Source organism: Plectropomus leopardus, chromosome 11 (assembly GCF_008729295.1).
Source record: "Plectropomus leopardus isolate mb chromosome 11, YSFRI_Pleo_2.0, whole genome shotgun sequence".
Taxonomy (NCBI): Eukaryota; Metazoa; Chordata; class Actinopteri; order Perciformes; family Serranidae; genus Plectropomus; species Plectropomus leopardus.
The window spans coordinates 6,729,991-6,793,571 of NC_056473.1; the positions used below are offsets into that span (position 1 = coordinate 6,729,991).

General features: G+C 39.2%; 1 protein-coding gene across 3 annotated transcripts; it reads left to right on the forward strand.

Annotated features, from left to right (window-relative positions):
* The first annotated feature begins 6,925 nt into the window (after positions 1-6,925).
* Positions 6,926-60,335, forward strand: ano3 (anoctamin 3). 3 transcript variants are annotated; one of them, XM_042495387.1, is made up of 25 exons: positions 6,926-7,097; positions 28,919-29,125; positions 33,739-33,869; positions 34,021-34,176; positions 34,264-34,364; positions 35,948-35,992; positions 40,478-40,612; positions 41,158-41,264; positions 43,394-43,449; positions 43,537-43,658; positions 46,478-46,612; positions 46,727-46,823; positions 48,480-48,540; positions 51,933-52,015; positions 52,154-52,294; positions 52,630-52,794; positions 53,001-53,037; positions 53,143-53,254; positions 53,562-53,619; positions 53,890-53,987; positions 54,269-54,423; positions 54,559-54,711; positions 56,297-56,447; positions 56,531-56,711; positions 57,234-60,335. In XM_042495387.1, the coding sequence occupies exons 1-25, from the start codon at positions 6,938-6,940 to the stop codon at positions 57,414-57,416; spliced, it is 3,030 nt and encodes a 1,009-aa protein (XP_042351321.1). In that variant the 5' UTR covers positions 6,926-6,937; the 3' UTR covers positions 57,417-60,335. The 3 variants fall into 3 exon arrangements, with proteins under 3 accessions (XP_042351321.1, XP_042351322.1, XP_042351324.1); XM_042495388.1 differs by having other exon boundaries at positions 33,742-33,869; XM_042495390.1 differs by lacking the exon at positions 6,926-7,097 and adding an exon at positions 11,930-12,114.
* The last annotated feature ends 3,246 nt before the right edge of the window (positions 60,336-63,581 follow it).

The following is a 63,581-nucleotide window of genomic DNA, read 5'->3' on the forward strand; positions in this document are numbered from 1 at the left end:
TATTGTGATAGATTAAAGGTAAGTGGGACATAACAAGAAAAGTCAATGTGGGACTTTGGTCCCATAACAGTACAACTCAAAATAACCTTAACCCTATAAAATAACCTTTTCTAAATGTCACTATTGGAATCACATGGTAGCAGATTTTGATGACATCAGTGTTTTATGCATGGATTTTTATTTTTATTTTTCTGACATAAGCATTCAACCCACATAATGTGTTCAAGGACTGGTGGAAATTTGAAAATCCAATGATCATTTCTGTTTTTACAGTTTCTGGCTATGATGAATGGTGTGATTTTGGCTATTTTTAAAGAAAACATGTGGGAAGGTATGTTTTATTTAAAAATCGGCATTTAAGTAAATACAAAATTCAGCTTTTCAAAGTTGTGTGCCCTTCCTCTAAGCCAAAATAAAAAGCACAAGTCCCCTTCAATCCTTAAAAATAATATTTGACATGCCTCCCCCTTTTTCCACCACATCCTCTCATAAATAACAAACAGTCCCTTATGCTTTGAATTATGCCCATCAGGAGATCAGCTCTCCTCTCTGGATATAATTTGTTGTCGGTCACGTACTTTAGGCTAATGACAGAGCGCCATGTGAAGTGAGTGATTCTCCACACAGCATTTTCGTCCAATCAATACTCTACAATCAATAGACCTGAGAGTTTTAATGTTGTACCCCCCGCTTCAGCCCGACAACACTTTAAACTCCACCCATCCATCTTCGCTGCACTGCCCAGGCTACTTCACAGCTCAATGTGCTGCACAGTGAGAATGGCAGGATCATGAGATTACACAGCTTCTTGTAGATGTAGTAGTTGTCACCCAACAACATATTGATGGGGGATTTGTACTGAGGGTGCAAGTACATACAATGGAAGTAAAGGTGTCACAGGTCCTTGGCAGCTCCTCAGGTAGGTTTAACTCAATTCTGAAGGAGGCACACTGAGTTAAGGCATGACAGTAAAATTGCAGCAAGCTAAATTTAAACAATTAGTCACTGAATGTTGAATTTGATCTGATATCTGGGTATAAAATACTATGTCATTTACCCTCCTAGGTTTGTTTAAGTGTTTCTTATTAAGAAACACTTTTTGTCAGTTGTCTATTATAATCCTTTATTATACTTTTGCTGCTACATGTGTAAGTGACGAGAGCAGAAGAGTTGAGTATACAGTATGATAATCTACTTGATGACAACTGATCCTTTAGGATTGATTAATTCATGAGGTGTCACATGGGTGCCTCCTTCATGTCATTTTCCATGAATGAGAAATAGATTAATTGAAGTATAAATTACACACGGCGCTTCATGTTTGTTTTTGGTGTGTGGCGTTCATTTTGTCACTAAAATGTCAGGAAAGCAAATCTTGTGCTGAAACATGTGCAGTCAGTCACAGACTAAGGAAACGAGAGCGTGACTGTTTTCTAGGGAAATCCAGCAAACATGTCCGGCGTCTTTCAGTTTAATGAGCTATCTAATGCATGAATGCTGTTGCTTTTATTAGCTGTTCTAAATCATCACTGCCTCGGGTCAAGATGAAAATGCAACAAAAAAAATGTGGTTAATGCCCTGTTAGCTAATAGGACAATGTTTTCATCTGTGTTGTGCCATGTGGATAATGTTCAGTGGTGTGCAGAGACTTTGAGAGGGGCAAATTGTGACGTGGCGGCCCTGCTGGAAGCTGGGTCAAGTGTTGTTAACCACAGAATAAATCATCAAGCGTTTGAAACTGGTTTAGATCCTTCTCTTTGTGCCCCCTCGCCCCATGTTTTTGGGTCACTCCTCACTAATGACCAGTGTCTAAAGCAGAGATGTCACTTAGACACTAAATTGTAGAGAGCTTTTTTATTTTATTTTATTCTATTTTTTGCGCCCTTGATACAATTGCGCGCCCCCTCACTAGCCCTCCCTGGCTAAAATAATTAGTGGCCAGCATTACTGTCTCTAAGAGACTTTAGCATGTCTGTTTTTAAAATGACACAAAGTTAGTGGTAAATCTAGTAATCCCAAGGCATCTATTGGTACCAACCATGCGTGGCTTGTCAGAAAGGAGACTAAAAATGCTCCAGATTTCGGCTTTATCTTGGTGAAGGAACAACTTAAAAGCCCATTTTCGAAGGGGTCCCTCGAGCTCTTACTTTAAGATATCTAAAAGAAAATAGCTTGTATGGACACCCACAAATCTCTCCTGAACTTGAAGGCATTTTACCAGTAATTGTTTTGCTTTTTTCAATCAATATACTCCTTCAAGTTACAGGTATATATTTGTGTTTTTAAGAAAAAAGGCAGCCTATTTGAAGAGCAATTAAACCCCAAACACATTTGTATATACAGGTACATAACACATTGAAACAGGACTGTTGTGGAACTCAAAATGTCAACTCCACTGGGTATTAGTCTATTCTTATCAGATAATTAGCAACATTAACTGTAAAAAAAAAAAAAAAAAAAAAAAAAAAAAAAAAAGAGTATATCAGTATGTGATTACATTAAAGCCCAAGTGATATATCGGTCAGCCAATATTATCGGATGATATCAGCCCATTACAGATATATTGGTATCAGCTTATATGTTGTCTAATATACATGACATGTAAAGTTTATTTTTAATAAATTAAGTTTATTTTTTTGCCTTCATTATGATATCTTTGTCACTAGTAGTTGATAACCATATCTGATGGATAATTGCATTGCATAATTGCACATAGCATCAGTTGATACATGAACATCGGCATTTTTTTACTCCTCAATATAGGCGTCGGCCCCAAAATAATCTAGTATCGGTCGGGCTCTAATCAACATTCCTAAAATTCAGTTACTGCTTTTGGTTTTGCTTTGCCACCCCAAGATTTTCAGTAGCCACCCCTATGAAAAAAATTTGGGGGCACCACTGATTTTTCTGCTTTCTCGTTATTTATTGATCTAATGGAGGGGAAATGGCAACATAAGAGGTTGTGTATTACTTCTTTAGGAAACAATATTTACTTCATTTTCTAGCTGCAGAAGATACACTCTTACAGCTTTAATAAGTCACTACAAGCTTCACTTTTCTGTAAGTGACAATAATTGTCTCTGTTGGCGTTTGGGTACTTGACAGGGTCAGAACAATAGTGTTGTAAAAAATGTCAATTTATTGGTACATATCAACTAAATGTTTGAATTGTGTCATATATACTATATACCACATTGTACAGTTAAAGAAATATTCTTAGTTGCTCTGCTGTTCTCTGCAAGAAAATAAAAGTGGTCAATTTCATGGACTACAGATGAAAATTAGCCAGATTTTACATTTATAGAAATATTGATTAATGTGTGTTGTCCTTATAAAAAAATAAATTAAATGTTATAATCTTGTTGTATTTATCTTCTCATAAAAATTTTAAATTATGCCCCCAATGCCAATTTTTCCCTGTGGTATGAAACATGAAATCAATTATTGATATTTTTCAAGCTTTTGTATTGAACACTATGGTAGTATCTGCTGAAGGTCATGAGCCTGTTTTTGGATCATAATTTCTTGCGTGCTGTTTTACAATGATAGTCAGTGTTTAACATTCTGTCTGAAGGCTGTAATGTTTGCTTCTTAATGCAGTTTGGCATATCTCAACTTTTTTTTTCCACCTGGACATTTTGACCATAACATTTTGTCTGCACATGTTGGACTAAAGGAGACAGGAGTGTTATGATTTCACTGAGACATTTATGTGGCTTTAAGTGATCACTGCTGACTAATGTAAGCTGTTTAAGTAATGTAGGACACACACAGCAGGTTGGAGTAGCCATCATGTAATGGAAATACTGCAGTATAAATGCCCTCCAGACTGCACATACACCCTCTTTAGCCTTATATGTATTAAGAAGATAAACACTGAAGCCCCTTTTATTCAATTAACAAGTTGCTGCAGAAGACGTCCACCTGACTGCACTCAAGCTAAATACATTTTCTCTTTCAGCTGTCGACATTAACATATTGTAAAGTGTTTATGCACATACATTGATTTTATTATTTGGTCTCCTATCAGAGGCCCAATATGTGTTTGTGGCACTTTTTGCAAAATAGCAGTTTAGTCATGGTAATAGTCTTTGCCAGACAGTCTGGCTGTGGTGCTCATCGTTGGATAGATCATACCTGCATGGTTAATGGATGGAGTCACACTTTCCTCAGAATCTCATCATACATTCACAATTACTTGAGAGAGGAAATAAGTGACCCAGGGCTCTGAAATGTATTTGTTTAAATAAATAATCAATGTGCCAGGAAGCAGGAAGTACCTGCTCATCAATCGATCTACCTAGTGTCTCCATAATTTTGAAATCCTCAGGACAGTGTATTACTGCACTTAGACTACACAGCTGTAATGGACAAAGCACTTTTCAAGGAAAGTCCTTTTTTTTTCTGACCGCCATCGAGAGCTCTAGTAACCCAGACGCAAAAGTTTCGAGGTCAGTGTTATTTATTTGACACTGATGTGCAGTAATCACTTAAAACAATACTTCACTCATAAAATGACCATTTGTTTATTGGTTAGTCACGCTGTGTTATCTTGAGTTTGTGCTTCTATGGGAAACGGCAAACATATTTATCGATTGCTTGGGGACAATGTAAAACAGCAAAACCATATATTAAAACATCTGTTGACAAACTCTCACACATGCAGTATAATTTATGCCCTTATTTATCTAGTCATATATCAGTACTTCCCAAACACATGTATTTTTGCAAAAAAAAAAACCCAAAACCTTTGTATTGGACTCTGGCTTTGGAGATTCAAGTTACTTTTATTCATATTGAAAAAAAAAAACAAATCACAGGAGTTGAACCAAAGGGCTCTCCTGTCGAGGCAGATGGATTAAGGTCTGACTCAACACAGGTTTACATAATTAAAGAAGTAAACTGTTGCAGAAAGGGCAGTGGTACATAATGTAATACAATAATACAATAAAACAATAATAAAGAGAGAGAAAGCAGGGTTCAAATTAAAAAAAGCTAATATAACTGGCAAGATAAAAACAAGAGCAAAGCGAGGAAAAAAAAGAGGACATTAAAAAGTAAGCCTAAGGCTGAACTGAAAGCAAGTGAAAGATGTGCTTCTTAATTAATGTAAAATTGTCAGAAGTGGAACAGAGAGCAGAGAAGTTTCACTTTCAGTTCAGTTTTAAGAAGTAAGGTATAAGGGACAATGCATGTGTCTGGAAAGTACTGGATGAATGATACTTTTATTATGCTACACGATTTGTGTAAAATTTTGTGATTTTGGATGTGCGTCTTCTGCTGTTAATCCTGTTCTCCCAATCAATCAATAAATCAATATGTTGTTGCGGGCAGGTATGCATATAGAGATACTGTACAGTACATGTATTTATATGTGTGAGTGTATGTATATGTGTGTGTGTGTGTGTGTGTGTGTGTGTATATTTTACATGTAAATATTTTCCTTCTGCCTACACTTCTAGGCGAGTGCCCTCCATGCTCTAACTGGGTGTGTTGTTGGTTAAGCTGTATATATATAATCAATATGTTTACCATTTTCTGTGGAGGCGTGCAAGAAAAGATTTCTTCACGAATTCAAGTTCACACAGCATGACTAGCTGATGCACAAATGGTCATTTGGTGGGTAAAGTATTCCTTTAATAGTGAAGTAAAGCTCCACAGGGTTGCTGAGAAACTGCACATATTCAGTGAACATGCACTGAACTGGTTAAACTCTTCTCTGCAGTCACTCAAACATATTGCTGTATTTTCAGCTTTATTACAACACCCTCCATTCTTGCAGGATCGCATTACACAGCCCTCTGGTAACAAGAGCTGTTGTCACAAACTCCTGCATTCAAAATTCAGCATTTCAATAATATACAGTCTGGCAGCCATGTGTTGTATTGTTGTGGATTCCTTTGAGAAGAAATGCTGAGGGGGGATGTTGCTGTTGAACCTGTGGAGAATCATTTCTGAGATGTAAAGTACCTCTGACTGTTGGTGAGTCATGCTGTTTGGACTGAGTGCCGCCCCGCGGCCCTTCCTGTTGGTCTTAATGAAGCTGAATGCACACATGAGGGAGGGAGCACACATCAGTACACACTGGATGAAAACCTCAGACTGTCGATGTTATTTTTCAATTGTAAACAAATTAAAATGCATTATTGTATGCTAACGCGGTTAACCAAGGCAGTGACCTGTTTAGGATCCAGAATGGTAGCCTCGTCATTATGTAATAAAGCAATTACTGCAACGTAATGGCTGAGTGGATATATGCAAAAACAGCAAATATTCATTTATAACATGCATCAAGCCATTTTTCTTCTCATCATGTGGACATTCCCCTTCTAAACATCTACACTGATAGAGAAGCATTTAGCATATAATAATGTGTTGGTTGACTGTTTGCTGTTTATGAAGATGAGCAGAAAAAAAATAATGACTATGCCAATTTTCATCATTTAACTTGTAGCAGTTTAATTTAGTATTGTGTATCTGAATAATCGGAACTTGTTATTTACCTACACATTTCTGTCACTTTAACTGGTTGTAATAAAAAAAAAAATCTAACTTAATCATATGAGCTACAGTTGCTTTTAGAAAGCCAGAGGTCTTATTGTTCCCCATTAGTATCAGGTATCAGAGGGTTAAAAATGTATGAGTGCAGTAACACAAGCAGTTGGGAGCTGAAGCACTGTGATCACCTGCAAATTACTGCTCTAAACATACAAGCTATCACGCTTTTCCTCTGATAATAACTAAAGAAACCTGTATCATGGTTTGAGTATGTGACAGGATGCCCTTCAAGATAAAAGCACCAATAAATATACTTTCATAACATGATGTCAGTGTAGTGTAGAATCACACCTTGATCACACACTGTGCGTGTGTGCGTGTGTGTGTGTGTGTGTGTGCGTGTGTGTGTTTTGCAGGATCATGTCTTCAGGACAACTGTATGCTCCTGCCCCTGCTGGAGAGTCAGGCTTCCAGCTCCTCAGGGGCCTACAGGCATGCTCCTATCAATCCCGCCGTCAGCCACTCAGCGTCCTGGAGCTCCTCGCTGGCCAACAGTTTCCTCTCTGGGGACACAGAGACGGACAGCGACCAGCTCTCCGGTGAGTTTGCCAGTGGCACTTGTGAAAAGAGCTTTTTAAATACATTACATCCATCTGAGATCCGCCCCTACTTGTTTGGCATATTGCTGGACATCTAATATGTGCATAAAGTATGAGGCTGATACTGAGAATTTAAACGAATTCCTTAATGAATATGGACCATGCTGACTCTGCCATTAATCCATTAGTCAATTAGTTTAATTAAATTGGCAAAGGGTTTGACCATTGATTTATCATGAAAGTTCTCTATCAAGCAAAAACACCAAATATTCTGCCAATCCAGCTTCTCAGATGTGAGGATCTACTGCTTTTCTCTCTTCTGTTCCACTGTAAAATAAAGTGATACTTTACTGTTAAATCAAAAGTATATACCTCTCCTTTTGCAGAAAATAGTTAAAACATGGCCATGTATAAGCCTCAAGATGCTTGTTTTGTCTGACAAAATGTATAAAATCCAAAGATATTTAAAGGGAAAGTTTGCCCCCAAATGAATAATACATATTTTCCTCAGACCTATAAATTTTTTTGGCATGAGTTGCCAGTGTTGAAGAACCTTCTTTCAAATATTTCAGATATTTCCATACATTTGAAAAACTCAACAGCAATGTCCCTTTCCAGATCATGACCCGGTTACTCAAGATAATTCACATTTTGTTGTGAGCAGTTTCATGTAGGAACTATTTTCTTTCACTACAGAACTACACCCACCAACCTTCTCATGAATGAGAGAGTTGTGCTGTTGACACTGTGAGATATAAACAATAATGATGTCCTCCTCACCAGAGCTGTAACATCAGCTATCTCAGTGGTGCTAAGTGAGCTAGCACTAGATGCATACAAGAGAAAACAGACATCTCTATGGTTGATTTCTCATCAACTCACACCAAAACAATCTAGATTGATAAATTGCACTACAGATAAGAGGAAAAAAATCAGTATTTTTGATTTGGGGGGTGAACTGTCCCTTTAAATATCGTTTGGGTTTTAGACATCTTGTCAGACAAAACAAGACATTTAAAGACTTAAATGTGGACTGTGGGAAGATGTGATGGTCATTATTGAACTATTTTCTGTAGTTCTATGGACTAATTGATTAATCAATTAATTAAAAACATAATTAACATAATGATTAAAAATGGCAATATTACATTGCAGATGAGAGCCTCAGTTAAACTGTGTGCTCTCAACTCGTAGATCAACTTCATCAGCAGATCTGCGAGGCCTCAGAGCAAAACATCAGCAGTGATTTAGTTGAGTGTGTTTTCATAAGAGGTCTTTGTCATTGAGGAGCCTCTTGAGCAAGTGGAGACATCTTTGCTTCTTTGAGCTGTGCGCAAACACAGAGCATTTTAATGCAATAAGAAATGTTTAGAATAGGTAAGACACAGCTTTGAATGTGATTAAATATTTCTCTTTTCTTTGACTAGAATATTTGATTGCTAATTTCTTTTGTTATTTTAAAGTAGCCTATAACCATTTTGAACAAACAGCAGTTTCTTATTCATTGTTGAATAGTTTAATTTAAAAAAAAAAAAAAAAAAAAAAGGTTTGCTTCTTAAAATGGAATGCATCTTGCAGCACTGATTTGGGGGATTTTATATGTTTTAACTAAAATAATTGTTTGGCTTTTGATGCAAAGAAGATGCAAAAGCAAAACATTTTGTTGTGAGTCTGCAGGGCCTGAATTTTGTCAAAAGTTGTTCATGGCTGCATATTTCCGCGCATAAGCTGAATATTCAATGATGTTTTGAGTTGTACTGACGGCTCAGTCAGTCACCTTTTTAGCCACAAGGTGGCAGTGTTTTATTTATGCAAAAACCTTGTCTCCTCTGCAGCGCTATCATCTGACCTACATCTCTGAACTAACAGGCAGGAATGAGAGAGAGAAAATTTTAAATGGGACTGGCCTTATAAGAGCTGGTTACTTATTTATTCATCAGCACAATGCAAGAAATGCATTTGCAACCCAACTCAATGACATGTTATAGGGGTTGGCGCTCACAGCTTTGCCATCAGTCCTCAATAAACCCCAGAACAGTGGGAGAAGGAGAGGCGTGCTGAGCCGCAAGAAAGCAGATGGTATTTGCATCTATGACAGATGCCAGACTACTCCCCAGAATACCAGTACAGACAGACATTGACAAACAAAATTAGAGACGCAGACTGAACTGCAACCTGTGTTATTGTGACACTGTGAAGACCGACCAGATCACAGCCTCTCCAGTGTCTGCTCAAATAGCAACAACATGAACAACATAGGACGTAACTCTCAGGAGATCCTGATTGGAGGTTCTGCTGTTCATTCTCTGTGTGGTTGGCATTGAGATCAGTGCCGTGACCTTGGAGATTAACCACGATTAGATCTCTGTTTGGTCAGAATATTGTGCAATTGACAACCTAAGGCGAAGTGATAAGGAGGCAGTATTGTATCTTTTGATTGCTTATTCTCACCACTATGTAAATGCCACATAATTTGACTGTATGGTTAATAATGAAATGCTTCCTATTCTGTTTTTCCATGGCACATATAAATGTTAAATTCCACCAAAATCATCAGTCAGGTGATAAGAGGGGCACATCAGAGCATTAAAGTTAACATCAATAAAATAAATAAACCATGAATTCAATTAGACAAATAAAAACAAGGTGATGAGAGAGAAAGGTGGTAGGTATATGAGTGCTATGCTGGGAAATATCTTATTTTGTAGTATAATAATCATATAATAAACATTATTTATATAGCACTTTTATTGACAAGGTTACAAAGTGTTTTTTTTAGAAAGGCACAGCAGTTGAAAACCAAAACAACAAAAAAATAAAATACAGAGTGATCGTAAAAACATAAAAACACTGGTGGATAGTATATTTTTTTTAAAAAGTAGAATAAAATGGCCAAGGAGGGATGATAAATCCAAGCAATATTTTTTGTATTCATAAATGCTTTTCTATAAAAGCAAGCTTTTAAAAAAGGCATATAAAAATACTAATTATGTCGCTTGTCTGATCTTTAATAGGCGACCGTTTTAGTTAGGGGGCTCTAACAGCAATGGCACAGTAACCAAGATTCAAAGATTAACAAAACTTTAATGTCCCTCAGAGGGGCATTTGCTCTACAGACAGTATTCCCACACAAGTACAAACATTGCAATATATACTACGCAGCATATGATCGATATCTCCTCCACTGACACTGTGAATAATGGAGAAAGGAGACACAATGACATGACATCTGGGGTTATATTTTATTTTAAAAAACCAATAGCAGATGGAACAAATGACAATCTATGTCTATTAATGCTACCTTTGAAGAGACTAAACCTCCTCACTGATGGAGGCATCTGGAACTCAGCATGTAAAGGATGTTGAGACTCACTTCATAGAGGAGTTGAAGGTCTTTAAGGGTAGCCCTGTGATCTTACAGCATAGCTTGACAAGTTTTGACTACTTTGCCGGTCGCTATTTGTGCAACTGCATTCAGAGGAACAACCAGCAGAGCTGCATCCACTAATCTAAGAGAACACCCAGGCATGCATTGGGTCAATAAATCCTTGATTTAATCTGAAGCAAAAGGAGCAAAAAGTATGTTTTTAATTATACTAAATACACTGTATTCTGTATATTGTGTACATTCCATTATTCCAAACCTATAACCAAATACATTTTTTCATTATTTTAGCCATTTGTGCAATAAAGCCAGCATAACAAAGTTACCAGTTTTAACATCATGGTGTCAAACTATACTGCAGCCATTTGTAACACATAGTGGTTGTTGTCTGAGAGGGATCCCCCCCACCACCACAGCAGCAGCAGTGTGTCAGCACAGCTCAGCTGTAGTAGTAAGCTAAAGTATTGATCGTTTAGAGTTTTTCTCATAGCCTCACAGTCTTTAATGCGTGCCAAAGCAAATGGTTCAGCCATGAAAAAGTCAAATGGTCCATATCAGCTTTATTGATGTTTTGGTCTATTTTATTTGCTTAAAGTTAACAACCCTAGATATGGTATTTGTGTTTTATATTGAGGTTTACATGATGTCCAGCGAGTTTAGACAAGCTAATGGCTTTTGTGAAGCCCTTTGATTATTTTATTTATTTTTCTCTCTCTTTTTTGGCAGTAATGCACATCAAAAAATGTTTGAAATTATTTCTTTTAACAGCAATGCATATCTAAAAAGGTAATTTTTAGAATGAAAATTTTATTTATTTATTTTACAATGTTGTATATCTAAAATGCATTTATTTTGAATTAAAATTAATTAATTTACAGAAATTAATATCTAAAAAAAGGCTACTTTGCTACTTTTGGCATTGCTTTTGTTTGTTTGTTTGGTTTTGTTTTGTTTTTTTTTAACAATAATGCTTATCTAAAAATGCCTTTTTTTCTGTAAGAATGGCTCACCAAATGATGAAGTTCAAGGCACAAATCTAAAATCCAAAGGGGCTTGCAGTGGCTGAAACGTAAAAGTATTTCATACACTTCTTTTTTTTCTGACTGCGTTATATTTTAGTTAACACTATAGTCTAACTGTATTTCCCGCTACCTGAGAGTTATGTGCTGGTATAGGTTACAAGCTTTCAGCACGAGGTAAAAAAGGATGACTGATGACCGAATCAATACATGTCCTTGTCGGTCCATTTGAGATGTGCTGCCCCTAGTAATTTCCCGCAGCTTATTTGGAGTCAGTAAATCAGGACGGAGGGGGGACGTGTCCATCTCAGGACCTCCCCTACTGCCCGTCACCATGACAACAGCCGTGGATGGTGGTAGGGGAGTGGAGGGGAGAAGGGTGGGGGGAGCATGCGGAGCTTAGACAGGTGTTGCTGGGGTTTGCGCATCGGCCGTGAGATGGTTTGGCAGGATGGGAGCTGCGAGGAGAACACCTACGCTACCCTGCCATAGTTTCCCATGTTTTCTGCAAATTTGTTTCTCGTAATACGGAATTCAATTAACGCTGGAAACCAACTGATCGTCGCAATGGTGCACCACTCGGGCTCCATCCAGTCCTTCAAGCAGCAGAAAGGTTGGTCGCTAATGTGATCGTTTCGCGTCCGCCGGTGGTTAATGTCTGAGCTGAGTGTGATGTATGGTGACTTTTCTTCGCTAGTTAAATAGTTTGTGGTGTTAAATGGCACTCGGAGGTGACGGGCTCTGTACTTGGTGTAAGTGTGACGCAGAGTTGGAGGTCTTGCAGCCTCCTCCTCCTGGGATGAAGCCTGTTTATGAACCTGTGCGCTCTTTTATTTTATCCACTAGTTTATGACTCTATTACCCAAGTCATTACTTCTTTAGGCACAGATCCAATTAAAGCAAACATTAATAAGTAGCACCATAAACATGACAACATTCATCAGAAATTGCTTTTATTATTTAATTGATGTTTGTTAGAAACAGTGGATGGTTGCAGTTAATGCTGCATTCAGAGAAGACATGACCTTTCTTAACAAACAATGCACATCCTGATAAGGCGTTTTTAGTGTGAACTTGCAGCGACTTGAGCTGCACTCACAGTATTGTCCATATGCATCAGCTGTCAGGAATCTGCTTAAACATTAACAGCAGTGGAAGTAGGCTGGTATAAGCAGTGTAGCAGGGATGTAATGCCTCGAAAATTTCTCGGTTTGGTTCTTTTCTATACAGCAAAAAAAATGATTACATTGAAAATGAATGTACATTCAAAATTTCCTTGATTTTTAACATTTTTAACTTATGAAAAAATGGCATCATAGAGTATGAGCATTTTGACTTTGAACAAAGATGGAGCTTATTCCTGAGTCGACCGATCTTCTGAGGTGTCCTCTTAGCAGCATGAAAAACAAAAATAGCTCAATGTAATTTTTGTTTTTTAGAATCAATTCTGTTTCTGAAATGCCAGAGAAATTTCCTTCATTTCCAAATTTTAAATGTTAAACATCATTATTTGGGCTTTTTTAGAAAACATTTTTTTTTGACAAAGTGGGAATTATGTTCTGGCTGAAACTGGCTCCTGACAGAAAAGTACAATAGGGCTCAAATACATCATTAAGCCTGCAGTACAGAATAGGGTGTAACCCAGCTGGTAGCTGATGTTAGTATGACATCATCATGGCGCCGACAGATGTTTGACTCTTACATTTGACAGACATTAAGTTTTGGTTGAAGTGAAAATTGGGTTGAGAGTATTTTAAATGTCTAATGATGTTTGTATTTCACATTGTCAGGACTTCAACATTATGACCTTTCGCTGACATTGTGTTTTGTTCTTTACAACTCATGAGACGTTTGGGTTTTGGTTATTTAGCAACACAACTGAAAACCAACAAAAACAAATGTCATCTGTTATCTGTCTTCAATATTGAATTAAGGTTTGCATCAGATTTTATCCTAACATTTAATTTTGGTCACCTTAAGTCACAACCTACACTCAACTAAGATTGGTCTTGCCTCTGAGTGGAGAATGGAGGTAGTAACAGCCCCGAAAAGAGCCGAAAAGGTGAAAAGGCATGACCATGGGCAGCACGGGTGTGACGCTTTGACGATGTGTTCATGTGTGTGACCCTAAATGTCTGCAAACTGGGAAAACAACAAGATTCAGGAGCTCTGTACCCTCTGAGCAGAGGACGAAATCAGCCGACGCTGTTGCATGTCACGCCAGTCACTCCTGATTTGATTTTGCGATGCCGGCCTGCTGTCTGTAATCACACACTGGAGCTGTTGTTTGTTTCAATACAAAATACAAAAGAGGCATAAAGAAGGGACTTCAAAGCGGCCCTGTAACGCAGTCTCTGTGTAAAAAGGCTTATGTTTCAAACTATTTAATCTGTAGTATTATATTTTTTCAATGTAATATGACAACAAATCATTGGGTTTTGTAATGTGTACTGAATTGAAAGCCTTGTACTAAATAGTCCAATACAAATATGTGTATTGTTGCACCCCGAATGAGAAGTGATTACAGTATATTGTGCATGTGCCTCGAGGAAACTGTTCCATACAAACTGCTCAGCAGCATGTGGACTAGTTTGTGCTAAGGTGAAGTAGCTCACCAAAAATAGCTGCACTCAAGCTTTGACAGTAATGAAAAAATGATTTAAGGCTGTTAAAAGTTCCTGTCGTTCAGTCAGCATCTCCACTAGGCATATTATTGATAAAGCAATATGAGACGTCAGACTCCGGCTCATGTTGGTGTCCATCTGGCAATTTGGTAATAACTCAGATCATGTAACAAACTGTACAACGAAACACAGACAATTTGTCGCCACACAAATTTACCTTAAATCTATAAATACATACCCATCAAGTCATCAATTGGTGTCTTCCAGTCAAGCTTGTTAATCCTACTGCGCCAGTATGGATTTTTGACCCTAAGTGGGGCTCTTTAGAAAACACTCGTGATTGTTTAATGCTTTGTGTTAGTTATTCATGTACTGGCTGTCTGCATTTTGAAAAATGTTGCAGGAACTTCTTGTTTTCATGCTGACACATGCAGGCTGATAAACGAGGAGCGACAACCTCTTTTTGTTGATGTACCTGGCTGAGGAGGATGAAAGGGTCTCTCCCCTGGCTTCTGATGAGAGGATGCTGAGCCAAGCAGTCAGAAATCTCATGAGTGAGGGATGCCCTGCTGAAGGGGGTGTTAGCTTATCTGTAGCTCATGTCCCTTTGCTGGCTTTGAGTGTAAGAAGAAACCGTAGGAGTTAAACATAAATAAGTTGGGAGAGCAGTTTATATACATATATACAATACCTTTCTTTTTTCTATTACCACAACCTATGCACAACATGGGCTGAACCACATGAATCCTTAAAGTTTTCTTTGGAGTTTTTTATGATAATCTAAACTAGGAATGTGCGCAATTAATCAACTGTTACCATTTTGCTTCTGTCGCAAGTCAGCAAATTTAAATTTTGACTGTTTTCTGAGTTTTTTTTTTTTTTTTAAAGATGAGTCAACTACTCAAAATTTAAATCTCTGTTTAAATGACAGTGAAATTAGTCACTGGATACATCACCCATTCGAACCGATTTTTTTTTTTAAATTATGTTTTTAATATTGTTGAATTGTAAGAATTGTGTTAATGCAGTAATTATTTTTTACTTTATAGCTAACTTGGTAACATTATATATGACAGAGTGAGCCACTTCCTGGATTCAGTCCAGCCAACAGGAAATGCATAGCACAACATGATATCAGATTTATGTAAAAATCTGACTACAGCCCTGAGGGCCCACTCAATATTTCAGTGACTGCTAAGTGCACCATTACACTGTAGGCAAAGGGGTGGATGTTGGCTCACAGGAGACCTGCTAAAGCAAAATTCAGAAATTATATTGCAGTTCCTCAAATACAATCAGTAACACCCTGGAGAGCATAGAAAGGCTTGAGCTGAATGTGTCTTTGTGTTTCTGTACATGGGAGGTGAAAAGCATTCTTAGCGTTGCTGGAGTCAAGACGTTTATTACTTTATTGGTAGTCAATAAAATCTGGAAATTGATTCTAAATCAACTGGAAACCAATATAAGGTCTTTTACATTGGAGTTAAATCACTCCAGGTTTCCCTTAAAAGGCTCTCTGCTGAGCTGCAGGTGAGAAAACATGTTTGGTTGAAGACAGAACACAGAGGGTTAGAAAAGGGTCTGATTATGCAAGTAAACACAAGGTGAGGGTGCAAATTGCTTTTTTCCTCCTACCTTGAAAGAAAAAGAAATGCTCATCTGGTAGAAACTAGAACACACAGCTCCATTTGGATGTCATTTTGAAAATGACTCACAGCCATCTGATATTACTTTCCAGCATTTGAGTTTCAAATGTTCTTTGGCAGAATAATTATAAACTTACAGACTCACTGAACACTCCATAACTGCCAGGGAGTATTTGCTTTAAGCAGAGCGAGATCTAAATGCAACCTGGCTCTTTAGTTGAGCACTTAAATCTTTAGCAAAGCTCTGCTCATGCTTTGACATGTATTATTCTAGAGCTGCGATTAGATGATAAATCAGTTTAAAATGTCAAACACTTGAAGGTTTCAGGTTCCCAAATGTGGGACTTATACAGCAACATGTCAAATATTTTAGGAGGTTTTAACTTTTGATTGAACAAAACAAGACATTTAATGGCATCATGTTATGTTTTGAGATATTGTGATGGCGTTTCTGCCTGTTTTCTGTTTTTTTGCAGATTGATTGATGACAATAATCATTAGTTGCACTGTCAAATAGTATTAACTGTACTAGACACCATCTTCTGTAATACTACTATAGCTTCTTAAGAATCAATATTGCATATCAAGCAAGTTCCTTCACTTCTTCCTCATGCAAACAGTTTATGGAATAGTGGTGTATTTCCCCTTTTTTCCCAAGAGAAGTGTTTGTTTGTTTATGTGTGTGTGTGTGTGTGTGTGTGTGTGTGTGTGTGTGTGTGTGTGTGTGTGTGTGTGGGGGGGGGGGGGGTTAGGCTTGAGCCCTTTTTTCACAGAGATCCCAAAATAATGCCGCAACGAAGTCCCTCCATTAAGCCAGCTTTGCTCTTTTTACATAGCACCGAACAATGGCGGCATGACGGCACCCACTGCATGTGGGTGTCATGCCAAAAAGTGATCATCTGCCATAAACTGATTCCCGTCCGTGGGAACGTGCACAGCTTGTAAAAGCTGTATCGCCCAGTATTCACGTCTTTAGTTGCTCTCACATGGATCAAACAGTCGTAGCAGGTAAATACACATAACTTTATGTCTGTGGTAAGAGCAAAGGTATGTCTTTGTGAAACTTTAATGTTTCTTCAAACCCAATTTTCACGTGTTTGCAGTTTGTATGTGTTTGTATGTGTTTAATATGTCTCAAATCTTTACATCTGGAAAATAGTCTATTATAATTTACGGATGGGTAATGTAAAAAGGAAGGTATTATCTGCTATTATCCTTATGAGCCTGCATTATATTACCTGCTCTGTGCCCTAGATTATAACCACTCCAGTCCTTTTTACCTCCTTTTACTTGTTGAAACACCTATGAAGAGCCAGTACAACACATAAGAATCTGCCAAAAAGTGGTTGCAGCTCCTCTCTTATCACTAAAAGGTTGTTTCTGCCTCAAAGTGACTTGATTTCATTCATATTGATATATATTTGACAGATTATAGCTCACCCAGTCCTTTTTTTTCTTACTTGCCAAAAAGTGATTGCAGCTGCTATCTTGCTATTAAAAGGTTGTTTCTGCATCAAAATGACTAGATTTAATTGTTGGGGGGTGTATCTGACTAATTGTAATTACTCCAGTCATTTTTAACCATGTAAATACCTTGAAAGGGCCAATGTAATGCATAAAATGCTATTTTTAACTTACCAAAAAGTGATTGCAGCTGCTATCTTGTCACTGAAAAGTTGTTTCTGCCTCAAAATGACTTGATTTAATTCATAATGAATATATTTGGCAGACTGTAGCTCACCCAGTCCTCTTTTATCTGTTTAAATACCTTTAAAAGACCCATGCAACAAATAAAATGCCATTTTCAACTTGCCAAAAAGTGATTGCCGCTGCTATCTTGCAGCTGAAAGGTTGTTTCTGCCTCAAAATGACTAGATTTTATTCTTGGGTGTTTTATTTGACTAATTGTAATCACTCCAGTCATTTTTACCTGCGTAAATGCCATTAAAGGGCCAATGCAATGCAAAAAGTGCAATTTCAACTTGCCAAAAGGTGATTGCAGCTGCTATCTTGCCACAGAAACCTTTCAGTAACAGGATAACGGCTGCAATCACTTTTCGGCAATTTGAATTGCATTTTATTTGCTGCATTGGTCTTTTAAAGGTATGCTAGCTGCTTTTTAAATTTCCTGGTGGTGGGTGGCACATACAACACAATGTCAAAACATCACACCTTTCCCTTCCTGCTGGCTCACACCTGTTACACAGACGTTAACTCGTCACTGTTACTATATATGCTGCCTGCTTAAAGGCCAAAAAACGTTGTCCTGTCTTTGTACTTTTTATACATGATGGCAAGGTGGAATTATGGCGTATCATTCATGCCCAGAAAAGGGAGTGTAAAAGCGACTGTAGGCTACCTTTGAAGACACATCTCAAATTTCAGACCAGTGAAATGGGGACTTGTTGTCCAGTTGGGGACAAAAGCTTTTGTGTTAGTGGTCAAGGTTGGGGTAAGACATGTCGTGGTTAGCAATAGGGTAAATCTCTTGGGTAAATTATTGTAAGCCTATGTAATTTCCCCAGAAGTGACCCTATGCTCTGTTTGATGGTGCATTGGTTTCAGTGGCTGCTGAAGCACTGGGAGTCCTGTCTTCTGTTAGGCTACACTTTTTAACATTATATATACAGCAAATGTGTGTTGTGTGTGTTCATGTGTAAACCTTTTGTTTCCACAGTCCTAAGCAGGCCACCTGTCCTCTTATGCAAGCAGGCAGATGGTTTTATAGATACAGACATTAATTTCAGGGCAGATTTAGGGAGAGCACATACAGTATCATCTGTTTTTTAAGCAGGTTGCTGTAGAATAAGACGTTGACATTAGATTTATGTGTGTTGATCCATTCTGTGTAAAAGGTGCCTTTCATTAAATGTAGCATGCCTGGTAGAAAAGGAGTTTACAAAAATGACAAAACAAAGAGGCTGTTTTTTTGCATGTGTGTGTATTGTTTTGCAGTGACAGCTTTAACACTTTCACAGTCTTTAAATAGTCAGTGGTTGTTTTGTTGCTAGGTTATAAGAACAAAGCAGACACAAGTTCTGCTGGAGCCCATAGTTTATTCTACAGTTTAATCACGTCTGCAAAAACACACTGTTTTTGGCGATCCGTAGTGGAACTACAATGTTCTGCTGTGACCTTTAATGCTTGCTAGTGTTTACTGAAGACAGTGCACTATGCATTCCCTGATGAGGTGTGTTTACGCAGGGACACAGCAGGGGCTTTGCGGAAAATCCTGTGACGTAGTAGAAATTGCAAGCAATCAGGGGACATAAGAAGATAGTGTGGCGTTAAAGGAGAGGAAAAATATAGAGATTGAGAGAGAAAGAAGATGCTTAATCTGCTCAGATGATGCAACCCAGAGGTTGTGCCAGGATTGTGTAATGAGGTCCTGAACCATTTAAACCGCGGGTAAAAAGTGCCATCTGCTCTAAGGTGTGTTCACGGTCAGGCTGTCGGCTTAGCTGCACGTGAGAGACAGACAACGACTAGCAACAGTGTATGCAGAGCAAATTTTTTGTTTTTAATTATTTACTTACTGTTTTGTCGATCATCATCCAAAAATCCTAAATACTTCCACTGTGATTCAGTGTTGTAAAACATAAAACATGAAAATGCCCAAAGGGGTAAATAGTTTAGTCACAGCATAAATCAGTGTTTTTCTTCATTGTTGCCTTAAATTGGTCAGCTCCTGTAGTTAGATGCTTCATGTTTTAATAACACATTAGCTTCAGGTCAAGTCAGTGAGCTGTTGTGATGTTATTACTGCATCCATCAGCTAAACTATATTGTTTGTCATTATAGTCACTTAATTCAGTAGCTTGTGTGGCAAATTCAATAATTGACAACATGCCAGATGTGAATATTTAACTATAATTGTCACTATTAAATGAATGAGTGACCAAACTGACATTACTTATTTGTATTTGAGTGGATAAAGTACTGATGTGGTAAATCACAAATCATATAGGAGGACTCTAATGTTATATTATAACATCAAACACTGAAACACTGACAGATGTTAATGAACATTTAGAGGCCATATGTAACAATGCTTGTGAATGTTTATGTCAAAGTATTCTGATCAGTTTTTGTTTATTGAAAAATGAGAGTTGGTGCAGCCTGTTTTGCCATTTTTCATATACTCTCAAGGGTAGTCCAAAGAGAATTATCAATGCATTTTGATGCATCAAAGTTTTTGATTTCTATACATGATTTTTTTTCACTGTGTGACTACTTACTTGCATCTTTTGAAACAGCATATTCATAATGATCCATAATTGAAACAAACAGATGAATGTACTTCCAGTATTGTTTATTAATACAATAGCATATTTATTATGACCCATCATTGAAATTAACAGAGGAATTTACTTCCATTATTGTTTATTAATACAATAGTAAAAACAAATGGAAGCTAGCTTAGAAAATAAACACAACGCATGCAATTGTTAAGTTTCACCATCCAGTTGGTCCAGCCGTAAGGAAAGTATAGCCTAGTCTTGTTACAGTTGATCATAATGTCGAGAACTGGTTTTAAATTTAAAGTTATTGACTTTACTGCAAGACGGGCTTTCAAAAGAAGAAAGAAGAAAGAATCAATTTGCTCTCCCACCCCTTGAGTGGAAAGGTCATAAGTTTTCTAATTCAATAAACTGGGGCTCTAAAAATGACTATGTTAGTGACTCCTTGATGTGGGACATTTCAGAAAGTAGTGGTACTTTATTTTTCTCTGCTCTAAGAAAATCAAATTATAGTTAATATTCTCTGTGAAATCTGAAGCTGCAAACCTGCAGTCACAGTATTAGTGGTAAGTGGTGCTGCACTTAGTCATCAGTTCTCGTTTTAAATGTTTACTTTTCAAAAAGCTTTTATGATGCTGAATATATATTTAGCTCACCGTCTGTTAGCAGTCCAAGTTGGATTTGGTCAGATGAACATGCAAAGAAAACAAGTTTTTGAATTTTATTGTTTTTAAATCTGCGCCATTTTCCTACCTTACTGCTCAGCTGCAGCTACCACATTAGTAATTTCTGGAATACACTTGTGTCATCACCTACGCGACATTTGTTTATGTTATGGCTGCAGTGTAAAAAAAGGCTCCAATTGGAAGATCCCAAGCCCATACAATGAAGATGACCTTCCCATTGTGGCTATTGTGGTCTATATTTTGGAGAGGTTGCTTAGAGCGATCCTTCCTGCTTATCACTCATGGCCGTGCAGTTCAAAGGGTGAGATTAGCAGGTGCTGCTCACATATGCAGATTTTGGTGGAGACCACTGGTAAATACTTTTGAAACTCCATGCGCCTGTTTTAGCGCAGCTAGTTTTCACAACTAATGTGAACCATACTTTAGACTATCTTTTCAAGTGGATTCAGGCACGGATCAAGTATTTTGCCCGGGTACAGCACACAGTGCTCGCACTCAGCAAATGAACTGGACTTTGTGAATTGTTGCTGTGCATTGTTCGGAGCAGAGTCCCTACCTGCTTTTGGAAAAAGCGAGCGTGCTACAATCTTGTTGACGTCATAATATGCAAACAAAAAACTACACATGCCCCCAGTGACATGACAGATGAAGCCGATAAGAGTCTGGAGCACATTTAAGGACACCACAATGTTAATAATAACATCAATGAATGAATTGATTCTGTGGTGGATTTAATTTGTCAAACAACAGAAGCGACTGTACCCAAAACTAGTTTAATCATTATGCAACCAGAAACCATGGATTACCACAACACTTTTAAAGCAGCAGCCTGCAATATAAGAAGAGGCAAAAAAGAGCTAGATTACAAAGCACAGGTTGAAGGAATGTATTTTACCTTGTATGACTTCATGTGAAAGCGTATTATTCTGACATTTTCTGCAGCTCTTGTGCGATCCACAGTTCACTCATCATTTCATACTTGTATTTGGTCAGCAAGAATTATCGTTCTGCCTCAAGTGCTCACCATGTAGCATTAGATATGAGATGAATATTCAGAGGCTGCTAATGATACCGTTTTAAATGCTCCCTGTGAACTCAGCTCTGTCTGTGTGTTCTTTGATATGGGGCCAGGCGGAGGATGAAACACACTAATTGCTCAGAGAAGGTTTCTGCAGGAGAGGCTGCCGGCCTCGCCTCAGTCCTGCCAACACGTGATAATTTTTATAAATCCTTCATGGCAGTGTTTTGGACCGGATTTTCTAAGTGTGTATATGTGTGTGTGTGTGTTAGTTTTTTTCCTCTTAGCTCACTCTTTTATAGCAGGGCTCCCCTGAAATGCGCTCTGTGAGGAGAAGGCAATAATGATGTCCGTTGTGCTTTTAATGTAGAATGCTCCTCAGCTGAAAGCTGTGACACTAGAGTGCTATGGGCTGAACATGGATGAATTATTGACGGTATAGAATGAGAAAACAGAGGCATGATGGGAAACAGCCCACTGACCTGAATTGTCTGTTTGCTACTTCGTGCATCATCCTTGCAGATAATGTCTTGACTGTTAAGTTGCTGCTCGTGTCTCTCATAGCGTTTGGGCAAACAACCAGAAGCAAGAGAAATATTTCTTTTTTACACAAATTTCACATTTTACCACATCCTCACCACATTGTTTAGCTTGCTCTGATAGATAACAGCATGCAGTTGATCATAAAATCCTTGGACGTTTTTCAAATTAAATGTTTGCTCCTCCAGCTGGCTCAGAGTAGATTTGGTGACAGCCGCACAGAGACACTTAGAGGAATAGTTCTGTGACACTGCCAGGGATATGCTCACTTTTTATGACAGAAATAATCAAGAGGAGCGTAACAAACAACTAAATACAACATCCATTTTTGATGTTTGTCATGATTATAAACATTTGTAGGCAAGTATACAGTACACAGTATACAGTCATAATGGTATGTATACCCACACACATGCACAAACTGACAAAAAATCCTTCTAATCTCACGTCACAAGACCGTCATGGACAAGCTGCACAGGAGAGATCCAAATCCTGGATCACGACCTTCCCTGAATCTCGTCCAGCTCCCCCTCAGATGAGCCTGAGTGGGTGTTTGTGAGAGCACATGCAGGGATTGTCGTCAAGGCCCGTGTCATGTTGATGCAGAGAAAATTCAGAGGTGTTTTTTTTCCCTCGTCACCTCACATTGAGCGTCCACTCCCTGGGCCTTTTGATCTGTTTCTTTTTTATTCTTTTATCCTCCTCCCGCATCCCTCCTCCCTGTGCAGAATTCACAGACACACAGACTGCCATACCAACTGGCACACAGATGTACACAAACAGTCCATGCACACACACAGGATTAACTTTCTCCTGATAAACCAGTTTAAGCCAGTGCACAGTGAGATTAAACACAGGATTTCACATTAGATGAACCCTTTATATATTTATATAGACTTACACAATGCACTGTCTCCAGAATATACTGTTTTGACTGGGACAGAGTTCACAGAGTCTGTCTACATCACAAAAATAAAGCTAAAGCTTTGGAACCGGGCAGTGATTGTCAGATAACCATTATTATATCCTTAATATCCACAGAGGCTGAGAGAGATTTTTTTTTTCCATCTCTGAAATTTCCATGGAAGCAATTTCACACAACACCAACTCCGTCCAATTTGTGGGTCTATTTTAATATTTGAGAGTCCTTTGGGATCAGTGAGCCTCACCCCTTCATGGCCATTAGCTTGCTCTGCTCTGATGTATCATCTCAGACATGTCAAGCTTTGCTGATATCTATTGGGATTGTCAAAACCAGCTAGGGTTGAGTAAATGTAGCTTTTTATTTATTATTTTTTTAATTTATTATTTATTTATGATTATACATATACACAGCTGCCTTTGTCTATGCGCTGATAGTGTTGGGACAGTTACTTTTAAAACGTATTCCACTACAGATTACTGACCACATGCCCTAAAATAAAATTTGTAACATTTTCCATTAGATTACTTAATTGGAATACTTAAGAATGCTCTCGCTGAGGTCATTTGCATATTTCCATGCCAAATACACATGACGCTGTCCTTGCTGTGCATCTCTTCTGCCATCATCATGTGTCACGTGCACTGCACATTCTTTTTTTAAAAATGCATGCCTCATATGAATTTTACACAGTGTCCTAACAGCAAGCAAGCGCCACTCTTTGCCCCCACTGAATCCATTAATTATGCACTTCTGTTACGGCATGTAAACAAACTATGTAGGCTACCTATCAGCTGTGCACTCGGCTGGAGCTATAATAAATGAAAAGATGGGCTAGTACCATCCATCTTTCTGTTTTTACTTTTGAAACAGAAAACACAGGTTTTAAATTGGAATATTTACTGGAGATGACAGTATAGCCAACAGCAATTTTTATTTTAGATGGTCATTTACCAGAAACTTTCCAGTCCCTGGTGATCTCCTTGCAGCCAGCTGCCCACTTATTTAGGTTTTTGTAGTAAAATGAGGATGTTTTTTCAGGTCTATGAATGCAGAACAGGCGAAGCTTTTCATTTTTTTCCCCCCTTAGCAGCAGTCTGTGAGTCACAGGGTGGCTAAGTGATCTGTCAGTCCATTCAGAGCTGATCTGATCAGATCGATGGATGGGAGGAGCAGCTGCTGCGAGTGAATGCAAACTTTTACACCCAGCAGAATGAACAGTTAAGGTTAACTTTTGATGCGCCTGACTTTCTGCTGCTTCGTTTGTGCTCAGAGTGCGTTCTGCGCTCCGAGACTTTGGTGCAAACAATACCCAAACGGTATATATATTTCAGCGTGACTTTTGAATGGTCCAAAAAAAATAAAAATTCTGTTCATGGGGACAGATGTTTTAATCATGGCAGGCCACCACAAATAAATGACTGAGTGGGAAACCCTGTTTCAACTTCATTAATCAGCTGTTCATCCATTGCGGAACTTTCAAAGTGAGCAACAGTAACAGATAGAGACAGCATGTCTAGGAAAAGTTTAACTCAAAGTAGCAGCACTGTGTTGCCCATAACCAGTTGGAAGCTTCCAACAGAAAACAATGAAATCAAACTGATGCTTGCTTGTGTTGCATTCACATGGACACATGTTGGAGCAAATGAAACAAAACAAATAAAGGAATCCCAACAAATCATTTTTTAAAGATTAGCTGTACTCAGAATACCTCAGATTTAACATCTAACTGTAAGGGAATACATTTACTCTTTTTTAAATTATTTGTATTTTGTTGCTCCCCAGCCCTGTGTGTCAACCAACTTAATGGAGAGAGAGAGAGAGAGAGAGAGAGAGGGAGTGGGTAGGAAGGGTACTCTGCTGGCCAATCTGCAGAGACTATGAAATCATGGCACTTGAGGCATTTTGGCCTCTTGAGTAGAAGCTCATGGCTCGCTCTGATTTACCAGCCACTCATAAAGCATGTTGTTGCTGGTGAGTGGACCATAAAATCCCTGGTTTCTGAAATGTCATTGCAGATTTCGTACAGATGTAATTGGCACAATACGAGTCTTTAATAACAGCTTGACAACCTGCAGCTCTGTATTGATTTGAGATATTGGATTTAATAAAACAGACTGAAATCTCAAAAGTTACCAAGGGGAACTGAGTGCTTGTATACACTGTAAAAAATAATTAAAGCACAGGGAAATCAAGCTTTGTTGTTTGCCTGAGGACAAAATAACTTTCTGACGTGGACAAATAGATTCATTTAAAGTTAACTTTTATCATATTTTGTGCTGAGTTATCATACTCTTATGTTCAAAAGACTTTTATTTCAAACTATATTTTCTAATTCTGTCTCCGGAGGAGAGTGAAATCCAGCTGCAAGCAGAATTTACTTTTAGTGAACATCAAGATTTACACAGTTTTCACTTTCTCAATAATTCATTGTGTAACTTTTAGCCGGAGTTCACAACTTCCATTCATTTCATATCTGTGGGGCTGCACAGGAAATAAACAGCATGATCAGTGGTTCCCCTGAGCCCTCAAGCTCACGTCTTTAACAGCTCCCTTCTCACCAAGCAGCACTGGGGAATCCCACTGGGATCAGTGTCATGAGAGTGAGTTATTGCGCAGCTTGCAGCGTGGACCCTCAGGATGCTAAGAGTGAATTATCAATGCAGCTGAACGTTTTCAGGAAGGTCATTGAGAGAATTCCTCACTGGGGGTGAAAGTAAGTCACGCTGTCAATTGAAAGCGAGCGCCTTCATTTCATGAATAAACGCCAGAGGCTTCAGAGGTGGAGCTGCTGCCTGCTGTGAAGGTCAGCCACAATGACCTGCTTCAATCGCTGGACATTCATTATCATTATTAGCCTAAGAGTTTGTCTTTACAACTTATCATTACAATACTGAAGCACTGATTCAATAATCCGTCATCCCCACTGTCACCATGTTGCTCTTTTATCACTGAAATAACCTTGAAAAAGACCTTAGCTGGTATCAATAAAATGCTAATAAGAAAGTTATGTAACAGCACACATGGATGCTGTTATTACATGTATCTTGGTTAAATTGGTTGCAGCTCAAGCAGGCGTATGTGTGTAAGCATTGTGGTGCACCATCATGCGGCTTGTCTTGAGGTATCGAGCTGTGTAATGATGGAGGGGGAGTGCTGATGGTTTTAATGCACTCCTCTCTAAAGGGCAGACATTATTATCATCACTGTAGCCCATAAAAGGATGGACCAGTTGATGACTGAAGTGATTTCTCTCTCCCTCCCTTTTTTCCACACATGCCCTTGTTATCAGTTCAAGCTCTGGTGTAATAGGTTTTCTTTTATTTTTGTTTTTTTTAAGTGACTTTTTTCTGCTATAGGGATAGGGATGATGAAATTAAACTGAGCATGTTTATACCTGAAAATAAGAGCATCTTGGGTGATCCGATCACAAGTCGACCACCACAAATTTGAGAGTAAATTACAACCCAGACGGATTGAGATCTGATTACTTAAACCACTCGTCAAGTTGGTCTGAGACACATTTGACCACATATCTTTTGTAATGTAAACACTTATGCATCCTGATGTGTCCCGACAAGGACTACATCATTAATGCAGGATGTGGTGGTTGTTTTGGTGACAGCTAACACTCCATGAGGTGGTCATTTTACGAAAAGTAGGACAATGGTGTCTGACCGCCCATTATTTTGCCCTATGGTAGGAGATGTTGAATTCTGCTAACAGTGTCATCTCCAGCTGTACCGTCATGTTAGCGAGCAGCTAGTGAGAGTGTGGACGTATTAACTGTGTGCGGGGTTCTTTGACCTTTTAGCGCAAGAGACACAAGTTGTCATCTGGAGACATGTAATGGACACAGATGTAAACAGCGATGTATCTTTGCTGTCCACTTGTGTTTGGATTTCAAAACCCATGTTAATATTAGGTCTAAACAGGCTCATAGTTATAATACAGAGCATAAAACTGAAATGCTGCACAAAGAGTTTATAGCTAATGCTAATATCCAGCTCCTGTCCCGAGTCGAACTTTTACATTACAATGTAATCAAAATATAAAGCTTTCCGTATCATAAATCTTATTGGCATTAGCTTACTGGCATCAGCAGCTTCACTCAAGGGACACTTCAGTGATTTAGTGTTTCACTTCCATAAAGCTGGCAGACTCACAAGAGCTAGATTTTACAAAAGAATTGTCAAAACTAATTCAGTTGACACTGAACTGATATGTCTTGGCCTTTAGTCCCTTGTATGGGTCAAGCTCCAAAAACACCTGCATTTTTCATAATACAACCCAGTATGGTCTTCAGTGAAAGTCTTCCTGTCTGGTAGATGCAGACATCTTTCAGACTCCAAGGCCTCAGTTTGTCTGGGTTTTTCTTGTAACTGTGTTGTCAGAGATAAACCCTGAGGACATCACAGGGGTTGTTTTCTCAGACTTTATAAAGCTCCCCTCAGAGCTACAGAGCTGCATTATAAAAGTGTATCCTTAAGCTGGGTAGTACTTCAAATGAACTTGTGGAGTGGAGTGGCCCTTTTATGCTTCCTTCTCACTGGCTCATTCATCAGAGCCTTGATAAGACATAGCAAAATGGTTAAATGGAAAAAGTGGTGAGCTGAACATGTTGTGAATGCAAGGACACTGCCTTCTAATATGGTTGGGTTTATATAAATGTTGCTGCTGATTGGGTAACATCTGTGACACATCCCCCAGACAAGAGAAGTACCTTAAGGCCCATTGCACACACCATTCTGAGGGAACATTGTATGTGTGTGTTTGGCCTTCAGCTGACTAGAAATGTCCAGTTTTACTCAAGCAGATGTAAAGTGTAGCCTGATAACTCCTCCTGAATACTCTGTTGATACCCTTCATGGTATGATGCCATTTACTGCTGTAGGTCGCAGCACCACCCCACTTCTTAAGTAATACGTTTTTATTATATTCCTGACTGGTAAGATTAAATGTCATGTATGTGTCAAAGGCTAATCCATGCCTTAAAGAGATAGTTCACCCAAAAATGAAAATTCAGTCATTATCTGCTTACCCTTATGCCAATGAAGAGTTTAATAGTCCACAAAACACTGACAGAGTTTCACAGGGAAAAGGCGTTGCACTCATCTCCCAAACAGTTTAAGCAAAGGATGACCAGGATTCAAATGTTAAAAATATACATAATTAAACCACAAAATGTCTCATCTGCAGTAATACAACTGTCCTGTAGCCCTGACGTGCCAAGTTGCTTTGAAAAACATCACTGGCACAATGTTTTCAGCCTTGTTGTAGCCTCCTAGTGTGGAAGGGTCGTTCATCTATGCGCACTCGCTCGAGACCAACAAGAGCTCACTGTATCTGCACGCCAGTCTTTACAAGCTACCCGAAGCCTTCCTCACACACAGAGAGAGACTTTTAGAGTTGGTAGAAAGCAACAAGTCCCTTTTGTTGGATTTAAACTGCTTCAATTGTTTGGGGGATGAGTGCAACGCCTTTTTCCTGTAAAACTCTGACTTTTCGTTTTCAGGTGAATTATCGTTTTAACTCAAGTGTCTCTAACTTAAATCAATATTTACTAATGTAAGCATGCATGCATGATATAAATATATAAATATGCAAAAATATATACATTGCAGATAATTCAGGTGAAGACATTTTTTATTTTCCTCTTATTTCCTTCTATATTTTCAAAAATTGTTTAAAGTGACTATTGAAATGACCTCCACTCTTCCCCTGTCCCTCTCATCCTCAGGCATGCACACCAGCATCAGCGAGATCCTGAAGGAGAAAAGCCTGAAGCCGTCTCGCCGCAGCCTGCCCTGCCTGGCCCAGAGTCAGACTCATCCAATCAACCTCAACCACTTCCTGTCTGTGCCTCTGAGCCCAGAGCCCAAACCAGAGGTTGAGGGTCTGACTCAGAGCATCAGCACCTCCTGCAGCCTCCTGCCCCCACAGACAGGTCAGTCCGCTCAGAAGTACTCTGAAAGTCATGTTGTGTGAATTTCTTTTAGTTCACACGACATGACTTTAACTAACGTCTTCATAAACCCATCAGTGGATGAGATGCTTCAGTCATGAGAGAGTGGCTACATCAGTTCATCACTATGTTTTGGTTTTAAACTTTACCTTGGATGTATCTGCACTGTTAGTCAAAGTAACAAATTTGGTAAAAAAAAAAAAAAGTCATTTTAATTTGGGAATAAAATAATTTAATATAACTGTACAAAACATAGTTGTTGGTAATTGTTTTGGTACAGCATGGTAGCTCAGTTGAAGCTCAGAGAAAGAGAAAACAAACAGGCAACAGACACCATAAATCAGAACAACAGCACACACACAAAGGAAAAACATGAATGTGAAAATATGTATAGTGAAAAATATATAATATGTACAATTTTGCTCAGTTCCCTAGCATATCAAGTCGCCAAGCAGGGAGAAAATACAATGATTGATTTGCCATTGAAATTCTGTGTCAAAGAAGTTTTTTATTTGATGTTATGCTGGTTAGCAGTGTTGCCATATCTCATATACCTTTATTTTATTTTGTTTTATTTCATTTTATTTTATTATAATTTATTTTATTTTATTTTTGCAATGTTTAATTTTATAAATAAAAGTTTTTTGCAGTTTTCTATATTGCCTGGCAGAGCTAAATGCTAAATAGCACTGAATTTGATATGAATTAGCTTCTTCTTTTTCATGATGTGTTTAAGTCCTGGGTCTTCAACAGGGGGTCCTCACAGTTACTGCCAGGGTGGCACAGTTAATTTTTTTAATGTGTTTTTTTTCCCTTTACAAAAGTTTAAATGTGTTTGAAAATACACATTGACATAAATCCAACAAATATTTCCCTCTGGGAAAAAAGAAAAATGCCCTCTTTCACCTGCCTAAAAAGCAAATGCAGGTCAAGATGGAAGGTGATATGACCCTCTGCCTGACAACCTCCATCTTCCAAGTTTAATATATAGTTATAGTTAATATAAGTAGTTAATATATATACAGTTTTACACAATATATGCAATAGGGGGTCCCTGCCTCTCTTTTGGCTAAGGGGTCCTTGGCCAAATTGAAGACCCTTGACTTGGTTATTTTTCTAGTGTATTTAGATTCCTACAGGGAAGCCTTTCACAGCAAATCCACATCATGTCTGCGATGCAAACTATTACTGTTGTTCTGTCAAGTTATTTCTTTCTATCATATGTATTGTTGCAGGTGACTGCCATTTTTGTCTGTATTTGTGTAAGATCATTCTCTCCATACTCTGCACTGGCTGCATTATATGTTAAGCTCAACAGCACTTGGTTGCTGCACAGATTTGTTGGTGACATTTAAGGTGCGTTCAGGATATTGATTGTGCAGATTGTGTTCATGCAGCAGCAGATGTGTCTGTTGCACTTTCAGATGCAATGAGATAAAAAAAAAAGCTGATGAAACTGGTAAAAATGCAAATACATGCTGGGAGAAGGAAAATTATTCAGTCTTATTAACATCTGCGGGAATATTTCAGACGCTATTGACAGCGAGGGCCCTGTTACAGCACAAAGACTAGCTGAATGCAACACTTCAACATGAGGGTATTTCATGACCTTGAGACGCCCTTTGCTCGACCCTTTGGTATTTTGCTGCTGAGTGCAGTGTGCAAAAGTGGGAGCAGAGGTGCAGTTTCATGCAGATGAGGTAGCACAAGGTTAGGTGTTGCTATTTTGGTGACAAGCAACTCTTTGTCGTTGTGCTGAAAATAGACATCTGAGGGGAAAAAAAAAGGTCTGTTTCCTGTTGGCCTGAGGAGGGTGCAGACAGACGGAGAGAGTGAAGACAAACCAATCTGTGTATGCGGGCAGATGTGTTTGAGAGATTTAAGCTGGATGCAATGCTGCTGGAGAGTTAACTCAACATGTGACACATGTTTAATTTTCTTGTTATTCTACTAGTTTTACTACAACCTACAATTATGTTTTCAATTATTTAATGTGGCACCTTAAAGGGACAGTGCAACACAAAATCAAAAATACATATTTCTCCTCTTACCTGTAGTGCTATTTATCAATCTAGATTTTTTGGTGTGAGTTGATGAGTGTTGGAGATATCAGCCCCAGAGATGTCTGTCTTCTCTTTAGTATAATCTAACTAAATGGCACTCGGCTTGTCTTGCTTAAAGGGCTAAAAAATTACATTTGAAAAAGCTCAGAAGGGATGTCTCTCTTCAGAAATCATGACCCGGTTACTCAAGGTAATCCACTGACCTTGTTGTGAGCAGTTTTACATCTGAACTATTTTCTTTCTACTGAACTACACCTATTAACCGTATCACTGCGCTGAACGAAGCAAGCATCTTCTGCGGGCTCACCTAGCAACATTGAGCTAACTAATGTTGCAGCTCAGCTGAGGAAGACGCCATTACGGTCCACATTTTGTTCTGTCACGAGAATGAGCCTCTCGTCCATGAGTAGATGCAGGCTTCCATCTGCATGGTGATTCGGTTGTCTGGTGCACTTGCGCAGAAAAAATAGGCACTTTGACCACTACAAGCCAAGTGCCATCTAGCTCCATTATGTCTGTCCCATATCGCCAACACTCCACAACTCACATCAAAACAGTCTAGACAGTACAGGTGCAGCTAAGAGTAAAAAAAGTGTTTCTGATCTTTGAATGAGCTATCCCTTTAAACTTGAACGCTTCACTAGATTCACATTGCACAACTCCTTGCTGTGTAGAAACGCAGCATGATCCAGCAGCGTAAATTCGAACTGCTTTTGTATTCTTTGCAGCACCCCATGTTGCCTACAGATCTGAGTCATTTTTCAGCATAGATGATGCTAATCACCAAATACAAATTGATTGGCTATACTGGCTTTCATTGTGAAGGAAATTCACACTGATGTCTGAAAACAGGACATATCTTTGCAATCAGTTCCCCCAAACTTTCCAGACCTCACCAATGCACTTTTGATATTAGCTGCACAAACTGGATTGGTTCAAGTCATTCTTTTCATGTTTTGGATTGTTGGTTTATAGATTTATTCTTCCACTTTATTATAAGGAAATCAACAGAAAGCAGATGGCAACCTCTCCTTGTTCTGCAGAGATGTAGTGATTCCAAAGATTATTACTCTGCTTAGTTGTGAAAATAGACAAAAGATTGGACAGTTTTCTCTCAATCTCAGCCTGGATAAGTGAAGATGCTGATTGAAATACAGAGAGAAGAAATGGTCACAGTCAGTGATTTTGCCTTAAAACTAAACTCCTTCTGTCCAAGGCCTGTTAATGTGTTAACACCGACTAAAACACATTATTGTCTAGAGACTCTAATTTAACTTCAGTTGCTTAATGAAGCTGTTAAGTCTTGGCACTTCCGTAATTTAAATGAAGCGCTAAGAAAAAAGAGCAAATGAACCGGAGCAACTTCCTTTCTTTGTCCTCTACAAAACTCCATTCCACATATCTTTGCAGTAATAGAAAAACGTTAGTCATTGAGTTTGTTGGAATTATGTCGATTTCTTGCACTCGATTTCAGCACCGCAGTATAAAGACAGTCTGATTGTAGTCATACTGAGCTGATCTGGTGGTGATGTCGACACATCTGACTGGAGAAATGAACCAAGCTGTCACACACATATCATGCTGTGCTGTGAAATAATACATCTCTCTGTAGCTATAGGGTGTGAACTATGTCCATGTCATTCCATTACAGTGCATGTATTATGAAATTAGACAGACAGATGGATTGCTGTACCAACTAAATCTACTTCCTTCCTCATAGTTTATTCACAGAGTCAATAAAAAATATAAGTACAAACATGAGTTCAAGTAAAATTAGACTTGTGAAATGGGACACCCTGATAAGCTATTCAGAGTGTGTAAATAGGGGCCAAGACATTAAAAAACATATAAATTTACAAATATCAATTTTATCCAGCAATTTGACTCTAATCTAAAACTTCAAAAGCATTCAAAATTACTCTAAGATCCTAAAAATACAGTAACAGTAATACAATACATGAAGAAAAATGACACATGGAGACTAGCCGTATTAATTACTTGGAGTATGCATTTCATATTGAATCGTCATTTAAAAACAAAAAACAAAAAATTAGTGCATACCAAAAAGCCCTCAAATAAATAAAAGAGTTATCACTCGTCAGTTACACGTACTTTCTCTTATTTGTGGCAAAGTAAGGCAATCGGATCAGTTTTCAAAACACTAAGCTTCCAAAAGAGGATTTCTTGGTGCAGTCAGGATTGTTTGTCGAGCCTCACAGTGTGGGTTTAACAAGACCTTAATTTGTTTGTGCACATCAGTGGGATGTGTAAAGATTCAGGAAGGAAGGAAGCACGATTGGCTGTCTTTCAACATCGGTGGATCTGTTAAATTGCATCAAGGTGTTGCTCTCAAGCTGGCGCCCACATTCAAATAACTTGGAATTAGCTCAGATCTAATTTCGATTTTGGCAGTTGGATTAAGGAAAATATTGACTCGAACAACAACAAAAGACTTTATGCAGATAGGATACTTCATGTAGTGTGTCACCAGTTTAATAAGCATCTCATTGATCGTGCTGTGTCTGTGTGCAGCAGAGGATGCAAAGGATCAGTACGTGGAGGAGTCAGAGGTGACTACGTGTGAAACCAGAGCAGACGAGTCATTTCTGCTGCAAAAGCCTGTCACCCGTGCTAGACTAGAGGCCCGCACAGACTCACTTCAGGTACAAAGTTTCCACAAAGCAATGCCATGAATGTTCACAATGTCACACTGTAGTGATTTGACACTGACCCACTGAGAAGCTTCAAGTATTATTAGCCCAGTGATTAGCATTGCTGCATTTGAAATTCATATATCAAACTTTGTCACCACAGGGAAAGAATCCAGCTCATTCCTCTGGGCTGTTTTTCCGAGATGGGAAAAAGCGTATCGACTACATCCTGGTTTACAAGAAGTCCAGTCCACAGGTGGAAAAGAGGTGCACCTTTGAGAAGAACTTGCGCGCTGAGGGTCTGATGCTGGAGAAGGAGGTAAAAATGATTTGTTTAAAAATACTTTTATTTACTTTATTTCTCAGCTCGGCTCTCACACTCCTGTATTTCTCTTTGATCTGAAAGCCCTCCTTGACGAACAACGACATCATGTTTGTGAAGGTCCATGCTCCCTGGGATACGCTTTGCAAATATGCAGAGCAGATGAACATTCGAATGCCTTTCAGGTAACTGTGGTTAGAAGTAAAACATTTAGCCTTAAAGGGGACCTATTTTGCTTTTCCCTACTTTTTGTCTTATATATAGTGTTGCAATTGAGGCTGTTTATGTTAACTCTTTGAAACCTGGAGTGATGTCACTTTTCTTGTGCTGCTTTCTGCCCCCTTTCACAAGTATTTAAACCTTTGAACTCATTTGAGCACATTTGTGGGGGGAAAAAAGGCAGTGAGCAACTTGGTGAGAAATGTTCCATGAATTGCAAGAAATTATTAGATTCAGAAAACTATTTTTAAAAAGTTTAAAAAGCAAAATGGAGAAAATGTTTAGGGAAAAAAGCTTAGGAAAGCTTAGGAAAAAAAAAGCTATGGAAAAACTGTATTTGTAATTTGTAACATATTAAAAAAGTTATCCCAGAATAATGATAATTTTTAAAGCACCTTTTCTAGATCATTTCCTTTTTTTAAAAACACATTTTATTTGGGGTTTTTTTTGTGCTAATTTTCAAGTAATTTTCTTGTACTTTTTTACTTGTTTGTTGCCATTTATTGGGTCATTACCTCTTTTGTTGCCCATTGCCTTCGGCTCATGTCTTGACAGAAATCCTGCCACTTTTCTCAGGTTTCAAAAGGTTAAAGGTGGCCAAATTCTGGAATAGTGAGGTAAATGTATGTAAAAAATAATCCTTGTGAGCATAAAATCTTAGGTTTCAGACCGTTTCTGACACTGTGTTTTTTCTACTGTGGCTACAGTATGGTTATTTAATTTTAATTTTTCACCGATTTCCTGCTGGAACATGTCCAGTTGTGTTCAGGAGCTTATATTGTTGATTTCTGACAAGAGAAAGTGCCATTATTCTCTGTTACATGCATTCACCGGCTACAACTACACTGATACATGGAGCTACATGCTAACATGAAGGAACTCTGTAATCTTAGTTGTATTTCTCTGTCCTGAGATCAGATCAGATCAGACTCCTGCTGAAACATGTCCGGTTGGGTTCAGAGCCTTTTAAAGGTGATTTTTCATGGTAGACAGTGTCACTATTCTCCATTTCAGTCTTTTCCTGGCTTCAAGTACACTGCTATATGTAGCTACATGCCAATGTCAGGGAAACGTGTAGTCTTGGTTTCTAATGTTGATAATTTTTCACTGATTTCAGATGAGATTTCTGCAGGAGCATGTCGGGTTGTGTTTAGAAGCTTTTATTTGTGATTTCTTTTCCCTGTGTATGTGACGCTGTTTTCTGTCTTATTTTCCAGTTGCAATAATGGTGCAGAGACACAGAGATAAGGAAGAATGGGAAACACTGACCAATCACAGCAGACTGGGCTTTTTCAGGAGAAGGGACTTAAGAAATGGGCACTAAGTAGAGCATTTCAGACAGGCGGTTGACAGAGGTTGAATGCAGGTGTACTAGCACAGACAGTATAAGGAAAATAGAGGGTTTTTTTTTTTTTTTAACATTTAATCATATAAATATGTTCTAGTAGAAACCTTAAATACAAGTAATAGGTCCCCTTTAAGGCAACTTTTCACTGGCTGGCAACTTAAATCAGTCTCTCTTACTTGTTTTTCTCTTTTATTCTTGAAGGAAAAAGTGTTACTTTACGGACTTGAAGAGCAAAACCTTGGGCAGGTAAGTAGATTTAAGGTATAGGATTATTTTTTCCCCTTTTGCTCTCTGAGGGGAAGAAGGTGCTTTCTTCACTGATTCTAATGAAATTTGTGAGCGGCACAGCTGCGAGGCATTAGCAGTAATGTGAGCTTTGAATGGTGTTTTAACTCCGAAGTCACCCTTGGTGAGGAACATGTGAATCAAAGCATCATTTTCCTTTTTAACCCAACCACTGGGTGATTATTAATTCATCCAGGATTAATCAACCCTTTATTTATAAAGCCTAGTGTTAGATTTTTAAATTGGAAACTCATCCCCTGTGAGCAGCGCTGATAAGTAGCTGAAATGGCCTGGAGGTCGTTTAAAAATCGGTGCATGTCAGTGCAATTGACTGTTGCACTGATATGTTTGTTTAAATTAATGTGATTGGTTAAACTCAGAAAGCACAGCGTCCTGCACATCAAGCACATTATTAAGATTATAACGGTTGACAGTGCTTTTCGATAAAATACTTGCAAATACACAGAGCTGCACAGGCTGATTAGCATACTATTTTTAGAGAGATGCACTCGCACTTTGATGTGATGTTCAAGCGTTGTCCAGGCTCTGCACAGGACTCCAAATTTCCATCTCACTCAAATGCAGATAAAAACAGTCCAACAACAAATCACTGAAATAAGATTATAGCAACATCTTTTATGTTGAAGACCTTTTGTCAACATACTGTGTATTTTAATTATATGAAGTCTACAAAAACCCTCTTGTAGAGGCCTTTAAATCCTTTTTTTCCAATATTTTTTCAGTTAAGATCTTATAATGAGTGATGCTATTTTCATTATCTTGACATTTTCTGTCAAACTTTGAGCAGTTTTTGGATATTATTTGGATTTTTTTTTGCTTGTGCTCTTCTTACTGCTTTGTGGTGGGCAGGACTTGGTTGGGAAAAGGTGATGTCACATACTTCGATGCACCAATCAGGACTGAGCAACATTTGAACTAACATCTGGTGACAGTTGTCAAATCACACATCACATTTCTAATAAGGCAGATTAGTTGAGTTTTTGACTGTTAAACTCCTAAAATAAGACATCTAAGAATGTGTTGCTTATTTAGTTAATCAATATTTCATGTTACAGAGAAATACATCACATTTGAAAGCACATTTTTAGGGGCTGTAAAAGGACAGTTCACCCCAAAATCAAAAACACATATTCTTCCTTTTACCTGTAGTGCAATTTATCATCTCGATTGTTTTAGGTTGGTGTGAGTTGCTGAGTGGCTGAGATATCGGCCGTATAGATGTCTGACTTCTCCTGGATGTAATAAAAATTAGATGGCACTGGGCTTGTGGTTCTCAAAGTGCCAACCCCTAAGAACTATTGTCTTTCTAACAAACAACACTATATCACTGTGCAGAAAGAAGCGTCTATTGCTACCTTAGTGTCACAGCTTAGCCAAGTAGGATGCCATTGATGTTAACTACTTGCACTGTGATGAGCCAACCCAGTTGCCAGAATGTTTGCAATGCATTCTTTTGCAAATCATGGATACATTACATTGATAATTTTGTTTGCAGAAACTTGACAATGGAAACATTTTCCCCTGGCAACTGGGCTGCACGAGAGAAGCCACTTGTCTCTAAAGAAGATGAATGCTTCCTTGGTAGTTCATGGTAATACGGTTGGCGGGTGCAGTTTGGTAGAGAGAAAATAGTTCCTACATGAAACTGCTCACAACAAGGTCTGTCTATGGTCCCAAAGACTGCAGAAAGTTTTGTGCACTGGAGATAGAGGATTTGGTTTCTGAAAAGAGACATTGCTGTTGATTTTTACAAATGTATTTTTTTGGGTGCTTTGAGCACCACAAGCTAAGTGCCATCTAGTTCCATTATATTGAAGAAAAGACAGATATCTCTGTGGCTGACAACTCCACCACTCTGCAATCAACACCAAAACAGTCTAGACTGAAAAATAGCACTACAGGTAAGAGGAAAAATGTGTTTTATTTTATTTATTTATTTTTTTGGGTGAACAGACGTCACACCAATGATGGAAGACATTTATGTCTAAGCTTTGAATGAGGCCTTTTGAAGCTTTGAGCAGGCAGCAGAAGTGGGATATTAGTGGTCATGAGCCACGCTTGGTTTCTTATCCATTAAACTGCAAACATGGTGTGGATCTGTTGTGAACAGAGCTTATGAATGTGTTTTAATGTTTTATGATACTTCATCCTGCAGATTCTATACTTTATAAATAAGCAATCATAAATACATCACAGAAACACGTACTGTAATCTGTAATGTCTCAGAGTTGAAGGAGTTCACATGGATAATAATGATATTAATATTGATAACTATAATTATTTCACCTTTTCATACAGATTCATACCTACATTTTAATGGTTGTGCTCGGAGGACACACACACACACACACACACACAGCAGACATAGATAGCGCAGACAACAATCACCCGCCCACCTGTCCAACTGCGAACAAAGAGTGATCTTAGTCATTATGAACAATGAGGACCGTTATGATTTCCTCAGAGTTCCTGCAGTCTTTCACTAAAAGAAAAATCTACCCAAGTAGTAAATGGGCTTTATGTGTTTACGAATGGTGTGTCACTAACTCACGTCCCTGTAAAGCTGAACAAATGGACTGTGTGCAGGTGGGGACAGCTTCCAGGGTTGATATCATTACTTTCTGTATAGTCCGTATCCCCTCCACCACAACATTAATAAAATAATCTCTGCACACAGTGTGTTTTCACCCAGAATTCCCATTTATATTCATTCAGTCAATATCACAGCAGAGCCTGACAAATTAGACAAAGCCCCCTTCATCAAATCTGGAGAAGCAGTTGGCAGATATTAATGTTGAGCCACGCTAGCAGCGATGGCTCCAGGAATGTCAATGTTGGTCTGTCAGTTGGACCAGGTGGCAATATGTCCACAACCAGTTAATGGACTGCCATGAAATTTTGTACACATATTGAAGGTGTCTACTGGAATGAATCCATAATGATGTTGGTGATCCTCTGACTTCTCATCTAGTACCACCATGAGGTTGTGTTTTTTAAAATCAATGTCTCTACTGGATGGACTGCCATGAAATTTGGTACAGATGTTCATGTTCCCTGCAGATGAGTTGTAATAAGTTTGGTGATCTTTTAAAGGTTCTGTATGCGACAGTCTGAGCACTGATGTAGCAATAAACATCTGTGTAAAGGTATAGTGGAGTAATGGCATCCTCAGCAGATAATTAAATCACACTCTGTGCTGTAATCCAAGCTTCTCTCACGTTTGTTGTGGTAAGCCTGTCCTGCCTCACATGCAAGTAAGTGCATGTTTGTATCCCACTGGCTGGCCCATCGCTGTTGCTTTGTACTGCACTTATACTGCAGTTACCGCTGATATCATGATCGTCCTTGCAGAGGTGTAGTGGCCATCCTCTGGTTCCCTCCCCTGCTTTACACTGTTAACTCTGTCAGCACTGTTATAATTGTTTAGAGCTGTTTATGGAGTTGACACTGAGTGACACTTCACATCCCATTTGAAATTTGGACATGTTTTTCCTCAGCAGCAGTTTGTAAAATATGAGTCGTGGGCAGGAGAATTGATCAATCAATTCAGATCAATGACATGAGTCGCCGCTGCAGAGGACTATGAATGCAAACTTTTAAGCAGAGTGCAATTAACTTTTATTTAACTGCACCTTAGGTGCTCACAACAGCGCTCCTAATGAGTGGTCCAGCTCCAAAAATATAAAATTAATACGTGGCAGCAAGTGATTTGATAAGGGCGGGACACCACAGATAAATGAATGTGTGTAGGTGAATGGGCAGTCGGGTGAAGGGGAAAGCCGGAAAAGGCTGAGAAAAAAGCCTCGGGGTGAAAGGTCTCTGTTTTCACTTGTGTATCCATTAAAGCTTTACATACTTATTTGCCAGTGCTGGTGACTTCATTTGCTAATTTTGTGATTACTAAGTTGGCACCCATTTCACTCTAAAAACATTTGAGTTGAGGATGCCAGTTTTTTTGTTGGAAAGGAGGAAAAATCCAAGGGCATCTGGTGGATGGATGGAAAAAGGCTGGAGAGGAGGGATGGAAAGACAGACATTAACATTAAAAGGAGATAAATTTCAGAAAATCAATGCATGCCTTTGAACTTCAGCAGGTTGTTAAATAATGACTGTATTACAAAAATATAGAATGATCCTTTGAGTTGGATATGGACAGCTGTTATCCTGGATCAGTGACTTCCTGGCTCATGAGTCATGAGCAACATGAAAATGTAAAATGCTAGTCTGCAGCGTGATGCCTGCAATGCATGCGTGTACACGTGCATGTGTGTGTGTAAACGTGATATCAGTTGATGTGACGTGGGGAGAGCTTGTCAGGGTTGTGTTAGGGGAAAAAAAGGTTAGGCGCCACTGTTCCACATCAAGGAAAACAATCTCCATGTTAATCTGTGCTGTTAATCCTGCTTTCTCTGTGTGTCCGTGCAGCAGGTTTCATCTGAGATGTCGTCAGATAAAAAGCTGGCTTCCCAGAAATCCCATGAAGCTGGACAAAGAGGCCTTGCCTGACCTGGAGGAAACCGACTGCTACACGGCCCCCTTCAGCAGAGCACGCATGCATCAGTAAGGACGACCTGTTCACACTCGTCCATACCTCCACAGAAAGTCACACACATGATGAGACTGTCATGTCATGGCACTGTCTGTACCAGCAGTGTTAGATGATATTTATCCCTAAATTTCCACTCATCCATCATATCTTCATATCTGAGCTCTAGATGAAGAATTTAGAAACCAGCAGTCTTTTATATTTTATAGCTTTGGAGCCAGAACTCAAAATGATAAAGACAAGCTGATCATGAATAAGATATCGAAATACAGCAGCAGATGTGCATGAAATGATTAGATTTCTCCCCCATTCCTTCCTGGGTTTTTTCACTTTCATTTTGATGAAAGACAGCAAATTATTTCCACTTTTCCCCCACTTGTCAGGCTTCATGGTCTCTTAAAAAAACAATGCTAGAATGAGCACAAACTTTCCACCTCAAATTGAGTTTTAATGAGCTCTGCATCGTTATTGGCTCAGCTCTCATTAGAGACTGGGTCTCAGTGATATTGATATATTGTTAAACGATGAATAACTGAATATGCTGTTGTTTTCCTCACAGCTTCACTATCAACAATAAAGAGACCTTCTTCTCCAATTCCACCAGAAGCAGAATAGTCCATCATGTGCTGCAGCGCACCAAATATGAGGATGGAAAATCAAAGATGGGTAAGGCACCACGCTCACTGCTTGCCCTTTTTGCTCCTCACGAACAATATTTCTAGTAGTGTCACGTTAGTGTCGGGGGATTCCCATGCTCACATATTGTACACAGTAATGATCAGTATCCATCATAGTGACCTATTTAGGACAATGTGTTCACTGAGAAAAGGGCAGAATATATATCTTTTTGTTGGTTTTTACAGCTTTATATTACACTGCAGGACTGATTCCAAAATCATGGAAATTAGTCATTTTTGCAAGTCCAGTTCCTTTGTCTCAAAGTCAGTGGGTTTCTTTGAATGGGTTTTTGGTTAGATGCCTGAAATAAGGATTGTAGTTAACACAAACTTAATAGAATTAATGTTTTGTTCTACGACATAAAATGCGTCAGTAAATACCCCACTGTGAATTCTGAAGCTTTTCCGTGTCTTTAAATAGCCGGTTGCAACAAATGGCTAAATGAGACTGCAGAACATCATCACAGTGAACATGGCTTTACAGTGAGTGGGTAGCTGCGGCTGGAGCAGCTCTGTGACCCGCCCACCAGCTACATGACTCACCCACCATCAGTCCACGATCGCCCTTCACTCCTTGGTCCAAAAGCGGAGGCTCTGAAGATAATCCTAAATTAGCATTTAGCTAGCTATGAAGTGTTATGTTAACAGGTTAAGGTTAGGATTAGGGTAATCAATGGGTATATTGGATTATTGCCACGTCCAGCCTCAATATAAGCCCTTTTTGCACAGAGATTGCACTACAGGGCCACTACTAAGTCACACAAGTTACACAAAACCAAACGATTGCAGCATGGAATGAGGCTGCAGCCACAGCCTCGTTGTGGTGGCGACATTGAAGTCATGCGACCATGGTGTTGTTTGTTTAGAGCCTAATGTTAGCTTTTCAATTCTGGCAAGTCCATTTACACTGCAAAAATCATACAAGCTGTGTTCATTGGTGAGAATTATCCTGCTGAACCTAATGTGCAAGTGTCATAAATGTTTGTTTACCACAGGGATTATTTTCTGCAGTAATCCAAAATCTTGGAAAACTCCCTAAGGCTTTTTGTCAGTGGAACCAGGGGGGACACTAACTTCCAAGTTGGCCCACAAAGAAAAAAAAATGTCATCCCTGCAGCACTCTATTTAACAGAAACTTTAGTATTAGACTTTATATAATTAGGACAAAATAATTAATTCCAATTACTGGCAAAGGAACAAAAGACAAAACAATTCTGTCTTTATACGTGTCTCTGTCTTTTTCTGCCGGTTGGTTTGTGTCACTATAAAAACCATCAGGGGCTCCAGTGAAAGAGACTGTCTGTCTAAATTTTGTTGTTAATTTGACTTCACAGAACGACAGTAAGGTATTGGGGAGAATTATGCCTTTGTTTGTGGTGTTGCTGTGGGATGATTAAAATGTGGGCTGCTGCTTAGCTGTCAGTGTCGTCCAACTTGTGGCTGATCCCTCCTCTACTTCTGGCTTGTATTTTTGCGAGGTTTCGGCAGTTACCAAGCTGCACGTCCACTCCCACATCTACTATCTTGTCTGACTGCCGCCGACATGTTTTGCTGATTAATGGTTGGCCTTGAAGGGCTGGAACGGATTTCACATTAATATTTTAATACTGTTGACCACTCTACTTTCCAGCAAATAAGATCAGCTCTGCCATAAGAGTGGAAAATCCTTTTCAAATCCGCCCCTCCCTGCTCCTGCTCCCACTATCTACAGTTTTAGTCAGGGGATGACAATGCAAATGAACGCACTATTGTCCTGTGAAACATGACATATTTATTCATCACTGCTTCACTCAGTACAAGACATGCAGGTTATTGTAACTGAGTGATTTTACTCAGTAATTATGGTCCAGAAAAATAACAAAGGTTGTTTTCAAGTGTTTGCAGCTATTTGAAATTCTAACATGAGTGTTTTAGGCCTCTAATGTGCTTGTTTAATGCAGCTTGTCAGTTAGATAATGCAGTGAAATGTTATAATTGTAGAAGAGTGGGTTTAAATGAATCTGTCATTGGAACCCCTCTCACAATTGGACTGGTACTGAATTTTTAATGTGATTTCTCTGTGCTTTTCCAGCTAGTCTATCAGCATCCTTTGAAATTGCATTGTTTATTCTACTGCAGGTATCAACCGGTTATTGGGCAACAACACATATGAGGCTGCGTTTCCTCCTCATGAGGTAAGAAGGTTTTTATTTGCATCGAAAATCTCACAAAATGTAAATTTCCCCCTATAATGAGAATTTTCTTACTCTTTTTCTCATCAGGGTGGTTACAAGAGCAGACACCCAATTAAGACACACGGTGCCCAGAACCACAGGCATCTTCTGTATGAGCGCTGGGCCCGCTGGGGGATCTGGTACAAATACCAACCTCTGGACCTCATTAGGTAATCAACACAGCATCATTTACTATTTTGATATGAGCTGTACTGTCCTGGTTTTTGAGTATTGTTCTGTTTGTGATCACATTCAGGATGTGTTGTTTAAATAAGACATAATGTAAAACCAGCCGTTTATCTCTGATCACAGTCAGGTGTCTGAACAGGCTTTTTTGAAATCTCTCCCTGACATCTCAATGTGTCGGATATTTTGAGAGTTTAACTATTGGGGAATTGAGGAAAGTGTGAATGCATTTTAGTTCATGGCTGTCTTGGCACTGTTGTGTTTTAGCACTGCATTCTCTTAAGAGTGACAAGAAATGCTGTGACATTTGGGGAAATACACTTATTCAGTCTCTTGCCAAGAATTACTGTAGGTGAGCAGATCAATACCACTCTTCTGTGCGAAGAGAGCTTGATCCAGGAGGCAATGAGCTTAGCTTTGCATTAAGACTGGAAACTGGAACAAAAACCACTGTATAACTCCCTCTAAAACCACACTTTTTCTGATTGTGGGCAGATTGTTTAGCTTTTGACAGAGCCAGACTCACTGTTTCCTCAATCTAAGATGCTGTTGGGAAAAGTTTGCCTTGAGATTTCCTCCAGAAGGGGTTAGGACAAAAATTATGTTTATGGTTTAAAAAAAGGAAAAAAAAGGGTTGGGGGGGCGGAGGGGTCATCTTGAAATGGCTTTCTGCAAGCCCTTTAGGCAAACTTCTTCCATGTGTTGCTAATCAAGGTTAAATGACTGTTGAAATTGTATAAATGTATCAACAATTAGAGATTTTATCAAACTGTTTTTATCAAGGTAGCTATCCCTTTAACATCTCCAGTTGTGTTAGTTGTGGAAGTGTTACAAATCAATAAGAAGGTCTGCTTTATGACTTTTCTATATCGGAGTTAAAGCACCTACAACTGATATATTTATTTTAACAATCAAATGACAATGTGAAAGCCACATGTAACAGGGTCGGTTGTAGTGATAAACCTAAAGAGAATTATCACCCAAATCAGCAGCTCCCCTTGGCTTTATAGAGCACTCAAAGCATTATTTTTGGCTGCAGCAGGCAGCTGTTTTCAGTGTAAAAGCTTTAGAAACCCACTGTGCGCCGCCTGCTCAGTGTCAGACTCCAGACAGACACAGTTAAAGCCTAGCTGGTGAACATAGTAGAGCATTGGGCAGCCAAAGAGCCAGGATTTTCCCTCAGGAGATGGTAGAGACCAAATACAGAGCTTAAAGAAAAATGACTATTGGACATACATTTACCAGCTGGACAGAAACACGTCTGCTGGATGTGTAAAAACCAGAGTGCCTGCGTGTCAGTGACATGTCCTTGAAATCTTAAATGTTTGTGAATTTGACTGAAGAAAAGCAATGCCTTGAAAGTTTATGAAAAAAGACATAAATAGTGTTCCGTCATTGAAAGTGCTTGATTTTATATATATTTTTTGCAAGAATAGAAACTGAAGTGCTTTTGACAGTGTTCACACATGCGAGCCTCTCTCTCTTTTTACTTGTTGTCTATGAGCTTCTGAAGAGCTTGTTCTCACTATATAAATCCTCAGTGTTTAAGTCATTAACATTGATCTAACTTGTTTAACTATGAACCTTAAATAACTATGCTGTATTGGGTTCTTGAATATGAAGGAATTGGATCTCGAAAGTCCTTTAAAAGTACTTGACTTTGATGTTTAAGAAGGTGTGGGAACCCTGAAATAAGTAATAATTTCGATGAATCAACATTATACTCGTTCGCAACTTGTTTCCGTGAGCAGCAAGTGGCTTAAAAAGCAATTATTGAAGGATTCATGTTTTGTTTTTGGTTTTTCATTATTCTGATGAGTAACTTTAGTTTTCAGGTATTTCATTTATTGCTTAGATTTTTCTTTCTTTGCTATTGTTTTTAACTAATCCCACCTTCTATTTATTTTTATTGCATATTATGGTTGTTTTTCTTAAAAATGTATTTTGTACTTTTTATGTGCTTTTACTGTTTTGACCTTTGTTGTTTAATGCATCTATTATATTTCTATTTCCTTTATTTGTTTTTCACCTCTGGAGTTATGGCATGCATGTGCTGTATAATGATTTTATTTATTTAATGTGTTTATATATGTATATATGTGTGTGTGTGTGTGTGTGTGTGTGTGTGTGTGTGTGTATATATAATTGTTGGGTTTTAAATTTTAGTACTCTCGCATGTAAAGCGCTTTCATGTATTGCATTTCTTGTATAACAGGTGCTATACAAGGTTATTATTGTTATTATTATAATAATTATTTCCATGTGGTTGTCTTATCTATGAGTGCTCTCTCTATCGAGTTTAAGAACTTTTTTTTTCACATTTTTCACTTCTGTATCTTGGTTTACAGATAGCTAGTCTGTATCAGTTTTCATCCAGAAACCAGAGACCATGGCTGGGATGCTAGTGTGCATGTAATAAGATTTGTTGACTCTCCTTTTTTTCTTTTTTTTTTTTACAGCCCTATTTTTTCTCACTGTTAATAGAGTGTTGCATACACACTTGGGAGTTACCTGATGCAGCTAATAGTCACTGAGCTGCTTTACTGAAGCTGTCCCGAGATTTGTGTTTTGCTCAAGGACACCCTGACAGCTGTGGTTAGGAGGCAGATACAGTTATTGATTCCCACCACAGTGTTATACTCTGTGTGACCATTCAGCCCAGAAGCCTTCCTATCAATTAAGCTACTACAGTACACTAACTACACCCTCAACTCTAACGCAATATCCATGTACAGGTTTGATTACCAGTCAGCACAATTTAATGGTGGATTTTGACCAGGCTGTCTCTCCTTCTCTCTCCCAGGCGTTACTTTGGTGAGAAAATTGGTCTTTACTTTGCATGGTTGGGCTGGTACACTGGCATGCTGATCCCTGCCGCCCTGGTCGGTGTTTTTGTCTTCCTCTATGGCCTCTTCACTATGGACTCCAGCCAAGTCAGGTCAGTTCACACAACCTGCATACTGTGTAAGATATATTGATGTACAATGTAGAATTTAAACAAATGCACATTCTTGATTGTTACTGACATTTCCCGGGTTTGTTGTGTCATCAGTAAAGAGATTTGTGAAGCCAACACCACCATCATGTGTGCCATGTGTGAGGAGACCTGTGAGCCATGGACGCTGAGTGACAGCTGTGTCTACGCCAAGGTCAGTGCAGCTCTGGAATTAATCAGTATCTTTACAGTATTTCAGCATGTCTGTATTTCTCCTTACAAACATTTTTAAGTCCTAAAACTTTCATCACCACATAAACTAGAAAGTTGTCAAGTTGTCTCAGTTGAATCAGTGTACATCATGATCACAGACATCTTGGAGCTATAAATGGATTATATTGAAATACTGATGTATTCAAAACCCATTTCATTCGTTTTTTTATCAAAGTTATTGAAACAAAAATCAGTATTTCAAAGGTTTTGTTAGATGTGTTTGAAAATACTCTCAAGCATACTTTCTATGCTTGCCAAGAGTTAAGTGAGGTGATCAACACCACTCACATTTTCCCATTAAATATGCAGCTACAGCCAGCAAACGATCATCTTAAATTAGCTGGAAACAAGGGTCCACAGCTGGCCTTTCTTTATGCAAGGTTAAAAGCCACAATGTATCAATTTTACACCTAGTTTTTGTAAGCATTCAGGGGTAAGTTTGGTATTTTACAACCTGGACCATATTTTCACATATTTGTGTCTATGTTTGTGCCCCACGGATGACATTTTTCTGTTGGCCAACCTGGAAGCTAACTTCACCCTGGCTCCCTCATCAAAAAACCTATGGGATCAGTCAGCTTAAATGCAATCACCAGAAGTGAAAAGCTAAAATTAGGCTATAACGAACTGCACTACTGTCGCATCGCCACTGCTACAAGGCTGTATAGCCGTGCTCCGCGCAGTTTGGCATCATAATGTTCTGTAGCCACTCATTTAGCCACCTGTTAGCAACCACCTTTTGTAAGACACATAAACACTTTAAAGTTCACAGTAGGGGTATTCACTGATGTATTTCACGTCGTAAAAGAATGTGTGAAAGTCTTCACCCGTTAAAAAAAACCCACTGACTTTGAGATGAGGTAACTAGATGTACAGATTTGCGGGTTTTAGAATTCATTAATCGGATTCTCTATGGAGACAGCAGTTTTTGAAATTGGTACAGTATTGAGCGAGAGGGCAGCAATGTAACTACTACTACTGTGCACACAACAATGTACTGTATGTCCACTGTAAATGGTGTTTTTTAAAATAGATTTAGGTGACCCAACCCATTCCATAAGCCGACCCTATACACAGAAATACACAGACGCTTTTTAGTTGTATGAATATATTGTTTTTTTCAATTAAGTTCTCTTAAATTATAACACCCCACCCCCCGTCACAAAACATTTTTTGAATCTTGCCCAGAAGTGAATTAATTCTTGCTCTAAAAATGATAATAATTGCAGTTTTAAATTTGAACAGATCTATGAATGCATGTGACTTTAAAAACTGTGTTTGTGTGCTCCCTATATCCCACATTATTACTATCCTGATGGCTCTCTTTTGAAGTATGCATACTGGTCGATATGAGATTGCTATAAGTCTTTTTTTATAACTCTCTGCAAGAAAGCTGATTTCTAATAATGTCAAACTATTCCTGTAACAAATATCTCATGTGAGGCACGAAACTTTGAAGTAAAATGTTGATCACAAAGCCCTGGCATGAATTTGAAGCTGCTGAATATGAAAATACATCAAAGTCATACTTGTGTTTCATGGCACCATTTGAGGAAGCACTTTTTCAGAGCAGCCCTTCATGTGCTTGTGTTTCTAGGTGACCCATCTGTTTGATAATGGCGGCACTGTGTTCTTTGCTATCTTCATGGCTATTTGGGGTAAGTGGAGGCTGTTTTTTGTCTACTGTTTTTCCCTTTTCCTGGTTTTGTGAACACTTGTTGTATTACATCAGCGACGTGCCTCGCTTGATACAAACCCCTCTGGAATCCAAATCTATTTATACAATAGTGTGTCAATGCTCATGCTTCCACTCTGCTCTCAGCTCCTCCAAACACATTAAGCTTCTCAACGGAGAATTCAGTACGGTAAACACACTGCAGTGCAAACAGAAGATCCTCGCTCTGTAATACATTTGTCAGTGAATAAATAGTGGTCAGGTTTCTAGGATTGAGCATCTGCACTTATACTCCCAGAGCCGTCCTGATGTAATTAGTCGGATAATTAAACATTTCTCCAAGGGGAGACGGTATCATTCGGCTGTCTGGGTTGCAGAGCTGCACCATAATAGCAGTAAAAGGCGGTTATGGTTCCCCCAGCTTTAATATCTTCATAATGTAACGTGTGAGCGGCGTCTGGCCTAGATCAACCTATCTGCCAGCATGGTAAATAATCACCTGTACCCAGAGGGAACTCTTGGCACATCATGTTCTGTGTTTGGGCTAAATGAAGGCCAAGGAGAGCCGAGGGAGGTCCAGCCAGCCTCGCCGACTGAGGTCTGCAGCTCGGAATCCTGCATGAAGGCTTTTGGCAATGTGGACCAAAGTAACAGTACTGCAGCGCTGAGTGAGTGCACTCTAGGTCTGCTGTGTGTGAGCGAGCTAGAGATGAAAAATTGGTTTGCCCAAGGGACCGAACGTAGGCATCTGAGAAGGCTGCTTTTCTCTCTCTTAAAACAAAAGTGGGTCAAGCTATATTAAACTTCAACATCTTTAACAGCAGTCAGAGTTGTTCTGACTGAAGATTCATATTCTGGTGCTTTTTAAGGCCACAGTGCCTTTGTGTGTCCCAAATGTATCTTCTTCTCTCATTTAGTTTTACTTTAACTGTATTAACAAACAAAACTATGTGTGGGGATGCAACCAACAATCCGCATTAATTAATTTTAGGAATAACCAATATGGAGAAAATCAAATATCACAATATTTTTGACCATTTACTTGTATCTATATTGTAGGGTTGACTGTTGGTGCTTTCACAAAATATTTTCACAATGAGATTTTTTATGAATAAAAAAATAAAATAAAATAAAATAAAATTATATTACTTTACTCTAAAGCAGCCTTTTAAACCATGAAAAGACAACACTTAAAAAAATTGTATCCAACATGTAAGAAGATATTCAGTCTCATATCATGGTATTGATATAGTATCAATATATTCCCCAGTACTATTTAATCTGCAGGTTCTTTTCTTGATTAATGGCTTGATCTAAAAATGTCACAAAATGGTAAAAACTGTCCAAAAGCCCCCGGTGATGTCCGGAAATTGCTTTTTTTGTGACCAACAGTCTAAAACCCCCACTACTATCAAACAGGACAAAGAAATGCAGCCACTTCATATAGCTGAGTAGCTGGCCCTGAGGATTTTTTTTTGGCAGTTTTTCTTGAAAAAACAACTCAGTTATTGAAGGTATACTATGCAGGATTTTCCTAAAAACAAACAATGTACTGATTCATATATAAGTAATCTGTTCCCAATCATCATTTATGACCCACTTGAAGTATGAGTTGCTGTATTTGTCTGTAGAGACTCTGCCCTCTGCTGGTATTTTCTTAATGTCTTGTTACTTTGCTATGTTTGGGACGTTCCTGGGCACAGCAAGCAGTGAGGTTGGAACTTAATAAAACTTTATTTAATTTTAGAGACCAACAGGGCCAGGTGTCCTCTGAGGATAGGTCTCCTTTGAAAAAGAGATTGTTGATCTTACGGGACTTACCTGGTTAAATATGGGTTAAATAAAAATTAATAAAACCTAAATAATCCAGTTTGGAGTGGTATCAAAACTTCTCCAGTCAAGCAATACCTGCATTTGATCCTTTTGGAGATCAGAAAAAGAAAAAGTAAAAGGAAAAGAAAAATTATATCTTATATCTGTATTGCTTTGCTTGCAGCCAATCATCACAAGCATTCTTTGATATAATGCTGCGAGTGATTGGCCTACAACTGCAACAGCTACAACCCACACAGTCTGTGGCGAGGTGACATCAAGTGCAGCATATTTGATAGAGTTGGCAGTTCACCGTGCCAAGATGCCACCAAATGTGTGAAAATATGTCTATACGTCATGCCTGTGGCATCTGGTGGCATTTTACGCAACTGAGTGCTCCCATTTACATGATGGGTATCTAATGGAGAAGGAAAAAAGGGATCAAATAAAGTAATCTATTAGTATTGGTATCACTTTAAGGGTACTGGTTAAGGTATTAGTATCTTAATTTTTAGAGATGCCCAGCCCTAGCGACCAGGTGCCAGACCATACGCAGCAGACATCCAACAGGAGGCAATGGAAATCACAGACACAGCCCAGAAAAAAAGACATACAGTAAATGAGAGGGAAAGTGATTTATAAACCTGCCTTGTATACCGTTGAAATAATTCACAACCATTTTCTGTTAGTAGTTTAGTCCACCAAATGTTTCAGCTCCAAACACATGTAACATGTTCAGATGTATGAAGGAGCTGTTTTAAGGCTGCACAGCACTGATCCAGCACTCATGTCAGTTATCATCAGACGTTCGTTCCACCGCTACAAAATCCCACATGTGTAAAAAATGTATGTCTAATGAAAACTGACAAAACAGCTGAATCAGTGGTGTAGTGTTACACTGTGCTGTCTATCATAGATCATACGTGATTGTAGTTTCTTTTTTTTCCACTGACTCCGCGGCCTGCCTGTCTCTGTCTCTGCACTAATGCTTCAATGACAAACTTTTCCACATACGGTATATTGAACCACATAAATATTGATTCTGAAGCGTGTGTTCCATTCAGCTTTTTTAAAAGCTTTTTTTTGTGTTATGTAGATGTAATAAGCCAGAATACATGCAGAGTCTTGACAGAAAAAGATTATCCACATCATTTCGTGTGTTATGTGCAGCTCAAGTCACAATAGAGTCCAACACAAAGGAAACAATGCCTCCAGAGTGAGTTCTGCCCACTGAAAGCTTCACTTTTGAAGTCTTTCAACACAGGGTGGATCTCGCCTGACAAAGACAAGACTTGGGGGTGAAATATTGTACAAGTAAAGCCTATTTGCTGTTGCCACTTTCCCTGAACTCCTCTACAGAAACGAAAGCAGTCTGTGAACTGATGGCTGTAATCAGTTTTAATAATGGCCCGTGCACATCACTGCAGCCTGCGTTTCACTCAGGATATCTGTCCGCAGTGTGGTGTTTGCATTGTGAATGGCAGGCTCCTGATTATCAATCACACTGTGTGCTTCCTATCAAAAGTCAGTCAATAATGTAATTGATTCCTGATGCTTCTGCAGCCACAGTATTCCTGGAGTTCTGGAAAAGGAGGAGGGCAGAACTGACTTATGACTGGGATCTCATCGATTGGGAGGAGGAAGAGGTATGTCAGCAATATCCTCAAAAATAGATCATTTGATTCACCACAATTTAGCGCGTCTTGTAAATCTGACACCGCTTACATGATATGAAAAGACGACACAGTTCAATAGCTCACGCTGGATTGTGTTTTGTGAATCAGGAGGAGCTGAGGCCTCAGTTTGAAGCCAAGTACTCCAGGGTGGAGAGAGTCAACCCTATCTCTGGCAAGCCCGAGCCTTTCCAGCCCTTCTCAGACAAACTCAGCCGGCTCATGGTGTCTGTGTCCGGAATATTTTTCATGGTAAAACCTTTGATCTTTGAATAATCTCTTCTTTTGGGATTCAGGCTCACAGTGAGATCACAGTTATTTAATGTGCCACCTTTGGAGCATTTATTATGCTGTGGCATTACATCTCCCCCTGCTGGACAAAAAGTGCATTAGGAGGAACTAAATGTGATCTTTGTGATGGCCTAATTTCTCCTCTTTGCACATTACATTTGAGTGATGAGTTTGCTTACCTGAGTGGTTGCTTCTTAATCAATAGATTCATGGTAAGATAAGTTTAAGCAACCTAAACTGAGGTGCTCATCGTATCCCCTCCTCTCTGCTTCCCTCCCTCCATCATCTCCGCTAAGATTTCCCTCGTCCTGACAGCCGTTTTTGCTGTGGTGGTTTTCCGTCTCATCGCGATGGAGAAGTTTGCCTCCTTCGGCTGGTACTTTGTGAAGAAGAACTGGCAGTTTGCCACCTCTGGCACCGGCGTCTGCATCAACTTCATGATCATCATGTCTCTCAACGTGGTAAGTGTCTGGACAAGCGTCATCTGGCACGTTTACATTTTCTGTCCAACCAAAGTTTAATGTAACATTTACTTAGAACTATGTTCCAGGAAACCTCACATCCACAGCCACATAGACTCTTTGTTTTTTTTCTCTTTGGTTCTCTTTTATATGATCCTCCTCAACCTTTTCCGTGTTGATGCTTACGAGTGCTGTCATCTTGTCAGGTGTATGAAAAAGTGGCCTATCTGCTGACCAATTTAGGTAAGCAATGTCCATTTATACCTTCAGAAATGTATCCCAGATGTTTTGCAAGTGTTCATTTTCTCCCTTGTCCAACCTAAATAACCCCCCCCCCCCCCCCCCCAGAGCACCCACGCACAGAGTCTGAGTGGGAGAACAGCTTTTCTCTGAAGATGTTCCTGTTCCAGTTTGTAAATTTAAACAGCTCCACATTTTACATCGCTTTCTTTCTGGGAAGGTAGGCTGGCTGCCACAAACTCTGCAGTTCATGTTTACAGTGAATTTAATGAGCCAATTGTGCAAAGATGTTTCATTTCAAACTCCCATGTCATGACATCTACCAAGACTCCCTTTTCACTGTATCATTATTTTTGGTCACCATGTTTTTAACATTTACAACAACCGCCTTGACTAGAAATCTAACCAAGCCGTGGTTTATTGGACACAATTAGCACCTTTAAGTGTCTTTTGTTTCCTGCTCAGACTTCATTAGTTCTCCTCTGATTGAATTTCAGAGCTAATGTTGCCAATCTTAATCTGTTCAGGTTTGCTGGCAGGCCTGGAAAATACAATAAACTCTTTAACCGATGGAGACTGGAGGAGGTGAGTGCAATTAGACATCACCATAAATGCGCTGATTATTGCCTGCTGTTTTCAGATATATTTAGAATCATCATGTAATTTATCTTTCTAATGATCTGCATGCATATTACTACGTGAACCCATTAATCTCCCACATAATTACTAGGATTTTGATTTTTAATTGTCAAAAAACAGAATGGGATGAAGTGTGCCCCAGGATTTACTCATGGCTTTCAAGTACAGGCCCTGAAATATGGATGTTACAGTTTTATTTCAATATATTTCTCTCAGTGTCACCCGAGTGGCTGTTTGATAGATCTGTGCCTGCAAATGGGAGTCATCATGTTCTTCAAACAAATCTGGAACAACTTCATGGAGCTCGGTTATCCGTAAGTAATATTTCATTGTAATCACGTGGTACTTTCTTAACGAGGAATGCAACATTTTATCCTTATTGCTGTAAATTGAAGTGATTGGCAGTTTACTAACCTTGTGTAATTTGTGTCGTTTTTTTGTCCTTTAGCTCATTAGCATATGAAAAGGCTTTTCTCCCACTGTAACGCGTCAAATCCGCTCGTGTGGGGCTTAGTAACAGGGCTCCAGCAGCGCTCAGTGAATTGTCAGAAATAATTGCTTTGAGTTGACAGTTAGCTACTTGCTACGTTTTCAGTTTGCTGCAGAACTGGTGGTCTCGTAGGAAGATGAAGAAAGGAGGTGGTGGAGGGCAGAATGTAGAGAATAAAGCCCAGCTTCCACAGTGGGACAAAGACTGGAATCTGCAGCCGATGAACGCCCATGGACTGGTAGACGAATACCTTGAAATGGGTAAAACATCAGACTCTCTTTGAGTGTTATATCTGACTGATAGCAAGGGGAAAAATTCAGAGTATGTACCTTGTTGGTGCCAAAGTTGAGACAGACGTCTTCTGAAGTTCATCCAAACGGTTCTTCCCTCTGCAGTTCTCCAGTTTGGCTTCACCACCATCTTTGTGGCTGCATTCCCGCTGGCTCCGCTCCTCGCTCTGCTCAACAACATCATTGAGATTCGCCTTGACGCCTACAAGTTTGTCACTCAGTGGAGGAGACCCATGCCTGCCCGAGCCACTGACATAGGTCAGTGTGATCTCTGACCGCCCCCACACACCTCCGCTCTGTGTCTCACCAACAGCATCTGTTGTATTTTAGATCACAGACACATATTGCCAACAGTGCAACATTGTGGGTACCAAACATTTTCCATCCTATGGGGATAGATACGTATGTTCACATATCCTTTTCTTCTGTACTGCCATATGCTGCACCTCGCCTCCCACCATCCCATCTCCCCATATGATTACAAACGACACCCTCGAACTGCAGTATAATATATGGCCAAATGCTTCTTGTGGCCCGTTGCCCTGTAATTAAAGGAGGAATCCACCCTGAAACATTTAGAAATCTTTAGCTGTAATGAACGCATGATGCTTCAGTCGCACAGAATCAAAAAGAAAAGCTTCTTTATAGGTTTAAGCCAAAATCTACTGATAATACAGAGAAAAATCTAATGCAGAACAAGCAGAGAGATGATTTTTCTCCACTGTCAGCAGAAGTCTTAACTCCAGTGCAGCCAAGAAAACAGGCTGTATTTTGACAGTTAACAAATTGCTTGGTTACAGTATATGGCTTTTACGCGTTTATATAAACAGTATGTTGTACAGCACCTCTGGAGGCTGTTGAAACTCATTCTGAAAAAATATTAAAGTTGCTTCATTCAGAGAATTAATATAGCAGCAAACCACTATTTGCTGTGTACAGATATTGTGGAGTGATGTTGTTCTGAGCAGAAAATGAGGTCATGTTTCTTCTGTTTCTTGTTATCTGAGCTTCTCTGTTCTTTGTTGTGGTAGCTGGCCTGGCAGCACATGCACATTATATATATATATATATTTTTTTTTTTTTTTCGTTGTTTTTGTGGAACACACTTGGTTGTACTTGGGAAAGTCTGAAAGAACCTTGTGGAAAAAAAATATGCATCACACTGACTAGCTATTTGCCACCTTATGCGAAAAAAAACCATGAAGCAGTAGTGAAGCTGCCTTGCGCTGCCTATGTAAAAGCTGCAGGGGCCTCTCCAAGCTCAGCGAGCTTTGGCTGTTTGATTCAGCAGTGAATTGCAGCCACACTAAAAGCTGGGGATAGTTTAACTTTGGACGGCTAATTGCAGCAGGAGAATCAGGTCGATCCTGTAACATGTTGACCTATGTTACAAAGAATTTCTTCCCTACACATGAGCACACCCTGTGAGCACAGAAAAACACAATTATTGCAGCAAACAGTACATCACCCCATCTTGGTGTGCTTTTGAGCCCTACGTCTGATTCCCCCCTGGTTAAGTCAGTCAGCACTGTTGCCGTTAGCACTGTTGCTGTTAGCATTGTTTGTGCTGTTAGCAGCATTAGCTGCTCGCCACCGACTCAACAACCTCCATTTTAAGAGCTGTGTGCAAACAATTCCGGCCCAGATTATAAATTACAGATGGTTGCATACAGCTCCTTTACCTTAAGTAAAGTAAATGGAGGGCAGAATTTCACTTTGTTGTTCATCATAATCTTCTGCTTCATGAAGCTTAATTACATTGTCTTGTAGATGAAGTCATGCAGCTTTATCAATATTTTTTTCTGACTGTCTTCTTTATGTTCTGCTCTGGGCTGGCTGTCAGGTATCTGGCATGGGATTCTTGAAGGAATCGGCGTGCTGGCAGTCATCACCAACGCCTTCGTCATCGCCATCACCTCAGACTACATCCCCCGCTTTGTTTACGCCTTCAAATATGGCCCATGTGTCAACAAGGGACACCGCCTTGAGGATGAGTAAGCACTTATGTGTAAGCTGTAGATATATCAGGCAGAGTGGCTCGTGTTTGGGACTGATAGCTTCTCCTCTCCTCCCTCAGGTGTTTGCGAGGCTACATGAACAGCAGCCTGTCTGTGTTTGAGATGGAGAACACCAGTCCAGTCAGATACTGCAGGTACAGAGACTACAGAGCGCCGCCCTGGAGCGCTGTGCCGTATGAATTCACCCTGCAGTTCTGGCACGTCTTGGCTGCCAGGCTGGCCTTCATCATTGTCTTTGAGGTCTGTCAGCATTTCTTTTTTTCATTTAACAGCGAGACAAGCAGCTAAATCACTGCATGTTTTCTTAAGTCTGAAACTACAGAATGTTTTTTAGATGTACTATTTTTCTTACTTTAAATAATTTATGCTGCCTTTATTGTTCAGTGGAAACCTCACAAGTCCAACTGTGGTGATTTTAATGCTTAAATTGAATATTGCTGCTTCAGTAGGTTTAGGAATTGTCACCAAAAAACCCACAGAAAATTGCTGGATTATATGGTGCTCCAGCTAGAAAAAAATGCACCATGTTAATTCTTTTTCCCATGAAAAGTTGACAAGATTTTCCCCTGACAGCGCTGCCTCCTTGTGCAATGATTTGTACAGTGAGAAAAACTGGCATAACACACATCTATAAAACATTACAGGGAACATAAAATTCTCTGTTGTGGTGCACACAGTGTTAACCTTTGCATGTAAACACTGGCAGCTAAAGCGTGTAAGCTCTATGGAAGGTAACTCATAAATGATTAATGCTCCCCTCAGCACCTGGTGTACGGGATCAAGTCCTTCATAGCATACCTCATTCCGGACATGCCGAAGGATCTGTGCGATCGCATGAGGAGGGAAAAGTACCTGATGCAGGAGATGATGTACGAAGCAGAACTGGAGCACCTGCAGAAGGAGAGGAAGAAGAACGGACGGCGTTATCACCACGAGTGGCCTTAGCTTTTACCCCCTTGTCTCCACTACACACCGCGCAGCCCTCAACTCACAGGCACAACCTCCCCCCTGCCTGCTTATTTATGTATTTTTAGCTTTGAGAGTCTAGCTTTACTCGGCTGATTCTGTACACCAAAGACACCCTCTTCAGTAACCGGATCCTCCCCCAAAACCTGTCTGGCTTCAGGCTGTGACCCCAACCACTCCCTCACCATCTGTTCCACGTCCAGTGTTGGCGCTGCTCTTGGCTTTTGGCTCTGACCCTCTCCCCGGCCACCCCGCCCCGCTCCGCCTCCTCACCAGGCTTCATCCAGCAGGTTGCCCTTGGGTCTGTGCTGTGTCATGGCTTCACTGGGGAGACCTGTGCAATTGTAATGTTTACTATGCAGATCAAGGGCTGCAGATCACCACTGTTCACTTTTTGGCACCCATCCTGCACTCTCTCTGTGTGGCAGCTAGCACTCCACTTCGACTCTGTTTGGTGCAGCTCGCAGCATGGCCCTGTTTGTTTTTTTTTTTTCTTTGTGAGCATCAACAGAGCCACCGCTCTGCCGGTTATATGTGACAGAGCTCCTGCGGCTCTAGCGTTCCTTGTTGCAAAAGAGATTCTGGTGATGTGGCTACCAAATACAACGGACATTGTTCCTGCAAAGCGACTGTATATCGCACTTGAAGCATGCTGAGTAATATTTGCGGCCATTTCGTAAACTGCAAAGAAAAAAATAACAAAAACAACGGCACTCATTGTGGAGGATGTGGACATCCATTCATTTGACAAAGAATTCTCTATGACATGATATAAAGTGCATGGTAATATTGTTTTGTACCTTTTTTGATAGACAAAGTCCCTGTCTTGATGCCTGGTTCCTGTGTGTCTGTACTCCTCGGTGTGAGCTGAGTGTTAATCCCTGTCCACGCTACTGCTGAGCTTGACTGTCCTGAGTCGAGGAAATGTGAACTTAGTGCGATTTGATTGTGCCTACAGTTGTGCGCACCACAGTTGTGTCACCAACATCACGTGTGCCTGTTTGTGCTGCACGTGCTTTCTTTCAAGTGCAAGAAATATTCTCTCTCGTCGTTCTGTTGTGTGATCTTCTGTAAACTCTCTGAACTCTCCTGTAAGGATTTGCTTTGGATGTGAGTCACACCACAGTACCTACTCGGGTCTCCGCTAATGGCTCTGAAACATGGTATACGTTGTAATGTGACTCCCATCATGAACAATGTATAGGCTTGCATGCAGGAGCCGCAAATCTGCTCTTCCGTTCTGCGCTCGCAGCCTGTTTTTCATTTGTTGTTGGAAGCCCTGAAGCGTGGTTGAAACTTGGAATCCCGTCTTAGACATACCTGTGGCTTTGGATGTTCAACTTGCAAAGAACATCCATCCACTGTTCCTCACTCACAACCAACACACTTCAGTTCTAGTCCTCTGCGAAGCACACGGTTAGGCGCAGTTTCGGCTGCTCCTCGACCTTTTACTAATGTGAAACCGTGAAATTTGTTCAGTGCAGAGTCATGACCTTTTATTGTGGTCAGTTCTAATGTCATGGAGCAGAGCGTTTTTTTGGAAACTCAGGAAAACAGGCAGCATGAGCGACGCATCCATCTGTGAGGCTGAGTCATTAACATAATCATTTCCTGTTTTACTCATGTTGAGATGGAGAGTTGTGGTGTGAATGGAGGGGGTTTGTGTTTTGTAAATGATGAGAGCTTTGGCTCAGAAGCTCCAGTTCAGGTCATATGATGGAAAATAAGATTTAGTAAATAACTGAAGATAAAGAATATTACTACCCTGAATGCACTGCACAACACTGAAAAACTTTTATTCATTTTGTTGTTTTTTGTATATACATTTTATGATGTATGTAATGTTTTTATACTTTTTTTTGTGCTATCTGGATGAGTTCACCAATTTTCGCCCTCAAAAGAACAAAGGTAACATCCACATTTCTCAGGTGTCCTCTGAATGTTTTATATTTTCTAAGATGCAATCAAAAGGTGTCCTGCTTTTTAATATATATATATTTTTGCACTGCAGTGCATTTTGCATGACTATAATGCGCACTCACTGTTTGAAGCATGTTGGACTTCCTTTGCATAATCACAGTAAATATATAAGAGCCGATCAGAAATCATGAGATTCAGTAACAAAGTTTAATGTGGACATAGGCTTATGATGCAAGTTGTTTTTTGAGGCCCTGTCTACATGTATACAAGAATTTTTTGAAAACAGATATTTTACCCTTCATTTAAAGAAATAATTCTGTCCGCACAAACTTTTTAAAAAAAATAATAATAAAAAAAAAAATGTCCACACTAGAACACAAAAATGACTCCCAATGCTTGTCGGCATTAGCTTACTTCAGGAGTCTCCCCTTGTCGCAAAGGTTGTAAAGTATGCACTGATATTAGCTTTTACAAAACATATACTCGAAATCTCATCAATTTATATTTCCAGTTGATATAAGAAAGAAGGAGGTCATTTAAACAAAATAATAATCTGGTCATGCTTCAGTTTTCCTTTCTCTCCTCATCAACAACAATCCCCCTCTGGAAAGTGTCCCACTATGTGCTCTTTCAACTGGTGCTGTGTGAGAGACTCACCATGTTGATGTGTGTTTCCCCCTACTTAAATTGAACCAGAACCATAGCCCAAAGTCTAACCACTGAAGGGGGTGCTACACTTGTACAAGGGGAAACTGGAAAACTGTTGTTTCTGATGGTATTCAAGCTGCAGATGCTGAAGTGGAGCAAAAACATTTAGTGCAGCAATGGCTCCTTTTGTCAGTGAAGTATAAAAGAGGCGAGAGCACAGGCAGCATTACCTGTTGGCTGTGAGTGGCACGGCCTGACACCAAGGAGGCTGTCTGTGCTCTCGCCTGTTTTATCGTTTGCCAGCAATACTTATATTTTCATGGTATAATATCCCCCTTCTCGTAAAATTAAGACATTTTTTTAAAATATAAAATTACAACTTTATTCTGGTGATATTATGACAGTACTCTTATAAAATTATGACTTTTTTCCCGTAAAATTACAACTTAATTCTTGTAATATTACGAGTTTATTCTCATAAACTTTTAATTTTTCTCCTTGTAAAACTATGACTTTATTCTCATAATATTACAAGTTTCATCTCAAAATTCCGACTTTATTCTCGTAATATTATGACTTTATTCTTGAAACCTAACTTTTTTCCTCATTAACATGGCCCTAGTCTTACATAACGAGCAACTGCTTTGTTTCACATGTCAACACAAATAAACGGTAACTTGAGTTTTAAAACATCTGCAACTTAAAAGGCTTTTAAAAAAAATGTCTGTTTATGCATGTTTGTATTTGTATACATGGAGACGGGGCTCTGAGGTGTTTTCAGGCCACAGTGTTCAGTCCATTGATCATGTTCATTTCATTCATGAGAGAGAGAGACATTTGTTTTGAAATCTCATCCCAACACTTAGAAAACTCCTCCAGGTTTTCAGAATCTCTTCCCTGCTATGTGAACATTGAAAATCTATGCATGTTGTTATCCTTGAATTTGAATTTGAAGCTGATGTAAATGTTCTGGTACATTTGTACTGTGGGGTATGCATGACCTAACACCTGCTTTCAGCAAGGCTAACTTCTGTAGAGTTGTTAACGGCATCTTACACATATCACCTCCCTTTTTCCAGTGTTGATCCTTTTTGAAGGTTCAGACAAGAATATTATGTTTCATGATGTGTCAGAATTTTCAACTACAAGAGTATTTTCTAAATAAAAGCTTGGCATCCAGACTTCTTTATATAATCTGGCCAGTGGTAAATTTGATGGAACGGCTGATAAAACTAAACATCCTCAGACTTGCTCTGTTTTAACACTCAACTCGGAATTAACCTCTTCCACTCCACCCGTCCCTACCAAAGACCAATTGTCCGTTTTATGGAGGACGAGGGTTCTTTAGGGGGAGATATCAGGTCAACAGTATCTATGCCAGATAGAAGTGGGATACATCAACTAAAAGCTGGGAACCTAGAAATTATTTTGAAATGCAGTGTTGCACTGTGTGTCAGGTTTATCTAGTCATAAATATGTCATAAGCATGGCGCCTATTCAAACTAAAACTTTACAGTTCATAGGGGCTTAGAACATTTTGATAGAAGTTTATGATGGCCATTCCCATGCTCTGTTTTGTCTCACAATTTGATGCAGCAATTTTTGGGTTGATACTATTTGTTACAAGGATTCGGTGTGAAATATAAGCATTTTTTTTTACCCCCCGATAATTGATAAAAGTGGTCATCAATCTCTCCAAATTACCAGCTTAAAACACCAAGACTGGAACAGCTTTTCAGTCATCCCTGATTCATGTTATTCCAAGTCTGTTTAGAAACCCCAGTAAGTGGAAATATTCAAATGCACCAGGGTAAATAATACATTTGTGCTGCATGAGAAAAATGGCATGTTTTTGGCCCCAAACTGCTATCATATAGCACAAAGTGGGCAATTCTGAGTCACTGGTACCCATAGAACCAATTTTCTGCTGTGGAAGGTAAAGAGGAGAAAATATTAAATACAGCTTCTGAAACGCAGTGCTGTGAGCTGAGGATAACATGGAGTGAAAGAGGTTAACCTGTAAAAGCTGAAGTGTTTAACCTAATGGGATTGGGGTAATTTTATGATAAACCTGACCTTGGATGTTTGACTTACCCTGCTACTTCTCATTCTCCTGTTCTTCTCTCCTCTCTGAGAGCATCGGTTCATAGTCTCACTAACACAAATGCTGCACAGTGGTTGACAGGCTGCCCTCATGCCTTCCACTGTTGGCAATAGCACAATATGGGTGTTGCATAATAAGTAATAATGGCATGACCTTGCACATCCCTGAAAATATAGCAGTCTAGGGGGGATTAAGCTTTCTGTTCTATGCTATGCCTCCTAACAGGATTGTGCTTGAGCAAGTGGTGTACTTGACGTGGAAGCACAGTGACGTTAGACCATAGATTTAACTGTACAATAGGGTGGTATCAGTCGTGACATAAAGTGTATCAATAACATTGTTTACTTTGTTCCTGTTTACATGTAAAAACATTGAAATGTATAAAAATAGTGTAACATAAAAATAATTTGGATATCACTTTTTTCTGTAATAAATCATGGATTGTATCTTTTAAATCAAATCTGCTCTCTTCATTTGTGTTACTGTTATGACATAAACAACAGACAAACAGCCTCCGGGCCCTGCCTGATATCATCTTCATGACTGTACCAGTTTAACGAAATGTGCTTACGGAACAAACCAGAGCGCAGCAGAGAGCTGAGATTGTCCTCTCTTTTTTTTCCCCCTCGCTATTATCACAAACCACAAATCTTCTTGCCAAAGAGCGTCATGTAACATATTGTTAAAAAGACTGCGTTTCTATCACAAACCCACCATTTGAGTAATGTCGGATTTTCCCACAACATTATGAGCATTTACTGTCACTGCTGCTCAGCTTTCACTTCTAACTGCTTTTCCACTCATGTCATGGAATCTAAACACTCTGGGAGAAATGGTTTACTTTGAGCTCCGATGTTCAATGTTTTAATACTTTTATTATTTCCCGTGTTCTTTCTTACTGTCACCCCGAGATATTTCCTTTTACCCCTTTGACCAACAGATGTTTCATACTGGCCTTAAAAGCTGTGGTTTCACATTCTCGCTACTGTTGGGCCCATGGCGAAAATATCATTTCCATCTTGTAGCGCTGTCATTCCATATGAAGGGCAGCAGATGTTGTGAGGTCCTGGAAAACTTGTAAGGAGATGCTGAAGAATTGTATGTAGGCAAAGTTTATGCAAACAAAAATAATAATGAAGATGAAACATAAACAAGCAACTAAAATTGCAGAAAATAAATGTTGCTTTGGACTGAATTTGAATTGAATATTTGTGCAAACCACAGATATGTGTGTATGTTATGTGCTGAATATGTTAAAACTTTAGGTTTCTGTATCTTTCAACAATGCTGTGGGTATTTAGGCACAAAAACATTTCTTTATGGTTAGGAAAAGATAATGTTTTGGCTTAAAATGTCATGTTTTGGTGGCACGATTGCACCGAAAATACAGCGATGTCTTGCTAAAGAACAACCATTATTTGTTGTTTGCTGGTCACAAACAGTGGTCTCCAGATGACGGCTCAGCTCATGTA

Bases quoted from the DNA above. Each gene is read 5' to 3' on its own strand.
- ano3 (XM_042495387.1), top strand. From the start codon at position 6,938: ATGCTCCTGCCCCTGCTGGAGAGTCAGGCTTCCAGCTCCTCAGGGGCC. The intron at 43,450-43,536 runs GTAAGAAGGTTT...TTTTCTCATCAG, and splicing joins CTGCGTTTCCTCCTCATGAG to GGTGGTTACAAGAGCAGACA. The intron at 53,038-53,142 runs GTAAGCAATGTC...CCCCCCCCCCAG, and splicing joins CTATCTGCTGACCAATTTAG to AGCACCCACGCACAGAGTCT.